The sequence below is a fragment of the Phoca vitulina genome, unplaced genomic scaffold (genome assembly GCF_004348235.1).
Source record: "Phoca vitulina isolate PV1807 unplaced genomic scaffold, GSC_HSeal_1.0 scaffold39, whole genome shotgun sequence".
Lineage (NCBI taxonomy): Eukaryota > Metazoa > Chordata > Mammalia > Carnivora > Phocidae > Phoca > Phoca vitulina.
Genome location: NW_022589742.1, coordinates 17,964,383 through 18,036,471, shown reverse-complemented (window position 1 = coordinate 18,036,471; position 72,089 = coordinate 17,964,383). Strand labels below are relative to the sequence as shown.

The 72,089-nt window shown below is 36.7% G+C and overlaps 1 pseudogene; it reads left to right on the top strand.

Annotated features, from left to right (window-relative positions):
* Positions 1-35,903: 35,903 nt before the first annotated feature.
* On the top strand, positions 35,904-50,859 carry LOC116647128 (annotated as a pseudogene).
* Positions 50,860-72,089: the final 21,230 nt, after the last annotated feature.

Sequence of the window (72,089 nt, the reverse complement as noted above, 5' to 3'; positions counted from 1 at the left end):
GCCAGTGGTTTATCGAGCTTATTAATTCTTTCAGAGAACCAACTTCTAGTTTCATTGATCTGATCTACTGTGTTTCTGGTTTCTAATTCATTGATTTCTCCTCTAAATTTAATTATTTCTCTTCTAATGTGTGGCTTAGGCATCATTTGTTGCTTTTTCTCTAGTTCTTTAAGGTGTAGAGTTAGTTGGTGTATTCGGGGTTTTTCTATTTTTTTGAGTGAGGCTTGGATGGCTATGTATTTTCCCCTTAGGACCGCCTTTGCAGTATATATGAGGAATTCTTAATCTCAGGAAACAAACTGAGGTTTGCTGGAGTGGTTGGGGGTGGGAGGGATGGGGTGGCTGGGTGAGGGACACTAGGGAGGATATGTGCTATGGTGAGTGCTGTGAATTGTGTAGGACTCTTGAATAACAGACCTGTACCTCTGAAACAAATAATACATTATATGTTAAAAAAAAAGAAGAAGATTGTAGGAAGGGAAAAATTGAAGGTGGGGAAATCGGAGGGGGAGACAACCACGAAAGACTATGGACTCTGAGAAACAAACTGAGCATTCTAGAGGGGAGGGGGATTGGGGGATGGGTTAGCCTGGTGATGGGTATTAAAGAGGGCACTTATTGAATGGAACACTGGGTGTTATACACAAACAATGAATCATGGAACACTACATCAAAAACTAATGATGTAATGTATGGTGATTAACATAACATAATAAAATTTTTAAAAATGAAAAAAAAAAGTTTAGCTTTCACTGCTTTAGGAAGAAAATTGAGTTTTAAGTCATAAATAATCATTACACTGATGCATGGTATAGGAGAATAGAGCAATGTTTAAGAGTACCATAGGTAAACTAATCTGGAATATTTAAAAAGTGGAGATATTATGACTACAGTGTAGTTTCCTTCTTTGTTGAGAAATTAGTTTTTTTTTTTTTCCATAGCTGTGCTCAAAGTGAAAATCTGTAAATGTAAATGTAGACCACATTGCATAGATTTCTTAAAAAACATTTCTTCACGAAGCAATCAATGTATCTGGCAAAGTATCTGGCCAAAAATAAAATTTATAAAATTTCTCTAGGGCAAAGAAATACTGTGTGTATGTTTAATTTGAAATAGAATAAACCAGATAAATTTATGTACTTCCGTATTCTATGGTTACAACTATTTTTCATAACCTTAGATTAATATTATACAAATTGATGAAGCAAAACTTATTACCACCTTGGATGCTTAATTTATGTGACTAAAGCAATTAATACTTATTTATTTCATTTATAGATATCATTACAAAGATAACTCTAAAATTTCACACAAAACAAATCATAGATGCTTTAAAAACACTCAGGCCATTACTGAATGAAAAATGGATAAATAGAATGGAATAATGAATAGTAGAGGCCTCTTCTCAAAAGATTAAAATATAGGCAACCTATCAATTCTATGTTAGGAGTTGCAAGAGCAAATTATTCTATATAAAATCTGGAATCTAAGAGAACTTGATAAAAGCAGATTCAAAAATCCTGCCACGTTCCAGCTTTGAAAATTTAATGTTTTCTCTATTATTTTCAAGTACAAATTAGATGTTCCTGTCACTGGATAAGAGTTGGGGGGGTGTTTATCTGATAGCAAGAATGGAAAACCCTCAGATCAGATTCTGTTCCCTCAGGTGTGGTTACATTTCTGGATTCCTAGTGGGGGCTTAGATTTCCCAGTTCATGCATCCTACTAGGGAAGAAAGATGAGTTGAGTGGGTGCTCTCCTAAGAATCAGGCAGGAGAGGCCTATGAGCTCTCTGCCAACTGGGAGAGTCATACCTGAAATAGTCTGTGCTAGGCAAACTTTGAATGACCCACAAAATCTCTGCCCCATGGTGAGTATGACCCATATAATTACCTTCCATTAAGAATCTGTGAATATAATTGGATATTACTCCCTCATTTGGAATACTAATCAGTTGACTTTGAGATACACAACAGGAAACTAATTCTAGGTGGCCCTGATGTTTCAGAGAAAGATTTAAAAGATGAAGGGAGTTTCAAAAAAGTCTGGTCTTGCTGGTTTTGAAAATGCAGCCAATTTGAGCTCAACAGCTGGAAAGAAATGAAGTATGCCAGCAACCACATGACTTGGAAAAGGAGCCTGAGCCTCAGAGGAGACCCCAGCTCTGGCCAACATTTTTTTTTTTTTTTTTTTTTTTTTTTTTTTTTTTTTTAAGATTTTATTTATTTTTTTGACAGAGAGAGACATAGCGAGAGCAGGAACACAAGCAGGGGGAGTGGGAGAGGGAGAAGCAGGCTTCCGCAGAGCAGGGAGCCCGATGCGGGACTCGATCCCAGGACCCTGGGACCATGACCTGAGCCGAAGGCAGACGCTTAACGACTGAGCCACCCAGGCGCCCCCAACATTTTGATTTCAGTATGAATGAGGGCCTGAGAAGAGGACCCAGCTATTGAACGCCTAAACTCTTACTCATGGAAACTATAAGATGATAATGAATTTGTATTGTTTTAAACCAATAAGTTTGTGGTAATTTGCTATGCAGCAATAAAAAACTAAAGCACAGTCTAATTATGCTTTACCAAAAAGGAAGCCCGAGCTAAAATAGAAAAAAAAAAAAAAAAAGTAACTAAGAATAAGTTGGCATGTGCAAATATGAAGAAGAAAGTGAAAATGAAAATGGAAAGTGAAGGATCAAAGGTGAAGTTGCCAAAACTATCAAGAGGAGGACAAATTGAGGAGAACGAAAGGAAGGCAGGGAGGATACTAGACAAGGGTAGGGATTTGTTCTGGACTACTCTGACAAAGTAATGTGAATAACTTTTGTTTTAGAATGCAGATTTTAAAAAACACTTTTCTGCCCTACTAGATAGATAAATGCTACTAAGTATCTATCACTGATTTTTAGAACAATGAGAAAGTCATAGGGTTAATGCTGGACCTAAACAGACTGGGCAAGAGAAACTGTAATGAAACATAGTAGTTATTTATGGAGAGGGAAAAATGATTCACAAAGTGGTGAGAAGGATGCTACACAAAATGGTGAGAAGGAAGGAAGTTTTAGTAAGCTTAGAATGGGTCATCAAATTAGTAGCAGGTTTCTATAATGAAAAATATGATACATGTTTGGATTTTTTTTGTTTTTTATTTCTATTTTTTATTTAGAAGTTTTTATTTAAATTAATTAGTTAATATACAGTGTGATATTAGTTTCAGGTATACAATATATTGATTCAACATTTCCATACCACCCCCGGTGTTCATCACAAGTGTACTCCTTAATCTTCATCACTTACTTCACCCAGCCAAACACTTACCTCCCCTCTGGTAACCATCAGTTTGTTCTCTATAGTTAAGAGTTTGTTTCTTGGTCTCTCTCTCTCTCTCTCTTATTTTTTTCCTTTTGCTTCTTTGTTTTATTTCTTACATTCCACATATGAGTGAAATCATAAGGTATTTGTCTTTGACTGACATTTTATTTAGTGTTAAACTCTCTATCTCTATCCGTGTCCTTGCAAATGGCAAGATTTCATTCTTTTGTGGCTGAATAAAATTCCATTGTATATATATACCACCTCTTCCTTATCCATTCATCAATTTCATCAGTCAGTGGACAGTTGGGCTGCTTCTATATCTTGGCAATTGTAAATAATGCTGCTATAAACATAGGGATGCATGTATCCCTCTGAAATAGCATTTTTGTATACTTTGGGCAATTACCTAGTAGTACAATTGCTGCGTTGTAGGGTAGTGCCTGTAATGGTTTATTTCTTTTTTTTTTTTTTTCTTTTCAATTTAGGAACTACCCATACTGTTTTCCAGAGTGCCTGCACCACTTTGCATTCCCATCAATACTGCAAGAGGGTTCCCCTTTCTGCACATCCTTGCCAACACCTGTTGTTTCATGTGTTGATTTTAATGATTCTGACAAGTATGAGGTATTATCTCATTGTAGTTTTGATTGGTATTTCCCTGATGTTCAGTGATGTTGAGCATATTTTCATGTGTCTGGTGGCCATTTGTATGTCTTCTTTGGAAAAATGTCTGTTCATGTCTTCTCCCCATTTTTTAACTGGATTATTTGTTTCTTGGGTGTTGAGTTTTATAAGTTCTTTATATATTGTGGATTCTAACCCTTTATCACACATCATTTGCAAATATCTCCCCCCATTCAGTAGGTTGCCTTTTAGTTTTGTTTATCGTTTCCTTTGCTGTGCAGAACTTTTTATTTTGATGAAGTCCCAATAGTTTATTTTTTTCCCTTGTTTCCTTTGCCTCAGGAGGCATATCTAGAAATAAGTCCTTACAGCCAACATCAAAGAGGTTATTGGCTGTGTTCTCCTCTAGGATTTTGGTTGTTTCCTGTCTCACATTTAGGTCTTTCATCCATTTGGAACTTATTTTTCTGTGTGGTGTAAGAAAGTGGTTAGCTTCATTCTTTTGCGTGTTGCTGTCCAGTTTTCCCAACACCATTTGTTGAAGAGACTATCATTTTCCCTGTTGGGTATTCTTTCCTGTTTTGTTCAAGATTAATTGACCATATAGTTGTGGGTTCATTTCTGGGTTTTCTTTCTGCTCCATTAATCTATATGTTTATTTTTGTGCCAGTACCATAGTGTCTTGATCACTACAGCTTTGTAATATAAATTGAAGTCCGGAATTGTGATGCCTCCATCTTTGCCTTTCTTTTTCAAGATTACTTTGGCTATTTAGGGTCTTTTGTGGTTCCATACAAATTTTAGAATTGTTGGTTCTAACTCTGTGAAAAATGCTGTTGGTATTTTGATAAGGATTGCATTAAATGTGTAGATTGCTTTGGGTAGTAGAGATTCCTTGACAATATTTGTTCTTCCAAACCATAAGCATGGAATATCTTTCCATTTCTTGGTGTTATCTTCAGTTTCTTTCATCAGTGTTTTATAGTTTTTGGAGTACAGGTCTTTCACCTCTTTGGTTAGGTTTATTCCTAGGCATCTTAGGTTTTTGTGGGCAATTGTAGATGGGAGTGATTCCTTCATTTCTCTTTCTGCTGCTTTATTATTGGAGTACAGAAATCCAACAGATTTTTGTATGTTGACGTTGTATCTGTGACTTTACTGAATTCGTGTATCAGTTCTAACAAGATTTTGGTGGAGTCTTTTGGGTTTCCAATACAGAGTAACCTGCCATCTGCAGATAGTGAAAGTTTTCCTTCTTCCTTGCTAATCTGGATGCCTATTATTTCTTTTTGGTTGTCAGATTGCTGTGGCTAGGACTCTCAGTACTATGTTAAATAAGAGTCCTGAGAGTGGACATCCCTGTCTTGTTCCTGACTATAGAGAGAAAGCTCTGTTTTTCCCCATTGAGGATGAAATTAGCTGTGGGTTTTTCATATATGGCCTTTATTATGTTGAGGTATGTTCCCTCAAAACATACTTTGTTGAGGGTTTTTATCATAATGTTTTTTCTGCATCTATTAAAATGATCATATGATTCTTTGTGTGTGTGTATGTGTGTGTGTGTTGCCTGTAATGGTTTATTTCTTTTTTTTTCTTTTCAGTTTTTTATTTAAATTCTAGTTAGTTAACATATAGTGTAATATTTGTTTCAGGATTAGAATTTAGTGATTCAACATTTACACATAACATTCAGTGTTCCTCATAACAAGTGACCTCCTTAACACCTATCACCCATTTAGCCCACCCACCCACCTCTTTCCATCAACCCTCAGTTTTGTTCGCTATCATTAAGATTCTCTTATGGTTTGCTTCCCTCTCTCTCTCTCTTTTTTTTTTTTTTCCTTTCCATATGTTCATCCATCTTGTTTCTTAAATTCCACATATGAATTAAATCATATGCTATTTGTCTTTCTCTGACTAACTTATTTTGCTTGGTATAATATACTAGCTCCATTGACATCATTGCAAATAGCAAGATTTCATTTTTGATTGCTGAGTAATATATATATATCACATCTTCTTAATCCATTCATCAGTTGATGGACATTTGTGCTCTTTCCATAGTTTTGCCATTGTTGATAATGCTGATATAATCATCAGGGTGTAAGTATAATCATGTGGTTCTTATACCACTTTTACTAATGTGGTGTATCACGTTGATTGATTTACAAATATTGAACCACCTTGCAGCCCAGGAATAAATCCCATTTCTGTTGTTTTTATTGTTTTAGTTTCTATATCATTTATTTCTACTCTAATCTTTTTAAAGATTATTTATTTTAGAGAGAGAGTAGGGGGGGCAGGGGCAGTGGGAGGGAGAGAGAGAATCTCAAGCAGACTCCCCACTGAGCACAGAGCCTGACATGGGGCTTTATTCCATGACCCTGAGATCATGACCTGAGCCAAAATCAAGAGTCAGACACTTAACTGACTGAGCCAACTAGGCACCCCTCTGCTCCAATCTTTATTATTTCCTTCCTTCTGCTGTCGTTAGGCTTCATTTGTTGTTCTTTTTCTAGCTCCTTTAGGTGTAAAGTTAAATTTTTTGAGATTTTCATGCTTCTTGAGGTAGGCCTCTATTACTAATACTTCCCTTAGCATCTTTTTGTTGCATCTGAAAGGTTTTGGACCATTGTGTTTCATTTTTGTTTGGTTCCATGTAATTTTTTATTTTTCCTTTTATTTCCTGATTGACACATTCCGTGTTTAGTAGCATGCTGTTTGTAGTCTTTCTAGAATTTTTTTGTGTGATCAACTCCTAGTTTCATAGTGCTGTGGTCAGAAAGTTGCATAGTATGATTTCAGTCTTTTTGTATTTGTTGAGACCTGTTTTGTGACCTAACATGTGGTGTATTCTTGAGAATGTTCCATGTGTACTTGAAAAGAGTGTGTCTTCTGCTGTTTTATGATAGAATGTTCTGAACATATCTGTTAAGTTCATCTGGTCCAGGGTGTCTTTCAAAGCCATTGTTTCCTTGCTGAGTTTCTGTTTAGATGACCTGTCCATTGATGTAAGTGGGGTGTTAAAGTCCCCTACTATTATTGTGGTATTACCAATGAGTTCATTTATGTTTGCTATTGTTTTATATATTTGAATGATCCCTTGTTGGGTGCACAAATATTTACAATTGTTATATCTTCTTGTTGGATTGTCCCCTTTATGGTTATATAATGCCCTTTGTCACTTTTTATAGTCCTCGTTTTAAAGTCTAGCATATCCAATATAGGTGTTGCTACTCCAGCTCTCTTTTCACATCCTTAGTATGATACATGTTTCTCCACCTCCTCACTTTAAATCTGCAGGTCTTTTGGGATCTAAAATTAGTCTCTTGTAGGCAGCATATAGATGGGTCTTGTTTTGTTATCAATTCTGACACCTATGTCTTTTTTTTTCTTCATTTTTTAGAATAATGTTTTTTATTATATTAATCACCATACATTACATCATTAGTTTTTGACACAGTGTTCCATGATTCATTGTTTGCATATAACACCCAGTGCTCCATTCAGTACATGCCTTCTTTAATACCCATCACCAGGCTAACACATCCCCCCAACCTCTCCACTCTAGAACCCGCAGTTTGTTTCTCAGAGTCCATAGTCTCTCACGGTTCATCTCCCCCTCTGATTTCCCCCCCTTCATTTTTCCCTTCTTACTATCTTCTTTTTTTTTTTAAACATATAATATATTATTTGTTTCAGAGGTACAGGTCTGTGACTCAACAGTCCTACACAATTCACAGAGCTTACCATAGCATATACCGTCCCCAATGTCTATCACCCAGCCACCCCAACCCTCCTACTCCCCACCACTCCAGCAACCCTTAGTTTGTTTCTGAGATTAAGAATTCCTCATATCAGTGAGATCATAGGATACATGTCTTTCTCTGATTGCCTAATTTTGCTCAGCATAATACCCTCCAGTTCCATCCACGTCGTTGCAAATGGCAAGATTTCATTCCTTTTGATGGCTGCATAATATTCCATTGTATATACACACCACATCTTCTTTATCCATTCATCTGTCGATGGACATCTTGGCTCTTTCCATAGTTCGGATATTGTGGACATTGCTGCTATAAACATCAGGGTGCATGTACCTCTTCGGATCACTACATTTGTATTTTTGGGGTAAGTACCCAATAGTGAAATTGCTAGGATATATGATAGCTCTATTTCCAAATTTTGAGGAACCTCCATACTGTTTTCCAGAGTAGCTGCACCAGCTTGCATTCCCACCAATACTGTAGGACGGTTCCCCTTTCTCCGCATCCCCGCCAACATCTGTTGTTTCCTGACTTGTTAATTTTAGTCATTCTGACTGGTGTGAGGTAGTATATCATTGAGGTTTTGATTTCTATTTCCCTGATGCTGAGCAATGTTGAGCACTTTTTCATGTGTCTGTTGGCCATTTGGATGTCTTCTTTGGAAAAATGTCTGTTCGTGTCTTCTGCCCATTTCTTGATTGGATCATTTGTTCTTTGGGGGTTGAGTTTGATAAGTTCTTTATAGATTTTGGATACTAGCCCTTTACCTGATATGAAATTTGCAAATATCTTCTCCCATTCTGTCGGTTGTCTTTTGGTTTTGTTGACTGTTTCCTTTGCTTTGCAAAAGCTTTTTATCTTGATGAAGTCCCAATAGTTCATTTTTGCCCTTGCTTCCCTTGCCTTTGGCGATGTTTCTAGGAAGAAGTTGCTGTGCCTGAGGTCGAAGAGGTTGCTGCCTGTGTTCTCCTTTAGGATATTGATGGACTCCTGTCTCACATTTTGGTCTTTCAACCATTTTGGGTCTATACAGGAATTCAGTAAAGTGGCAAGATATAAATTTAGAGTGAGAGTTTGACTTCTTCTTTGTCAATTCCTGTATGAGTTCTGGCAGTTTTGGAGTGGACTCTTTTGGGTTTCCCACATCAAATATCATATCATCTGCAAAGAGTGAGAGTTTGACTTCTTCTTTGCCAATTTGGAGTCTTTTATCTCTTTTTGTTGTCTGATTGCTGTGGCTAGGACTTCTAATACTATGTTGAATAAGAGTGGCAATAGTGGACATCCCTGCCATGTTCCTGACCTTAGGGGGAAAGCTCTCAGTTTTTCCCCTTTGAGAATGATATTCGCTGTGGGTTTTTCATAGATGGCTCTTATGATATTGAGGTATGTTACCTCTATCCTTATACTCTGAAGAGTTTTAATCAAGAAAGGATGCTGTACTTTGTCAAATGCTTTTCCTGCACCTATTGAGAGGATCATATGGTTCTTGTTCTTTCTTTTATTAGTGTATTGCTTCACCTTGATTTATGGATGTTACCAACCTTCCAGCCCAGGGATAAATCCCACTTGATCGTGGTGAATAATCTTATTAATATACTGTTGGATCCTATTGGCTAGTACTTTGGTGAGAATTTTTGCATCCATGTTCATCAAGGATATTGGTCTGTAATTCTTTTTAATGGGGTCTTTGTCTGGTTTTGGGATCAAGGTAATGGTGGCCTCATAAAACGAGTTTGGAAGTTTTCCTTCCATTTTTATTTTCTGGAACAGTTTCAGAAGAATAGGTATTAATTCTTCTTTAAATGTTTGGTAGAATTCCCCCAGGAAGCCATCTGGCCCTTGGCTTTTGTTTGTTGGGAGATGTTTGATGACTGCTTCAATTTCCTTAGTGGTTATAGGTCTGTTCAGGTTTCCTATTTCTTCCTGGTTCAGTCTTGGTAGTTTATACATCTCTAGGAATGTATCCATTTCTTCCAGATTATCTAATTTGCTGGCTTATAGTTGCTCATAATATCTTCTTATAATTGTTTGTATTTCTTTGGTGTTTGTTGTGATCTCTCCTCTTTCATTCATGATTTTATTTATTTGGGTCATTTCTCTTTTCCTTTTGGTAAGTTTGGCCGGGGTTTATCAATCTTATTAATTCTTTCAAAGAACCAGCTCCTAGTTTTGTTTATCTGTTCTACTGTTCTTTTCGTTCCCATTTCATTGATTTCTGCTCTGATCTTTATTATTTCTCTTCTCCTGCTGGGTTTAGGCTTTATTTGCTGTTCTTTCTCCAGCTCCTTTAGGTGTACGGTTAGGTTGTGTACTTGAGACCTTTCTTGTTTCTTGAGAAAGGCTTGTATTGCTATATACTTTCCTCTTAGGACCGCCTTTGCTGCATCCCAAAGATTTTGAACTGTTGTGTTCTCATTTTCATTGGTTTCCATTAATTTTTTAAATTCTTCTTTAATTTCCGGTTGACCCATTCATTCTTTTGTAGGATACTCTTTAGCCTCCATGTATTTGAGTTTGTTCCGAATTTCCTCTTGTGATTGAGTTCTAGTTTCAAAGCACTGTGGTCCAAAAAGATGCAGGGAATGAACCCAACTTTTGGTACCAGTTGAGACCTGATTTGTGACCTAGGATGTGATCTCTTCTGGAGAATGTTCCATGGGCACTAGAGAAGAATGTGTATTCTGTTGCTTTGGGATGCAATGTTCTGAATATGTCTGTGAAGTCCATTTGGTCCGGTGTGTCCTTTAAAGCCTTTATTTCCTTGTGAACTTTTGCTTAGATCATCTGTCCATTTCAGTGAGGGGGGTGTTTAAGTCCCCCACTATTATTGTATTGTTTTCAATGTGTTGCTTTGCTTTTGTTATTAATTGGCTTATGTAATTGGCTGCTCCCATGTTAGGGGCATAGATATTTACAATTGTTAGATCTTCTTGTTGGATAACCCTTTAAGTAGGATATAGTGTCCTTCCTCATCTCTTATTACAGTCTTTGGTTTACAATCTAGTCTCTCTGATATAAGGATTGCCACCCCAGCTTTCTTTTGGTGTCCATTAGCCTGGTACATGGTTTTCCACCCCCTCACATTCAATCTGGGGGTGTCTTTGGGTCTAAAATGAGTCTCTTGCAGACAGCATATCGATGGGTCTTGTTTTTTTATCCAATTTGCTATCCTGTTTCTTTTGATTGGGGCATTTAGTCCATTTACAATCAGGATAAATTTTGAAAGATATGAATTTAGTGCCATTGTTTTCCCTGTAAGGTGACTGTTACTATATATTGTGTTTTCCTTTCCTTTCCTTACTTTTAAGCTCTCTCTTTGCTTAGAGGACCCCTTTCAGTATTTCTTGTAGGGCTGGTGTCATGTTTACAAATCCCTTTATTTTTTGTTGGTCCTGGAAGGTTTTTACCTATCCTTCTATTTTCAATGACTGCCTAGCTGGATATAGTATTCTTGGCTGCATATTTTTCTCATTTAATGCTCTGAATATATCATGCCTGTCTTTTCTGGCCTGCCCGGTCTCTGTGGATAGGTCTGTTGCCAATCTAATGTTTCTACCATTGTAGCTTACATATCTCTTCTCCTGAGCTGCTTTCAGGATTTTCTTTGTCTCTGAGACTCGTAAGTTTTAGTATTAGATGTCGTGGTGTTGACCTATTTTTATTGATTTTGAGGGGGGTTCTCTGTGCCTCCTGGATTTTGATGCCTGTTTCCTTCCCCAAATTAGGGAAGTTCTCTGCTATAATTTGCTCTAATATACCTTCTGCTCCTCTCTCAATTTCTTCTTTTCCTGGGATCCTATTTGTTTTAATATTGTTTTGTCTTATGGTATCTCTTATCTCTTGAATTCTGCCCTCGTGATCCAGTAGTTGTTTATCTCTCTTTTTCTCAGCTTCTTTATTTTCCATCATTTGGTCTTTTATATCACTGATTCTCTCTTCTGCCTCATTTATCCTAACAGTTAGAGCCTCCATTTTTTATTGCACCTCATTAATAGCCTTTTTGATTTCGACTTGGTTAGATTTTAGTTCTTTTATTTCTCCAGAAAGGGTTTCTCTAATATCTTCCATGCTTTTTTCAAGCCCAGCTAATATCTTTAAAATCGTCACACTGAACTCTAATTCTGACACCTTACTAATGTTCATATTGATTAGGTCTCTGGCAGTCGGTACTGCCTCTTGTTCTTTTTTTTTTGAGGTGATTTTTTCCATATTGTCATTTTGTCCAGAGGAGAGTAGATGAATGAGAGAACAAAATGCTAACAAGGTAACAACGTCCCCAGAAAATATACACTAAATAAATAAGGAAAGACCTGAAACCACGGGAAAAGAAAAGGAAAGAAAGAAAAAAGAAAAAGATAAAAACAGACAAACAAACAAAACAAAATACAGAATATGATCAAATATGATCAGGCTGGTGCATAGATCAGTGCCACACACAAGATTTTGGGTGTATTTTGGTCTGTTAGAAGGAAGTGCCTCCCAAAATTTTAAAGAAAGAAAAACTTATATATGTACAAAAATAAGGGTAAATATGATGAAGGGATGGAATATGACTGGACAGATAAAAATTATAAAAGATTTTATAAAAGGTATTGATAAGATGGTTGAAAAAAGAAAGAAAAGGAATTACAAAAAAAAGGGAGAGAGAATGTGATCAGGCAGGAGACTCGAACAAAGCCATACACTAGAGATTTAGGGTGTATTTTGGTCTGTTAGAAGAAACTGTATCACAAAATTTTAAATTTTAAAGAGAACAACTTATATATATATACCAAAAATAAGTTTAACTACTATGAATAGGACTCTAAAAATGAAAAATAAAAAAGATTTTTAAAAAAGGGATTGATAAAATGTTGGTTGAAAAAGGGAAAAAGAAAAATTTAAAAAAAGAAAGAAAAAGAAAAAAAGAAAATTAAAAAAATTAACTTTGAAAGACTAAAGAATCAGGGGGAAAAAAGCCATGAATTCTATGTGCTGTATTCCTCTAGTGCTGGCCTTCTGCTCTTCTCATTGATTGGTAAACTTGGTCTTGGCTGGCTGTTCTTGCTAATCTTCTGGGGGAGGGGCCTGTTGCCATGGTTCTCAAATGTCTTTGCCTGAGGCGGAATTGCCCCACCCTTGCAGGGGGCCGGCTAAGTAATCTGCTCAGGTTTTCTCTTGGTAGCTTTTGTTCCCTGCAAGCTTTCCGTACAGCTTTGGAGGATTAGAGTGAAAATGGTGGCCTCCCAATCTCTGCCCCAGAGGTGCTGAGAACTCGGGGCTCCACTCCTCAGTGAGCCCCCTGAGAAAAGCAGTCAATCACTCCTCTCTCCCTGGTCTCCGGCCGTATTCTGTGCTCACCCGGCCTGTGACCGAGCGTTTCTATCTCTGGCACACGACCCCGTGTGGATTCTCCAAACCCAGCAAATTGCTGTGGTGTGCTCCTGTGCTGCTCCTCCCAGGGGAGGAAGGGGAGTCTCCCTCGATCTGCCGCTTGTTCGGTCCCTGCTGGAAGAGCAGTGGCCCAACTGTGCCGTGGATCACGGTTTATGGCAACCCCGAGCTGAGAGCCCACTCCTCAGCTCCGTCTCTGCAGCCGGCTTCCCTGCTCCAATACCTGGGAGCTCTGCCACACTCAGCCACCCCCAGTCTTTCTGTGGCCCCGAGGGTCCCGAAACCACACTGTCCCAGCGAGGGTTCCACCTCCCGCTTAGCCACTGGAGTGATGTCCCTCAGTGGAGCAGACTTCTAAAAGTTCCGATTTTGTGCTCTGCTGCTCTATCACTTGCCGGTAGCGGCTGATGGAGGCTCTCTCCCCCTGCCGTCTATCTTCCCGAATATCACCTGGGATTCACTTCTCCACATGTCCTACCTTCCAGAAAGTGGTTGCTTTTCTGTTCAGAGAGTTGTTGCTATTCTTTTCTTTCATCTCCTGTTGAGTTGGTAGGTGTTCAGTATGGTTTGATCCCTATCTAGCTGAATTCCTGAGACCAGATGAAATTTAGGTCTCCTACTCCTCCACCATCTTGCTCCTCTAGCTCCTATGTCTTTTTATTGGAGTGTTTAGTCCATTTACATTCAAAGTAAGTATTGATAGATATGTATTTATTGACATTTTATTACTTGTTTTTCTTTGCTTTTGGAGATTTTCTCTGATCATGTGTTTGTCAATTTTTGGTCTCTCTTTTGCACTTAGTACCATTTCATATTTCTGGCTGGGCTACTTTAGTGGTTATGAACTCCTTTAGTTCTTGTTTGTCTGGGAAACTCCTTATCTCTCCTTCTATTCTGAAGGATAGACTTGCTGAATAGAGTATTCTTGCCTGCAGATTTTTCCCATTCAGCACTTTTAAATATCATGCCACTCTCTTCTGACTTGGCAAGTTTCTATTAAGAAACTGCCAGCTAGCCTTATGGGTTTTCCCTTATAAGTTAAAGACTTCTTTTATCTTGCTGCTTTTAAGTTTTTTTTATCACTATATTTTGCAAATTTAATTATAGTATGTCTTGGTGTTGGCCTGCTTTTGTTGACTTTGATGGGAGTTGTCTGTTCCTCCTGCATCTGTATATCTGTTTCCTTCCCTAGATTAAGGAAGTTGTCTGCTACTATTTCTTGAAATAAATTTTCTGCCCCCTTTTCTCTCTCTTCTTCTGGGATTCCTATAATACAAATGTTATTACTTTTGATGGAGTCAGAGTTCCCTAAGTGTATTCTCATGTTTCATAATTCTTTATCTCTGTTGTTCAACTTTATTATTTTCCATTATTTTGTCTTCTACATCACTAATCCATCCCTCTGCTTCTTTCACCCTTCTGTTCATTGCATTAAGCCTGTTTTCAATCTCATTTCTATCATTCTTCATCTCTGATTGATTCTTTTTTTAAACGGTTTTTAACTGTTTTATCTCTGTGGAAAGGGTCTCACTGATGTCTTCTATTCTTTTCTCAAGCCCAGTAAGTATCCCTATGATTGTTGCTCCATCAAGCATGTTACTTATATCTATTTTGCTTAGATCCCTGTGGCCTTATCTTATTCTTACATTTTAAATAAATCCCTCCATCTTGACATTTTTTAAGTCTCTGTCTTCTTTGTGTTAGAAAGGCCAGTTATGTCTCATGCTCCTGAAAGTAATGGCCTATGAAGAGGTCATGCAATGCTCAGGGCCTGGAACTTCAGAAAGTGTTTCCAAGTTTGCTGAGTGCCCTCTGGTATTGTGTTGTGGCTGCTCTATGCTTCAGGCCAGTTGTCTGCAGAGGCACTCCTTGCCAGTTATGGGCGGTGTTTTGCCCCTGGCCTGAATGTGGCAAGTTTTAACTGGTGTGCTCTGATCTACTTGTGAATTGAGACCTGGCACCAACTCCACCAGACCTCAGGCCCTGCAGAACTCTCTGATCGAGATGTGGTGTGGGAAGGAGTTTGTGCTGCTCTTCTGACGGAAGGCCCTTCCTTGCTGGGACTAAGGCAAGCTTGACATAGAAGTGGAGTCCTGCCTGAGTGCAGGGAGGTGGGGCTTGGTGTAAGCAAGTTAGGCAGCCAGTGTCCTTGTTGAGCTGCTTCCCTCAGGTGGCTCTGTGTTTATGCTGAGGGGTGAGGGAGGAAAACGATGCCACCCAGCTCCTTTGTTCCTGTAGAGGTGTCTTCTTGAATGTTAACTCTCAGGTATGTGCTTCAAGAATGAATAATATCCACACTGTATGCCCCAGGTGTTTTTCAGATCTCTGTTTCCATATTGTCTGCCACTGGATTATTTGCCTGCTTTGTCTCCTGGAGCAGCGCTCTGAGCTCTATCCTCACCAAGCTCTGTGAACTTAAAACCCAGGCTTTAAGCCCCACTCTTTGCAACAACTCACAAAATTTAGTCCCTCTTGTTTTCCAAGCTAATTGCTTTGGGGAAATGTTCTTGTGCATTTCCCTGTGTGCTCCTCTTTTTCCACCCTTCTCCTTGGCTCCCTCCCCTCCCCAGCACCCATGATCTGTTTCTCCCCTAAATCACATCTTCATACTTCCTTACTTCTTGGATGTAGCGTCTTCTCTCCTTTTAGTTATTAAGTTTGTTCTGTTAGTCTTCAGGTCAACTTCTGGGGTATTTAGGATGATTTGATAGTTATCTAGGTGTGTTTGTGGGATTATATGAGCCAGGGTCCTCCTATTTTGCTGCCATATTCTTCTCAAAGGAGCCCCTAGTCCTTTTATAAGTCTGACACCTTTTTGTTGAAAGATATACCTAACTGATGTCTACTGTTTTCTTACCAGGATTTTGAAGCCTTTCCTGCCCAAACTTCCCATTACTGTGCTCTAGTTACCCATTGTGATGTCCAGATAGTTATCTTTACTTTTTATTCATTATAAAGTACATGCCTGGAGCACAAAATTCTATCACATACTCATGCATACTATATTTTACCCAACAGAGTAATTTATCCCTCACTGACTACTTCTGGGACTGTTTCTCCAGTACTTTCCTTGACTTAGAAAGTACATGTAAATGCATTTATACTCTGTGAGGAAAATGGGTCATGCCTATTAAAAAGTGAGACAGAACATTTTAACTATATCCCTTTAAACTGTTTTCACCATTTGCTATGATACATTTATTTAAATTTCCTGTAATTTTAGTAAATTGGGGACAAAGATCATGATCATAATAGCTTGCTGATTTTAAAATGTAGTGCAGGTGTGGGCCACAGATAAAGAGTATTAGAATCATTTGAGGATGACTTGTTATAAATTTGTTTCCAGGTCTCAACATCATCTTTGACTTTGCATGTAGGAAATTGCATTTAAAACAGGCTCCTCAGATGATTCTTGTGAATGAAAAATTTTGAAAACCTTGGAATTAGAACATTTTAGAGATGTAATATAAATCTTGCACATTTTGTTCATTATTGTTGTAATAAATTGTGGAAAATGTGAAAAAGTTACTACTTATTAATGTATTAATTAATGTCCCTTATCTATGTCACTATTTTCATGTAAATTTCAAGTTCACAGTCTAAGAAGTATTCTTTCAACAATATTATGCACTTGTATGGAAGAACATGACTGCTGATATCAGATTGGCTTTTTATAAGATTAGTTCTTTTTCATGACCAACATTTAGAGATAATCAGTATAAAAAAGATGACAGTAAGGATAAGACAATAAGAAAGCTAAGTAAATATGGTTTGTAAATACACTTTATAAGGAGTATTTGTAAGAAGATAGATTCTTTTGGCCAGGCCGGAGACATGAAATATATGTTACAAAGCGATGGATGCAAAACAAACACCACTCACTGATAAGAGAGAGTTATTAATATATTACTATATTTGTTTATTGTTAGTTTAGGAATTGGATAAACCAAACTTGCAAGTAGTTGACTTTTATTGCCAGTGTTAGGGCTGGTCAGTGTGTTTTGACATATTTATTGAGATAAACATATCTCACTGAATCTTAATTCATGATTCATGTCCAATCAATAAGCTATTACTATAGAAATAAACAACTTAAAATCTTTCAAATTTTCTCTTCTAAGATCTCCAATAAAAAGCAAATTTCACTTTTATTTACTTAAATAAAAACAGGAGTGAGTCTGGTTAAGGTTTTTTGTACGTGTGGAAGAATATTTCCCTATATAGCACTATTAAACATACAGCTGAAGGTATCTAATTTCAATATTTGAGATGGTCTGAAAGAATGCTCCTCTCAAAATAATGAAAATATTTGATAAATAAAAATGTTATTTGGGAGAAAATCACCACAATTTCTATATGTAATTTGTAATTTCTATCCACAAGTGGAATTAAAATAAAACAATATAAAAATAATACAGCTGATGAATGTTATAAGGTAAAGTATCTTTATGTGACAATCTGAGACATATATTCAAGAAAACATTGATATATTTTGTAAACACTATTGGTTTCTTTAAACTTAATATCACAAATTAGCATTTTATTTTAGGTTAACCAAGGATTTTGAATGTTAGAGAAATAACAACCAATTCCCAAAACTGATACCATAACTTATTGTACTTAAAATATATTGCATACTAGTAAACCTAGTACCTATTTGCTTAATCAACAGACATTTAATTATGCAAAGACGGTTATAATTAGAAATGGGATTTATGACCCTACTTTACCTTAATCCATGTCACAAAACTATCACATAATCCCATAATAGTGTAACTCATTAAAAAAATTACAGAATTAAAAAAAAATAAAAGTAATATATTGTAATTCGGAAAAATTGAAAAAGATGTTCCAACGAGTTTGAGTGACCAAATCATAATTACTCATAATTTAAATAAAAGATAAATTGATGCTATATTGATCTCATTTGTTGATGAAAAACTTCTAGCATCACAATACTGAATTTTACATATATATATTTGCTAAATACTACATGTATAATTAGTTTTCCTTAAATGATAAATTACTTATTGATAATGAATTATGCATCAATTGTGTGTCAATTTAATCTTTTCATAAACAAAACATACTGGTAGCAAAATAAATAACTATATTTAAAATTGAATGGATTGCCTAATGACATTTATACTATCTGCAATGACTTTATATATTGATGTGTAGATGTAATGCATTCCCTAATTGATTCAGGTTGTTATTGTAAGTGTTAAATATTACATTCCAAAAGAAAATTTAACATTGGAGGATGAGTATCAGGATCAGTAGTAAAGAATCTTGTACAAATAATTTGATCTGCAACAAGAATTGGGTGTCTTGTGTACAGCAAGAATCAGATGTGACTAAAACATTCACTAGATTTAACCCTATGAAGCACATAAAAGCAGTTTGTGGCTGGAACTTGAAATTATGAGTTCCTGTTGATGTGAAACAAACCAATTTGGCCAAAGAAAATAATAATGGTAAGATGAGTATGAAGGTGAATTTAAAGCTGATAGTGATGATGTGGCATTCATTGTCTATGTAGTATAGGACATGGGAGATTTGAACCTGATTTCCATCTTTACCAATTATTTTCAACGTGACCTTGAACAAGTTATATTTCCTTTGAACTTTCTTATGTGTAAAATGTCACTAGTAATGCTTATATCACCAGATTGTTATAACACACAAATAAGATAATGTGTGTAAAAGAACTTGCAAACTATAATTTTCTGTGTTGTGTTTAGATTTATAGTCCTGACCCTTAAGAAGAAAATTGTTTCAATTGTCCCCCAAATCAAGTGGTACCTCTCCTAAATATTAAGGTCTCTACAACAACCTGGGATAATCAATTCCTGCTATGAATTAACAGTACTTCAAATTCTAATAGATTTAAGTAACTTGATATTTCAAAAGGAGTTTCAATATCCTATGTCAACTGTATAATTTCATGAAATGGACTACTTATAAAATGTTTTAATTACAAGCTGTGAAGTCAAATTTGTTATTAGCTCTTACTGCATTTTTCAATTTATGCTCATAAATTGCTGATTTGAGCATCAACAGGAACTCATAATTTCAAGTTCCAGCCACAAACTGCTTTTATGTGCTTCAGAGGGTTAAATCTAGTGAATGTTTTAGTCACATCTGATTCTTGCTGTACACAAGACACCCAATTCTTGTTGCAGATCAAATTATGATCTCATGCTGATTCTTTGTTAAATTTTAGATTTTCCAGTTTTCTATAATAGAGACTCTTCCAATTTTCCATAATACTGTTCCTTGTTCAAAAATCAATTACATGGGAATCATAAAATTCTATTATTCTAATGTGCATGGATATTCTAATTTAATGGATCTCTTAGGTAACAGGGTTGTTTTTCTGGCAGGTATTTAAAATGCATGATTACTCATGAAGAAATTTATTAATGTTCTATTGAATTCGATTTTAATATATAGATTTCAGCATTACCTTTTCATTTATTTGATAATAGAGTATGATGAAGATAATCTAACAGGAAAACAATAGAACCTACCAGCGATAGGTAAGGATAAAGTAAAACACATTGCAAATGTAATTAATTTAAGGATGGGAAGTAGAATTGTTAAACCCTAATTTCTAATGAAATACATAAAAAAGATAATTAGTTGTACTGATATTCTCAAATATCAAGTTTAGATTTGGAAACATAAAAAAATAAAATAAAATGGAAAACAAATAGTTTTTCTTTTTTATCGAGGCAAGCATCTATTAATCTCACCCAAAATAAATATGGAACTATTTCCTTTTTTTATTTTTAATTTAATTTTATTATGTTATGTTAGTCACCATAGAGTAGATCATTACTTTTTGATGTAGTGTTCCATGATTCATTGTTCGAATATAATACCCAGTGCTCCATGCAGTACGTGCCCTCCTTAATACCCATCACCGGGCTAACCCATTCCCTCACCCCCCTTCCCTCTAAAACCCTCAGTTTGTTTCTTGGAGTCTGTAGTCTCTCATGGTTTTCTCCCCCTCTGATTTCCCCCTTCATTTTTCCCTTCCTTCTCCTAATGTCCTCCATGCTATTCCTTATGTTCCACAAATAAGTGAAACCATATGATTATTGACTTTCTCTGCTTGACTTATTTCACTTAGCATAATCTCCTCCAGTCCCATCCATGTTGATGCGAAAGTTGGGTATTCATCCTTTCTGATGGCTGAGTAATAACCCATTGTCTATATGGACCACATCTTCTTTATCCATTCATCTGTTGAAGGGCATCTCGGCTCTTTCCATAGTCTGGCTATTGCAGACATTGCTGCTATGAACATTGGGGTGCATATGGCCCTTCTTTTCACTACATCTGTGCCTTTGGGGTAAATATCCAGGAGTGCAATTGCTGGGTCATAGGATAGCTAGCTCTATTTTTAATTTTTTGAGGCACCTCCACACTGTTTTCCAAAGTGGCTGTGAGAACTTGCATTCCCACCAACGGTGTAAGAGGGTTCCCTTTTCTCCACAACCTCTCCAACATTTGTTGTTGTTTGCCTTGTCAATTTTTGCCATTCTAACTGGTGTAAGGTTGTATCTCAATGTGGTTTTGATTTGAATTTCCCTGATGGCTAATGATGTAGAACATTTTTTTTATATGTCTGTTAGCCATTTGTGTATCTTCTTTTGAGAAGTGTCTGTTCATGTCTTCTGCCTATTTTTTGACTTGGTTATTTGTTTTTTGGGTGTTGAGTTTGACAAGTTCTTTACAGATCTTGGATATCAGCCCTTTGTCTGTAGTATCATTTGCAAATATCTTCTCCCATTCTGTGGGTTGCCTCTTTCTTTTGTTGACTGTTTCCTTTGCTGTGCAGAAGCTTTTTATCTTAATGAAGTCCAAAAGTTCATTTTTGCTTTTGTTTCACTTGCCTTTGGAGATGTATCTTGAAAGAAATTGCTGTGGCCGATGTCGAAGAGGTTACTGCCTATGTTCTCCTCTAGGATTTTGATGGATTCTTGTCTCACATTGAGGTCTTTCATCCATTCTGGGCCTATTTTTCTTTCACAATCTTAACCATTTTTAAATTTTTATTTATATAATTTATTTTTATTTTTAGTTGTAGGTCTGTTTTTGAGGTAACTTAAGAAAGGAAGAAAAGATAGTACAGTAGCCCAATGGCATAATGCAGGCAAAATAATGTTAGCTTTTAATTGCTGTGACTCTTCTGTGTTGAATGTTCTAGAGTCTTTCATTTAATTCTCATTCAACATTTGTTCAATGTGTAGCTCAAGCAAAATAAAAGTTAAATGTTAATATAATAAAAATAATTTTGTCTCACCAAATTGGATATGAGCTATAAAGTCTTCAGAAACATTTGACAAAGAAAAATGCTGTTGCCACAAATTATTTTTATTTTTTTTTTCAGTTTGAGATATAATTGACATACAGACTATGTAAGTTTAAGGTCTACAGCATAATGACCTGACATACGTATACTGTGAAATGATTACAACAAAAAGCTTAGTTAACATTCATTACCTAATATAATTACAAATAATTACTTTTCCTTGTGATAAAAAATTTTAGGATTTACTCTTTTAGCAACTTCCAAATATACTATGGAATAGTGTTGACTATAGTCATCATGTTGTAGATTACATCCCCAGTATTTATTTTATAACTGTAAGTTTGTACATTTTGACTACCTTCAATCCAATCTCCCCATCCCTTACCTTCTACCTTTGGTAAACAAAAATCTGATCCCTTTCTATGAGTTGTTTTGTTTAGTTTTTAGATTCTATATGTAAGTGAGATCATACAGTATTTTTCTTTCTCTAACTTATTTCACTTAGCATAATGCTCTTAAGATCCATCCATCTTTTTTCAAGTGTCAGGATTTTCTTCATTTTATGGATGCATAGTATTTCAGTGTGTGTGTGTGTGTGTGTGTGTGTACTACCACCTTTTCTTTATTCAGTATTCAGTCAATGGGCACTTAGCTTGCTTCAGTGTCAACTAGAGAAATCAGACAAGAAAAAAGAAATAGAAAAAAAGAAGTGAATTTATCTTTGTTTGCAGATGACATGATTCTATATATAGAAAATCCTAAACATTTCCACCAAAAAATTCTTTTTTTTTTTTTTAATTTTATTATTTTTTTTTTTTAAAGATTTTATTTATTTATTTGACAGAGAGAGACACAGCAAGAGAGGTAACACAAGCAGGGGGAATGGGAGAGGGAGAAGCAGGCTTCCCGCTGAGCAGTGAGCCCGATGCGGGGCTCGATCCCAGGACTCTGGGACCATGACCCGAGCCGAAGGCAGACGCTTAACGACTGAGCCACCCAGGCGCCCCTCCACCAAAAAATTCTTAAAATTAATCACTGAATGCAGTAAAGTTGCAAGATACAATATTAACATATAAAAATCAGTGGCATTTCTATACAATAACAATGAATTATCTGGAAAAAAATAAGGAAAACGATCCCATTTACAACCACAGCAAAAACAAACAAACAAACAAAAATACTTAGGATTTAATTTAACCAAGGAGGTGAAAGATCTCTATATTGAAAACTATAAGACACTGATGAAAGATATTGAGGAGAACAAACAAATGAAAAGATAGCACATGTTCATGGATTGGAATAATTAATGTTGTTAAAATGTTGGTATTACTCAAGGCCATCTGCAGTTTCAATGCAATCCCAATCATGATTCCAATGACATCTTTACAGAAGTAGAAAAAACAATCCTAAAATTTGTATGGAACCACCAAAGAACCTCAAATACCCAAAGAAATCCTGAAAAAGAAGAACAAAACTGAAGGCACTTTTTGATCTCAAACTGTATTATAAAGCTATGGCAATAAAAAACAGTATGGTAATGGCATAAAAAACAGACATACAGACCAATGGAACAAAAACAGGAACCCAGAGATAAACACATACATATAAAATCACCTAATATTTGGCAAAGGTGCCAAGAATACACAATGGAGGAAAAAAAAGTGTCTTCAGTAAATGTTGCTGAAAAAAATGTATATTCACATGTAAAAGAATGAAACTTGACCCCTATCCTAACCACTCGCAAAAAACTAGTTACAAATTTGGAAATAATTAATAATAATAATAACAATAATAGCATTTATTGAGTGCTTATTTTGTATCAGGCACAGTGTAGTATTCTCCTTATAGTTGTTAATTTCATGAATCATTACATCTATTCATTCAATCTTCAAAACTACTCTATGAGGTTGCTATAGCTATTTACTTTATTTTACATAAGATAAAATTTTGATGCTTGGAGAGGTTAACTAACTTATACAAGGTAACAAGGCTAGAATAAGTGCTATAAATGGGATTTTAAACTTAGCTCTTTTTAATTGAAAGACTAGATCACTGAACTACTAAACCATAGTATGTTGTTAAGTGGGATAAGGCACAGAAGATGACCCAAGATGGTTGAGTAGTAGGAGGACCCTAGGATTGCCTGGTCATTTGAACACAGCTAGATAAATATCAAATCATTCTGAATACCCAAGAAATTGATCTGAGGACTGACAGAACAAAGTGCATGACTAGAGGGATAGAAGAAGACACATTATGGAAGGTAGCAGGTGCAAAGGTGTGATTTGGGAAAGAAGTGGATTGCAGGGGCTGTGGATGGGAGGGAACCCTGGTGACAGACAGAGACAGAGACAGAGACAGAGACAGAGGAGTTCACAGGGGATTGCACAAGGAAAACAATTCCCCAAAGCCATTGACTGGGAAAATGAGAGGGACTGATTTCCATGAGTTTTTAAAACCAGCAGGTTTCAAAGACTGGAGTTTTAGAGGGCCACATTGTGGCTGGTGTTGAGCCCTGAGGACACTGCAGTGCTCCTGTAAAGAAGGAGGGCAGACAGCCTAGGAGCAGACAGTGCAATATGAAGATTACCTGGGACACACTGAGAGAGACAGTTCCCCCTTCTTGGAGTACATCTGTGAGAGGTGGCATTGCCTCTCCAGAGAAAAAAGAGCCAGAAGACACAATTACCCTCCCTTGCCCCTCAGCATAGATGCAGAGACACCTGCTGAGGGCAGCTAATCTGGAAATGGGTCCTTTGCTGTGCTTTACTAGAAAGTCCATGCCCATGCACTTTGGTAGGACCACCATTCTAGCACAAAACTGCATCAGTCCCAGCATGGGGAGACCCTCCCCAGAGGACCAGCTTGGGTTTATGCCATGCCAGTTCCCTAAAGTTTGGAGTTTTAAAACTCAACCAGCCTGCCTGGAATAGAACACAGGTGCATGACACTGCTGGGTGGATAGAGGGCTTGGACACAGACAGGATTAAGGCAGGGATCTGAGAAACACCAGGGACACACAAGGAGAAATTGTTCACTTTTCTTGGAGGGCTTCCCAGAGAATGGGCAGTTGTGAACTCCCCTCTCCTGGGATGGAGAGATCTGGGACCATTTCTCTCCCCCAACCTACAGTATAACCTAATATCAGTAAGTAGCATAGCACCAACAATGGTGGCCTGAACCTCTTACACCAAGCCCAGCCCCCCTGTACTCTGCAGGTGTGCCTGAGAACCTTAGAAGTATGCCCCTCCCCCCGAAAAACCTGAACAAAGCCCCCATATGCACCAGGTCAACTGACCAGAGTTCTGCAAAGCTTCAGCTCTTTTGGAAATAGCATCAGGTCTCTTTTAATAAGCAGACCAGAGCACACCTAGTTAAAACTCACCACATTCTGGCCAAGGTCCAAACACTCCCCACAGCAAGCAAGGAGAAACTCTACAGAGGATTGACCTGAAGGAAAGAGCAGTCAAAACACAGCATCAGAGTGCACACAGCATACACCAGAGAAACTTCCTGAAGTGCCAGGCCCTGGACAGTATATGACCTCTTCTTCAAAAGTTATTACTCTCAGGAGTGGGAAACATAATAGGCTTTCCTAAAATACAGAAGAAGAAAGAGTCCTAGACAAAATGCAAGATGGAGGAATTCATCCTAAAAGAAACAACAAAAAAAGGTCATGACCAGGGATCTAATTGAAACAGATATAAGTAATATCCCTGGTACAGAATTTAAAACAACAATCATAAGGGTACTAGCTGGACTTGAGAAAAGTATAAAAGACACAAGGGAGTCCCTTACCACAGAGATAAAAGACTTAAAACTAGTCAGGCCAAAATGAAAAAATACAATAATCGAGATTCAAAACTAACAGTCTCCTACACAAATGGCCTTGGGAATACTGGACAGCAACATGCAAAAAAAGGAAACTGGATTACTTTCTTACACCATACACAAAAATAAATTCCAGATGGATGAAAGACCTAAATGCAACATTGTTAACCATCAAAATCCTAGAGAAGAACACAGGCAGCAATCTCTTTGGCCTTGGCATAGCAACTTCTTACTAGACACGTCACCGGAGGCAAGGAAACAAATAAAAAACGAATGATTGGGACTTTGTCAAGACAAAAACTTCTGCACAGCGAAGGAAACAATTAACAAAACTAAAAGGCAGTCTACGGAATGGGGAGTAGAAGATATTTGCAAGTGACATATCTGATAAAGGGTTAGTATCCAAAGTCTATAAAGAACTTATCAAACTTAACACACCCCAAAACAAATAATCCAGTTAAGAAATAGGCAGAAGACATGAATAAACTTTTTTTTTTTCAAAGAAGACATCCAATGGCTAACAGACACATGAAAATATGCTCAATATCACTCATCATCAGGGAAATACAAATCAGAACCATGATGAGATATCACCTCACACCTGTCAGAATGGCTAAAATTAACAACACAGGAAACAACAGATGTTGGCAAGGATGCAGAGAAAGAGGAACCCTCTTACATTCTTGGTGGGAATGTAAACTGGTACAGCTAATCTGGAAAACAGTATGAAGATTCCTCAAAAAGTTAAAAATAGAACTATCTTATGACCCAGCAATTGCACTACTAGGTATTTACCCAAAGGATTCAAAAATACAGATTTGAAGAGGTACATGCACCCTCATGTTTATAGCAGCATTATCAACAATAGCCAAATTATGGAAAGAGCCCAAATGTCCATCACTAATGAATGGATAAAGATATTGTGGTTTATATATACAATGGACTATTATTCCACCATAAAAAAGAATGAAATATTGCCATTTGCAACGACATGGTTGGAGCTAGAGGGTATTATGTTAAGCTAAATAAGTCAGTAAAAGAAAGACAAATACCATATGATTTCACTCATATGTGGAATTTAAGAAATGAAACAGATTAACATGGGGGGAAAGGAGGCAAACCATAAAACACTCAACTATAAATAAGATAAGGCACAGTCTTATTTATACAATGTATTCTTACTTTCTCTAAAGGATAGTGAAATTCATTGACTGGTTAATGCCTAAAAAGTGCATCAGAGATAAGTAGGTTTGTTTTAAATGTAAGTAACTATTAGAAAATTCTTCAGGGTAAATGTATTCAAATTACACATGCTCCGAGATCATGTATACCAGCCAATCACCACTACATATTTGCTATTTTATAAGAGTACATGTTCCTACCCAGACATAAACAATCTCCTCATTTTCATTCATAATAGTAAATCAGTTGACACTAGTTCAAAGTTACACTTTCACTGATATCAACAGAGATTTACCAGGGTACATTTTTTATTGTCATCTAAGTATTAGTATATTGGTCTTAAGATTAGGAATCTACTACCTCTCAAATTTGATAATTGAGTTAAGCATACAAGGTATTTCCATACCTTTCTTGGGATCTAATTTGCAAATACTATATGAAAATTCTGACATAACAAAACAATGAACTTGCATTTCAGAACATTTATATTGCAAAATATTAATCATGAATCTAATAAAAAAGCCAACTAGTCATGGCAAGATATATGTACATGTATATTTGTGTTGAATCAGCATATCTAAAAAAATGAGAAAGTACAATATTGGGGTACCATTAATGCATGAATTTTGTGCAGGCAATTGGCAGCTCAAGGAAAAATGTGCCACTTTTTTTTTTTCCAATAGGAAAGAGGAGGCTGCTGAATTATGGTCTTAGGTATCAAGGGACATAAGTTGGCAGCAGCTATTCCATCCATCAAGATTTTAAAATTAGTAATACCTTTCCTTATTTATAAAACAAGAGTTATTTTTTGTTTCTATGTTATCAAAGAAATTGTAAGTATATTTACATACATTGCAATCAGCTGAATTTATATTCTTAGAATGTGGGAAAATCTAGCTTATTACATTTCTAAAGTTTATCAGCTGGAATTTTAATTTGCAATGTAATTTCTTTTTCCTTGTGGTTTATGAGTGGAAAATAGACTCAAATTTGACATTCAGCTAATATTTGGCTTATTTCCTGTTTTGTTTTTCTTTATTTGATTTTTTTTACTTGATCTTTCTTAAGAACTCTTTCTAAAACTGGTGTAACTAGGGATCCATAAGTGGGACAACTGAACAGAGGAGAGATGGCAAATGTTGCTTACTATTTGCCCCAGATGAGATAATTATAATCCACACCTCTACGTTTTATTACTTTTTTTTTTTTTTTTTTTTGGCCCATTCTTTCACCCCTCTTCCCTCTGGCAACCACCAGTTTGTTGTTTGTATTTATAAGTCTATTTCTGTTTTTATTGGTTGGTTTGTTTTGTTTTTTTAGATTTCACATGTAAGTGAAATTATATGCTATTTGCCTTTCTCTTTCTCTGCCTGATTTATTTCATTCAGCATAATGCATTCTAGGTCCATCTGTGTGTGTGTGTGTGTGTGTGTGTGTGTGTGTACACATACATATACTACATCTTGTTTACCCATTCATCCATTTATGGACACTTAAGTTGTTTTCATATCTTGGCTATTGTAAATAATGCTGTAATAAACATAGGAGTGCATTTTTCTTTTCAAATTAGTGGTTTTGTTACTGTTTTTAATGCTAAAGAAAATAAACAGGATTAGTTGTGTTGTCTTAACAAAATTGAAGCATTTGAAATGAGCAAGGACTTAATGTTTTGGTCAGCTCTCTAGAAGAACTAGAATTGCCGGCTCCTGTTGAAAATGAAAATTCCTATGCCTTGAGCTAAAGATTTTGATTGAAGAGATGTGGGGTGTGGCCCCAAAGTATGCTTTTCAAGTAGATGATGGTGATATAGGTATTCCCCAGACCTTACTTTGCCCCAGACAGACCTTTCTGTATCCTGGGCCTCCCAAGAATTGCAAATTATTCCTTGATACCTTTTACCCCAAGCCACTGTAGATTGCAGCAGAAGAGCCCTCATGTGCACACCCATGCTCCTCAAATAAAAGGGGTGGGGGGAGAGTGACAGGGAAGGTGTCAGTTGTTACTGTCAGAGTGGGGTGGCCCAAGCAGCTTGGGAAAGGTGCCATGATGTTGAAGATAGGATACACTTCTCACAGGCAAAGATAGAGGGGAAGGACATTCTAGGGTGAAGCAATAGTTTAAACAAAGACATAATTAAGATGCCTAGAGAATAGGATTTGGAATCAGGCCGACCTGGGTTCATATCTAAATTCTACCATTTAATAATAGCTTTATCCATGGCACTTACTGTTCTACATATCTCCGTCAACCTTCTATTTTCATATCTTACATCATTATGCTTACCCTACCCTAAAGCTATAATATTCTGATAACTGCACATGATCAACTAGGATTTTATCTATCATCTTCCTAATGAAGGTGTTTACCACTACTTCCCTCTCTGTTATTGTACATGTTTTTGCCTAGAAACCCAGCCATTTTGTTTCATTTTTATCTTAAGATTCTTTCATGAAATTGTCACTAATCTCTTCTCCAAGCACAGATTCTATGTGGTTGATTACTTAGTTATTTGTAACATTTTCAGCCAGGTTTCTAAATATAAGTACAAATTTAAGTGCAAGTCTTAGATGCTTCCTACCACCTTTTCCTGGATGACCTACATGAGTTCCCTCCAAATTCGCCTGTATTGCAGTTTTGATGCATCTGCCACCCTGTGCCATAATTTTAGGGAAGAGCACATCTATTGGAAGGAAGTGGATCAAGGATGGCTTCAAAGAGTAGGCTATATTTGAGCTGAACCTTAAAAGATGTGCAGAATTTCTTAAAAGATGTGAGAAAAAGGACATTCTAGAACGAGGCAATAATATGAACAAAGGCAGAATCTTCAGAGATTCTCATTCAAAGATCTTAGGTAGAGTCCAGATTTCTCCGAAATAAGTATTTTTAAATGAGTGCTCTAGGTGATTCTAATGCAGATGCCTCAAAGACACACAATTTGAGCAATAGTACTTGAATTCATTGATTATGTAGCAAAATTTAAGGTAAAGGATTCTGCTCTCCAAATTCATGTGCACGTGCCATAATACACACAACAACTGGCTAAGTTTTGATGAGTGACTATTTCCATATGATGGAAAAGAGTGTGTGAAGGGGATTGGGAGCAATAACAGAAACCTCTACAATGTTAACAAAAAAAAGGAGGATAGAAACATATAGCATTTAGCCCAAAGAGAATTCAAAGTGAAAGATCCATGGCTACATTTTCAAAGTTCATTTGGAACATTCCATCTGTCTTTCTTTTTTCCCCCCACTGTAGTTTTAATGAGTTAACCTTAGGCTATTCCCACATGCTTTTTACACATAATTTTAAAAACACTTCTGTCTTAATGAAAGAAGATGCTACTTGAAAGAAGATTTATACACAGTATAATTTATTTTCTTTTTACTTTTAAGTTTTGTTTTAATAACAGTTAGTTAACATAGAGTGTAATATTAGTTTCAGGTGTACAATATAGTGGTTCAAGAATTCCATACATCACCTAGTGGTCATCACTAGTGCACTCCTTAATCCCCATCACCTATTTAACCCATCCACTCACCCCCCTCCCTTCTGGTAATCATCAGTTTGTTCTTTATAATTAAAGTCTACTTTTTGATTTATCTCTCTCTTTTTTCTTTTTTTTCCCTTTGCTCATTTGTTTTGTTTCTTAAATTCTACATATGAGGGAAATCACATGGTATTTGTCTTCTCTGATTTATTTCGCTTAACATTATACTCTCTAGCTCCATCCATGTCATTGAAAATGACAAGATTTTATTCTTTTTATGGCTGAATAATGTTCCATTGTATATATACCACCTCTTCTTTATCCATTCATCAATCAATGGACACTTGGGCTCCTTCGGTATCTTGGCTATTATAAATAATGCTGCTCTAAACATATGGATACATGTATCCATTTAAATTAGTGTTTTTGTATTCTTTGGGTAAATACCCAGTAATGCAATTGCTGGATCATAGGGTAGTTCCATTTTTAACTTTTTGAGAAACCTCCATACTGTTCTCCATAGTGGCTGCACCCGTTTGCATTTTCACCAACAGTGCAAGAGTGTTCTTTTCTCCACATCTTCACCAATACCTGTTGTTTCTTGTATTGTTGATTTTAGCCATTCTGATAGTTTGATGTGATATCTCATTGTAGTTTTAATTTGCATTTCCCTGATGGTAAGTGATAATGAACATATTTTCATGTTTGATGACCATCTATATTTCTTCTTTAAAAAAAAAAAGCGTCTGTTCATGTTTTCTGCCCATTTTTTAGTTGGATTATTTGTTTTTTTGGCTGTTGAGTTTTAAAGTTCTTTATATATTTGGGATACTAAAGCTTTATGGCATATGTCGTTTGCAAATATCTTCTGTCATTCTGTAGGTTGCATTTTAGTTTTCTTTTTCTTCACTGTGTGGAACATATTTATTTTGATGAAGTCCCAATAGTTTATTTTTGCTTTTGTTTCCCTTGTCTCAGGAGACATATCAAGGAAAAAGTTGCTATGACTGATGTAAAAGAAGCTACTGCCTGTGTTCTCTTCTAGGATTTTTATCGTTTCAAGTCTCATATTTAGGTCTTTCATCCATTTGGAATTTATTTTTGTCTGTGGTGTAAGAAAGTAGTCAAGTTTCACTCTTTTGAATATAGCTGTCCAGTTTTCCCAATACCATTTGTTGAATAGATTTTTTTCCCATTGCATGTTCTTGCTTCCTTTGTCAAAGACCAATTGACCATATAGATGAGGATTTATTTCTAGGTTCCTTATTCAGTTTCACTGATCTATGTGTCTACTTTTGTGCTAATACCATACTACATCTTTGTAATATAACTTATAACTGGAGTTGTGATGCCTCCAGCTTTGTTATTCTTTTTCAAGATTGCCTTAGCTATTCAGGGTCTTTTTGTGGTTCCATGCAAATTTTACAATTGTTTTTTCTAGTCTATGAAAAATACTGTTGGTATTTTGATAAGGATTGCATTAAATGTGTAGATTGTTTTGGGTAGTATAGACATTTTAACAATATTTTTTCTTCCAATCCATGAGCATGGAATGTCTTTCCATTTCTTAGTGTCATCTTCAGTTTCTTTCATTAGTGTTTTATAGTTTTCAGAGTACAGGTCTTTTACCTCTTTGGTTAGGTTTATTCCTAAGTATCTTATTATTTTTGGTGCAATTGTAAATGGGAGTGTTTTCTTATTTTTTCTATCTGCTGCTTCATTATTAGTGTATTTTCTATACATTGACTTTGTATCTTGAATTTTTCTGTATTCGTTTATCAGTTCTTGCACGTTTTTTTTGTGGAATCTTTCAGGTTTTCTATATAGAGTATCATATCATCTGCCATTAGTGAGAGTTCTACTTCTATCTTACTGATTTGGATGTCCTTTATTTCTTTTTGTTGCCTGATTGCTGATGCTAAGACTTCCAGTACTATGTTGAATAAAAGTGGTGAGAATGGACATTCTTGGGTTGTTCCTGACCTTAGGGGAAAAGGTTTCAGTTTTTCCCCATTAAGGATGATATTAGCTGTGGGTTTTTCATATATGGCCTTTATTATGTTGAGGTATGTTCCCTCTAAACCTACTTTGTTTAGGGTTTTATCATGAATGGATGCTGTACTTTGTCAAGTGCTCTTTCTGCATCTATTGGAATGATCACATAGTTCTTGTCCTTTTTCTTATTGATGTGATGTATCACATAGATTGATTTGGGAATAATGAACCAAACTTGCAACCCAGGAGTAAATCCCACTTGATTGTGGTGAATGATTTTTTTAAATATATTGTTAGATTTGGTTTCCTATTTTATTTTGCTTAGGATTTTTGCATCTATGTTCATCAGGGATATTGGCCTGTAGTTCTCTTTCTTAGTGGTGACTTTATCTAGTTTTGGTATCAGGGTAATACTGACTTCATAGAATGAATTTGGAAGTTTTTCTTCATCTTCTATTTCTTTGAATAGTTTGAGAAGAATAGGTATGAAGTCTACTTTAAATGTTTGGTAGAATTTCCCCTGAAGCCATCTGATCCTGGACTACTGTTTGTTGGGGATTTTTTGGTTACTGATTCAGTTTTTTGCTGGTCATCAGTCTGTTCAAATTTTCTATTTCTTCCTTTTTCAGGTTTGGTAGTTTAAATGTTTCTAAGAATTTATCCATTTCTTCTAGGTTTCCAATGTTGACATGTAGTTTTCATAATATTGTCTGATTGTTTGTATTTCTGTAGTGTTGGGTGTTATTTCTCCTCTTTCACTTATGATTTTATTCATTTGAGTCTTTTCTGTTTTTTTCCTAAAAAATCTGGCCAGAGGTTTATCAATTTTATTGATTCTTTCAAAGAACCAACTCCTGCCATCATTGATTTCTTCTATTTTTTTGTTTTATATAATTTATTTCTGCTCTAATCTTTATTATTGCTTTCCTTCTGCTGGTCTCATTTATTGTTCTTTTTCTAGCTCCCTTAGGTGTATGGATAGGTTGTTCATTTGAGATGTTTCATGTTTCTTAAGGTAGCCTTGTATTGCTATAAACTTCCCTCTTATAACCACTTTTGCAGATGGTGGAGGAGTAGGGGACCCTATTTCAACCAGTCACCTGAATTGAGCTGCATATCTACCAGACCACTCTGAACACACACAAAATCAGGCTGAGATGTGAGAAGATAGATCTGGATCTCTACAAACAAAATATCCCCAGTGGCTGGTTTTGAGGTGATTCTGAGGGCAGATATCAGAAGATATCAGAAGATAAATGGAAGGGGGAGGAAGCTGCCATAAGCAGGGCAGAGACATGCCCCGACCTGGAAGCTGAGGGGCGCACAACCCAGGACACTGCAGTTTTTAGCAGCACAGACAGAAACGGAGATAGTGTGGCCTGGAGAGCTCACAAAAAAACAGATTGCAATCTCTCTGTTCCGAGGCAGAGGTTTGGAAACAGTCACTTCTGCTCTGACTCTTGGAAGAGAATCTGAAAGCCAGCAGGGAAAGTGGGGAGAGAACAAAAGCCCCAATAAACCGGTTTTCACTGAGCTCATCCACCCCACACACACAGGGAGTAGGGCAACTCTGACTAAACAGGGTTGCCTGAGTAAAAGCGCAGCAAGCGCCATCCTTCCCCCAGAAGACAGGCTGGAAGAACAAGAGGCCTACAACCCTAACATCCCTATAAAACTGGTGCATCTTGCGTAGATTGTAGTCAATAATTTGGAATCTGTACATTCCCTCAACCACCCCTCAACAGAATGACTAAGAGGAGGAACCCCCAAAATAGGAAAGACTCAGAGACTGTGACTTTGGCCACAGAACAAATGAATATAGATATAAGCAAGAAGTCCAAAATAAACTTCAGGGTAGCAATTATGAAGACAATAGCTAGAAAGAAGAAAATGATTAATGGCAACATAGAGTCTCTAAGGGCATAAATGAAAGCTGATCTGGTAGAACTTAAAAATGCTATTAAAGAGATCCAATATAATCTAGATACTCTAAAAGCTAGGGTAAACGAGGCAGAAGAACAAATTAGTGATCTAGAAGGCAAACTAATAGAAAAGAAGGAAAAAGAGGAGGCCTGGAACAAACAGCTTAAAATCTGTGAAAACAGAATTAGAGAAAGAAGTGACACCATGGGATGTTCCAATGTCAGAATTATTGGGATCCCGGAGGGGGGTAGAGAGAGAGAGAGGAATAGAATATATATTTGAGCAAATTGTAACTGAGAACTTCCTTAACCTGGAAAATGAAACAAACATTCGTGTCCTAGAGGCAGAGAGGACTCTTCCCAAGATCAAGGAAAACAGACCAATGCACTGGCATGTAATAGTAAAACTCACAAATCTTAGAACCAAGGAAACAATCTTAAGGGCAGTTTGGGAGGAAGAGATTCCTTACGTACAGAGGGAGGCACATCAGAATAATGTCAGGCCTAGCCACAGAGACGTGGCAAGCCAGAAAGGCCTGGCAAGACATATTCAGGGTACTAAACCAGAAGAACATGCAGCCAAGAATACTTTATCTGGCAAGGTTGTCATTTAGAATGGATAGAGGGATGTAGAGCTTCCAAGACCATCAGAAACTGAAAGAATACATGATCACTAAACCAGCCATGCAAGAAATATTAAGGGGGGGTTCTACAAAGGGAGAAAGACTGCAAGAGTGATATAGAATAGAAATTTACAGAGACAATCTATAGAAACAAAGACTTCACAGGCAACATGGTGACAATAAATTCATATATTTCAATAATCACTCTCAATGTGAATGGTCTAAATGCTCCCATACAATGGCACAGGGGTGAAGATTGGATAAAAAGACAGGACCCAACCATATGCAGTCTACAATTGACTCATTTTGAACCTAAAGATACATCCAGACTGAAAGTGAAGGGATGAAGATCCATCTTCTTTGCCAACAAACCTCAGAAGAAAGCTGGGGTAGCAATTCTCATATCAGGCAAATTAGATTTTAAGCTAACGACTGTAGTAAGAGATATAGTAAGAGATATAGGAAGACATCATATCATTCTTAAAGGGTCTATCCAACAAGAAGATCTAACAATTGTAAAGATATACACCCCCAACATGGGAGCAGCCATCTACATAAGCCAACTGTTAACCAAAATAAAGAGTCATATTGGTAACAATACGTTAATTGGAGGAGACCTCAATACTCCACTCTCAGCAATGAACAGATCATCTCAGCAGAAAATCAACAAGGAAACAAGAGCTTTGAATGATACATTGGACCAGATGGACCTCATAGATATTTACAGAACATTCCACCCTAAAACAACAGAATACTCATTCTTCTCGAGCACACATGGAACTTTCTCCAGAATAGACCACATACTGGGTCACAAATCAGGTCTCAACCAATACCAAAAGACTGAGATTATTCCCTGCATATTCTCAGACCACAATGCTCTAAAAGTGGAACTCAATCACAAGAAAAAATTTGGCAGAAATTCAAACACTTGGAAGCTAAAGACCATTCTGCTTAAGAATGTTTGGGTCAACCAAGAAATCAAAGAAGTACTTAAACAATTCATGGAAACCACTAAGAAAGAAAACACATCAATCCAAAACCTATGGGATACTGCAAAAGCAGTCCTAAGGGGGAAATATATAGCCATCCAAGCCTCACTCAAAAAAATAGAAAAATCCCGATTTCACCAACAAAATTTACACCTTAAAGAACTGGAGAGAAAACAAATGATGCCTAAGCCACTCGTTAGAAGGGAAATAATTAAGATTAGAGCACAGATCAATGAATTAGACATCAGAAATACAGTAGAGCAGATCAACAAAACTAGAAACTTGTTCTTTGAAAGAATTAATAAGATCGATAAACCACGGCCAGACTTATACAAAAGAAAAGAGAAAAGGCCCAAATTAATAAAATTATGAATGAAAAGGAAGAGATCATGACTAACACCAAGGAAATAGAAAAAAATTATTATAATTAATATCAACAACTATATGCCAATAAATTAAACAACTGGAAGAAATGGATGCCTTCCTGGAAACCTATGGACTGCCAGGACTGAAACAGGAAGAAATTGGCAACCTGAATATGCCAATAACCAGTAATGAGACTGAAGCAGTGATCACAAACTTCCCAAAAACTCCCCTTCCCAGAGGAATTCTACCAAACATTCAGAGAAGAAATAAGACCTATTCTCCTGAAGCTGTTTCAAAAAATAGAAACAGAAGGAAAGCTTCCAGACTCATACTATGAGGCCAGCATTACCTTAATCCCCAAACCAGCCAAAGACCCCATCAAAAAGGAGAATTTTAGACCAATATCCCTGATGAATATTGATTCCAAAATTCTCAACAAAATCCTAGTTAATAGGATCCAACAATACTTTAAAAGGATCATCCACCACGACCAACTGGGATTTATCCCTGGGATGCAAGGTTATTTCAACATTCACAAATCAATCAGTGTGATAGAACACATTAATAAGAGGAGAGAGAAGAACATATGGTCCTCTCAATTGATGCAGAAAAAGCATTTGACAAAATACAGCATTCTTTCTTAATTAAAACTCTTCAGAGTAGAGGGATAGAGGGAACATTCCTCAAGTTCATAAAATCCATCTATGAAAAACCCACAGTGAATATCATCCTCAATGGGGAAAAGCTGAGAGCCTTTCCCTTAAGATCAGGAACACAACAAGGATGCCCACTCTCACCACTGTTGTTCAACATAGTACTAGAAGTCCTAGCAACAGCAACTAGACAACAAAAAGAAATAAAATGTATTCAAATTGGCAAAGAAATCAAACTCTCTTCACAGATGACATGATACTTTATGTGGAAAACCCAAAAGACTCCACCCCCAAATTACTAGAGCTCATAAAGCAATTCAGTAATGTGGCAGGATACAAAATCAATGCACAGAAATCAGCTGCTTTCTTATACACTAACAATGTAACTGTAGAAAGAGAAATTAGAGAATGGATTCCATTTACAATAGCACCAAAAACCATAAGATACCTCGGAATAAACCTAACCAAAGAGGTAAAGCATCTATCCTCTAGGAACTACAGAACACACATGAAAGAAATTGAAGAGGACACAAAAGGATGGAAAAACATTCCATGTTCATAGATCAGAAGAATAAACATTGTTAAAATGTCTATGCTACCCAGGGGCACCTGGGTGGCTCAGTCAGTTAAGCATCTGCCTTTGGCTCAGGTCATGATCCCAGGGTCCTGGGATTGAGCCCCGCATCGGGCTCCCTGCTCGGCGGGAAGCCTGCTTCTCCCTCTCCCACTCCCCCTGCTTGTGTTCCCTCTCTCACTCCCTCTCTCACTGTCTCTCTCTCTGTCGAATAAATAGATAAATAAATAAAATCTTAAAAAAAAATGTCTATGCTACCCAGAGCAATCTATACCTTCAATGCCATCCTGATCAAAATTCCAATGACATTTTTCAAAGTGCTGGAACAAACAATCCTAAAATTTGTATGGAATCAGAAAAGACCCTGAGTTACCAAGAAAATGTTGAAAAAGGAAAACAAAGCTGGGGGCATCACGTTGCCTGATTTCAAGCTATGTTGCAAATCCATGATCAGCAAGACAGAATGGTACTGGCACAAAAAACAGACTTATAGACCAATGGAACAGAATAGAGAGCCCAGATATGGACCCTCAACTCTATGGTCAAATAATCTTCGACAAAGCAGTAAAAAATATCCAATGGAAAAATATAGTCTTTTCAATAATTGGTGCTGGGAAAATAGGAAAGCTATATACAGAAGAATGAAACTCAACCATTTTCTAACACCATAAGCAAAAATAAGCTCAAAATGGATGAAAGACCTCAATGTGAGACAGGAATCCATCAAAATCCTAGAGGAGAACATAGGCAGTAACCTCTTTGACATCAGCCACAGCAACTTTTTTCAAGATACATCTCCAAAGACAAGTGAAACAAAAGCGAAAATGAACTTTTGGGACTTCATCAAGATAAAAAGCTTCTGCACAGCAAAGGAAACAGTCAACAGAACAAAGAAGCAACCCACATAATGGGAGAAGATATTTGCTAATGACACTACAGACAAAGGGCTGATATCCAAAATCTGTAAAGAACTTTTCAAACTCAACACCCAAAAAACAAATAATCAAGTCAAAAAATCGGCAGAAGACACGAACAGACACTTCTTTAAAGAAAACATACAAATGGCTAACAGACATAAGAAAAAATGTTCATCATCATTAACCATCAGGGAAACTCAAATCAAAACCACAGTGAGGTACCACCTTACACCAGTTAGAATGACAAAAATTGACATGGCAAGAAACAAATGTTGGAGAGGTTGTGGAGGAAGGGGAACCCTCTTAGAGTGTTGGGCTGAATGTATGTTGGTACAGGCAATTTGCAAAACAGTGTGGAGGTGCCTCAAAAATTTAAAAATACAGCTACCCTATGACCCAGCAATTGCACTACTGGGTATTTACCCCAAAGACAAAGATGTAGTGAAAAGAAGGGCCATATGCACCCCAATGTTCATAGCAGCAATGTCTGCAATAGCCAAACTGTGGAAAGAGCCGAGATGCCCTTCAACAGAGGAATGGATAAAGAAGATGTGATCCATATATACAATGGAATATTACTCAGTCATCAGAAAGGATGAATACCCAACTTACAACAACATGGTTGGGACTGGAGGAGATTATGTTAAGTAAAGTAAGTCAAGCAGAGAAACTCAATTATTATATGGTTTCACTTATTTGTGGAATATAAGGAATAGCATGAAGAACATTAGGAGAAGGAAGGGAAAAATGAAGGGGGGGATCGGAGGGGAGACGAACCATGAGAGACTATGGACTCCTAGAAACAAACTGAGGGGTTTAGAGGGAAAGGGGGTGAGGTTTGGGTTAGCACGATGGTGGGTATTAAGGAGGGCATGTATTGCATGGAGCACTGGGTATTATTCGTAAACAATGAATCAAGAAACACTACCTCAAAAAGTAATGATGTACTGTATGGTGACTAACATAACATAATAAAAGAAAGAACAACTCCTAAAAAAATAATTAAATGAAAGAACTACTTTTGCTGCATCTGAAAGGTTTTAGACCATTGTGTTTTCATTTTAAGTTGTTTCCATGTACTTTCTGATTTCTTCTTTCGTGTCCTTCTTGACTATTCATTATTAGCACGTTATTCAACCTCCATGTATTTGTGATCTTTCCAAATTTTTTTGTGGTTGACTTTTATTTTCCTAGCATTGCGGACTAAAAAGATATGTAGTATGACTACAATCTTCTTGAATTTATTGTGACTGGTTTTGTGGCCTAATATATGACCTATTCTGGGGAATGTTCCATGTGCCCTTGAGAAGAATGTTTATTCTGTTGTATTAAGATGGAATGTTCTGAATATATCTATCAAGTCCATGTGGTCCAATGTGACATTCAAAGCCATTGTTTCCTTATTGATATTCTCTTTAGATGATTTCTTCTTTGATATAAGTGGGGTGTTAAAGCATCCTACTATTTTTTCTATTATTTTCAATTAGTTCCTTTATGTTTGTTTTTAACTTTTATGTATTTGGATGCTCCTATGTTGTGTGCATAAATATTTACAATTATACTTCCTGTTGGATTGTCCCCTTTATGATTATATGGTGCCCTAATCTGTCTCTTGTTACAGCCTTTTTTTTAAAGCCAATTTTGTCCAATACAAGTATTGCTACTCTGGTTTTCTTTGATATCCTTAGCATGATACATGCTTCTTTGCCTCCTCACTTTCAATCTACAGGTGTCTTTAGGTCTAAAATGAGTCTCTTGTAGGCCACATATAGATGATTCTTTTTTATTTTAATCCATTCTGTCACCCTGTGTGTTTTGATTAGAGTGTTTAGCCCATTTACATTCAAAGTCATTATTGAGAGATATGTATTTATTGTAATTTCATTATTTCTTTTGTGGTTCTTTCTGAAGATTTTCTCTGATCTCTTTCATGGTTTGCTATTTTTCTTTAGCGATATATTTGGATTTTTCCTCTTTAACTTTGCATATTTATTAGTGGTTTTTGATATATAGTTACTCTTAGTTTTGTATATAACCTCTTCTGCATATAGCAGTCTATAAGAAGTTGAAGGTCTAAGTTTGAACCCATTTTTTACTCCTCTTCTCCCCATGTTTTAGGTATATGTTATTATAGTTTACATCATTTTTTTGTGTTTCTTCTCTGACTTTTTGTAGAAATATTCATTTTTACTGCTTTTTTGTTTCCTAAGTTTTTACTGTCACTTTTGTTCTCTCTTTTCCACTCAAACTGTCTTTTTTAATATTTCTGGCAGGGTTGGTTTAATGACCATAAACACCTTTATTTTTTTGTTTGTCTGACAAATTCCTTATCTCTTCTTCTATTCTGATTGATAACCCTCCTGTTTAGAAGATTCTTGGCTGCAGATTTTTTCCATTCAGGATTTGAATAGATCATGACACTCCCTTCTGGCTTGGAATGTTTCTGCTGAAAAACCTGCTGCTTTATCAGTTTTCTCTTGTAAGTTACTGACTTTATTTTTGGCTTGCTGCTTTTAATTTTTTTTCTTTATCACTGTATTTTCCCAACTTAATTACAATATCTTGGCTTGTATCTGCTTTTGTTGATTTTGATGGGAGTTCTCTATGGCTTCTGAAGCTAGATATCTTTCTCTTTCCCCAGATGAGGTATGTTTTCAGCTATTATTTCTTCAAATAAATTTTCTCTCCTCTTTTCTTTCTTTTTTGGGGACTTCTATAATATGAAATTTATCACGTTTGATGGAGTCACTGTGTTCCATAAGTTTATTCTCATTTTGCATTGTTTTTCTGCTCTTTTGTTCAACTTGATAGCTTTCCATTACTGTGTCTTCCAGGTCATTAATTCATTTCTCTGCTGCCTCTGACCTACTGTTCATTCCATCAAGCATGTTTCTCATTTTGTTTATTCAGCTCTTTATCTCTGCTTTATATCTCTGTTATCCTTTAAAATAGGGTCTCACTCATGTGTTCTATTCTTTTCTCAAGTTCAGTTAAGTATCCTTATGATCATTGCTTTAAATTCTCTATTAGTCATGTTACTTCTGTTTTGCTTAGATCTCTGGCCATGGACTTGTCCTTTTCTTTCATTTGGGATACATTTCTATGTCTTCTAATTTTGTGTAAGTCTCTGTGCCTGATTTTTTGTGTTAGGAATGTCAGCTATGTCTCCTGTTCTTGAGTGTGATAGCCTTATAATTAAGAAGTCCTATAGTGTCCTGCCATGTAGTTTCCCTGTTTCCTAGGGTCTGGCTCTTACAGGAGTGTTTCTAGTATATTTTACACATGCTCTCTTATTTTGTCCTGGCTGCTTTATCCTTCAGGCCAGTCATCTACAAAGGCTCTCTTCACTTGTGGGCAGTGTTTGGTCCCTGGCCTGAGTGTGGCACATTTTAAGTTAAGTGTGCTCTCCTCAGATTGTGAAATGAGAACTTTAGCCACTGCTGCTGGAACCAAGGCTCTGCAGACCTGCATTGAGAGACACAATGTGAACAGGGGTTTTGGCCTGTCTTCTGATTGAGGGAGCATGCCATGCTGGGACTGAGGCAAGTGTGATTGGGAGGGGCAGTTCCATTGCAGTGTGGGGGGCATCAGTTGGTATAAACAAGGTAGATAGTAAATATGCTGAACTGCTTCTCACAGGTAGTTCTGTGCTTATGCTGAGGAGCAAGGGAATGAAATGTCACTGGCTACTTCCTTTGTAGAATGTTCCAACTTTCTGTCTAAAAAAAGATTCTTTTGCCATTTTAATATTGCAAAAATAAATGAAGGAAAAAAAAAGATGCCTCTGTCTCAAGAGAGCCTTGTTTTATATAATACAGAAAAATGAGATCCTGGTTATTTCTCAACAGTTCTTGAATTAAAGCAGCATGTGCCGTTCACCCTGAAAAGCCAGGTTCAGAAAACACTTCCTATAGTTTTAAATCTAATTAAAGGAGAAGGCTTTTGGAGGAATAGAATGAATATGAAAAACAGAGGCAAAATTAATAGATCTGTTCATTATCCAGCTTTTAGAGAGAAACTAGGGGAACTACCTGCACTAGTAGAGAAGTAAGTTTGGCCTTGGGCTTGGAAAAAGGATGACTAAGATAAAAGATGCTGCAGAGCACAAGTGGTATGAATTGATGTCAAGATGACTTATTTACCCTCTTTTCTGATTTATCATGGATTTCCTGTGTGATATGCTATATAAATCAGAAAAGCTAAAGTAAAATAGACACAGAATTTTATACCTGAAAAATCACACAAATGTCTAGCCTCATTACTGCACAATCAACACATATGTTCTTATACGAAGACAGTTTGTATTTAGTTTCTATTTGTATTACACTTGGAATACTGCTAGGTAGTTTTCTTCATTTTTTTTCTTTTTGGAACTGCATCTTTCTTCCTCAATTTGACTGCAAGGGTCATACCTGCAATTTCTTTGGTAGCCCTCACATATTCTATCTAGCATAACATTTTGTGCACTTACTAGAAGCTTGAGATGTGTTTGAGGACTACCTCAATACAACAGCGAGAGGCAGCTGTAAAATCTTTTGCATTTTGTTCAGCTGCCAAAATGTAGGTCCTAAGGCTAAATGGCATGTTTTGTATTAATAAAGTTGCAGCCTTGTCAGCCAGTACTTGAAATGAAAACTGTCTTTCCCCATAACAGGATTGTCAGGGACATTAATTTATGTTTTCCAATTGCCTCCTGATAGTAACTGAAGTATTGTAATTTCTGTCTGTACTAATGTTACAGAATTTATGGGGGCTTTTCACCTTACTATGTAGGTTCATAAAGTTATCCCATTTTAATAAAATGCTTCTTTAGACATAATGATAGAAAGTTATTTAGGGACTTTCTGATAACTACTTCATCCAAAAAAGGGCCCTATTGCTACAGAGCTGAAGGGCAAATCTAGAACTATGTGCAGGTCTTGAATAAAAGACCTTGATTATCTAATTTCAGAAGATTTTCATCATTGGCTCTGGTTGTATATAATTAGTATTGTTGTTCCATATAGCATATAAGATTGAAAATATGAGACAGATACCTTAAAGGGAAGAAAACCTTCTTTAAAAAAGGAAAGTTACTTTTCTAAAGATTTTATTTATTTATTTATTTGACAGAGGGAGATAGAGAGCACAAGCAGGGGAAGAAGCAGGTAGTGGGAGAAGCAGGCTCCCCACCAAGCAAGGAGCATGATGCAGGACATGATACCAGGAGCCTGGGATCATGACCTGAGCCAAAGGCAGATGCTTAACTGCCTGAGCCACCCAGGCGCCCCAAAAAAGGAAAGTTTTGCATTGATAATATTGTATAAATAAAAGTACATTGAAAAACTCTTTGAAAAGGGGTAATAAAACCTATTTCCTCAAATCATAAATACAGTTCCTTTCTGGAGATATATATATATAGATATATATATATATATATATATATATATATATATATACACATATATACACACACACACACATATTTCAAAGGTTTTTATTTATTTATTTTAGAAAGAGAGACTGTGTGTGCAAGAGCGGGGTGAGGAGTAGAGGGAGAAAGAGCAGGAGAAAATCTCAAGCAGACTCCCCACTGAGTGAGGAGTCCGACACAGGGCTCATCTCACGACCCTGAGATCGTGACCTGAGTGGAAACCAAGAATCAGATGCTTAACCAACTGAATCACCCAGGCACCCCTAATTTAAAAATATTTTAAATATTTTAGATACAAACTCAAAATTTAACTTAGGTAGTAAGAAAGAAGATCTAACAAGCATGTTATCCTGGGCCTGTACTTAGTAAAAACTGTTTTGGTGGAATTTTGATCCTGGAAATATTGCTCAGATAATTAAATACAGTATTAGGTAGAGAAATACATAATACATAATATTCTTAAGCAGATAAAGTTTTTCAAGACCCTATCATCAGTACCATCTGAACTCAGAATTGGTTAATCAGATGTAGGAATAAATTGGGATCCAAACAGTCTCTTCATGTCAAATTGCAAATCAGGGAAAATACATCAAAGTGTGAATCTATAACTTTAAAATCTTTAGGATGGCATTGGTTGTTTTTCCAGGTCAAAGTAAATTGCAAATCTATGAGAAATCTGTAAGACTACTGAATCCTAACTATCTGATTTTGAGCCTAAAGGTAGATATAGAATGAGTTGGCATTGTATTCTACACCTAATGAGCCTTTTGCCAAGGACTTTCCAATATTCTTAGTTTTCTTCATAAATACAATCAAAATAGACCATGAGTAAGGAAATAAAGTCATTGTACCTATGTCATAAATGTTCTATACTTCTCATATGGGAACTTCCACTATGACAATAAAAATAACAATAACCACACAGCAGCAGAAGCAACAGGAAAATAATGGCTCATACTTTTTAGGCACTTACTGTGTATTCAAGTTGCCATGCCAAGCAATTTGTGTGCATTCACTTCATAATTTCATGTGATACTCTTAAATGCTCTTTTGTATCCCATTTTCATGTAGTACCTTTAGATGCCCCATGGTGCATTATTATTATTATTATCCCAAAGGTGCAGATAAGAAAGTTCCTAGGCCTAAAACATTTAGCTATTAATAACAGAGCCAGAATATAAGATAGGGCCAGTTCAAATAGGTTTTTGGCTCAGTAGCCTATAAAGTACATAATTTTCTGAATTTTGTTGGATGGAAGAGTCTTTGGTAACTCCATTCAATGGCATCATGATTATTATCCCACCTGCCTTTTTTTTTAAGATTTTATTTATTTATTTGACAGAGAGAGTATTCAAATCTCTACAGACTGTTTATTATTATTATATTATTATCCTGTATATAGTTGAATTTTGCAAAGTGTTCATAAGTTTCCTTCTTGCAGAGAGTTTAAGGAAATGAGCAGTCAAGAAGAAAGCTCTGCTGCGGGGCGCCTGGGTGGCTCAGTTGGTTAAGCGACTGCCTTCAGCTCAGGTCATGATCTCAGGGTCCTGGGATTGAGCCCCGCATCAGGCTCCCTGCTCGGCGGGAAGCCTGCTTCTCCCTCTGACCCTTTCCCTGCTTGTGTTCCCTCTCTCGCTGTCTCTCTCTCTCTGTCAAATAAATAAATAAAATCTTTAAAAAAAAAAAAAAAGAAGAAGAAAGCTCTGCTAATTAGCTTGGAGCCTGTCTGTCTGATGGGGGCCATCAGCAAAGAAAATGAGAAGCAATCAATGAAAGAACTTCTGTCTCAACAACACACAGAAAGTAAGTGGCAAGATTAAAAAAAAACTAAACCTAACAACCAAGACTCAAAAACCTCTATGCAGTTCAATGAAATATAGATTCAGAATTCTACATAAATCATGAATGTTTGCAGAACCATTAACTATAAGTCTCTATATATATGACAGTATTATTATATAAATATGCATATATATTTATAGATGCATGAAAATGATAGATAAGTAGATGATAGAGAGATAGATAGATAGATAGATGATAGATAGATTTACATTTAAACTAATCACATTGATCAAAAGAAAAAGAGAGTTTGAAAGATCCAGTTAGCAAAGAGCCAAAGAAAATGAACACGAATTTCTCTTGCTCTATCAGTGCTGTTAGAAAGCAATACATAAGGATAAAACTCCATTTGAAAGCAGGATAGCTCATAGAACATCAGGCAAACATGCACCTATATACTTTAATGATGGTAATCCAATGTTAATAAATTTATACTTAAATTCACATCAATTGCTTTATGGTTTAAAAAGTGTACTCAAGAAAACTATAAGACAAATTCAGTACACCACGACAGGGGAAAATTAAACCTCACTATTTTAAAACAAATATAAAACATAAGATCTAAGACTGAAAAAAAATGGAAAATAAGATTCTGAACGCAAAAAAGGAAAATGAATAAATTATACAAGAAAAACAAAGCTGAATTATTTTGGTAATATTAAATATCTTTGAGATTTTTAATTAATAGTTTGGTTAATACAAATGAATGGCATAAGACTATATTGAATCCATCGCATTCTGGGAAATAACAAGTAAGAGAGAGTAAGAGTGATGTTTAACCAAAAGAACCAAGGGATGCTTTTTCTAGTTCTGAGGAACTCTCTGCTTCACTGAACGTAAGATTGTGAATGAGTTAGGAGCTACAACTCATTGAAAAATGATGCAAGTCGCATTTTAAGAATATGTATACTTCAAAGGCTGGCTGTTTTTATTCATACAGAATATTGCATCTTGATTTAGGTAATAAATGATAAAGAGTGAAGGAAACTACAAGCTCTTCAACTCAGAGACAAAAGCTTATATGCTGTGATTTATTTTTCTGATCCTTTACTCATCCAAGTTCACAATTACTTTTCCTCTCCATCCCTTTCTAAACTTCCACACCCCACTTTATAAACCTCCTCTTAATACTTTACCTGTCAGGATTGCTGCTGAATTGTGGTGATTTCATTGATTTTTGCTCACCATTCATTTATTCAACAAATATTTATTTAGCACAATCCATGTATAAAATATAGTATTGAATGGAGCACTGGGTGTTATACACAAACAATGAATCATGGAACACTACATCAAAAACTAATGGTGTAATGTATGGTGATTAACATAACATAATAAAATAAAATTAAAAAAAATATATAGTGCTTGAACTGGAGATATAATGATGAACAAAAGTAGGCAACATTCTTTACCCTCATGGAGCTGACCCTCTGTTTGGAAATAAAAGTATTAATTTTTAAAAATTTAAAAATACATATCAAATGTGGGTGTTCATAAATGTTCCTTCTCCAGGTATAAGTAAAGAAAAAAAAACATTAAATATATTGTATCAAGAGAAAAGCAATCAGAATGAATTAAGAACCAAACTCTCCACACTCACAAGGGATTGTATACCATCCAGTAAATTATATGTTGGCAGCATGCTGACTGCAGAACTGCCCATATTATGGGGAAAAGAGATAATGGGACCAACATGTTTAAGTAGAATTGCATGATTATAAAATAAATTCTGTTGGTTTAAAAACCAATAAAATTCTAAGAATTTATAGGTAGTAGATGTGAGAGGATCATAGAGTTTAATTAGAGTTGGTTGGACAGAATATATGGATTCATCTCCTCCCCTAAATTGTGGGGGAAATAAAGAATAAAGCTCTTTATTAGATATTATTTATATTAATCACCACTGCTCTATAAACTCAGATTATAAAATATTCCATAGAGTAAAAGTGCCACATACTATTAAAGTATATAACAGTGGGAACAAAGCTAATCTGAGAATCCAGGAAGGCTTCTCTGAGGAAGGGATTTTAAACTGAAAGATGAAGGATGACTAGAAATCACACAAGTAGATGTAAAGATCTGTGAAGGGATGCATTCTAAGCATAAAGGATGGCATGCATAAAGGGCTGGTGTTAAGACAAATGAAGGATTGTAATCAAAAATTCAAAAGAATAACAAAAACAGGGCATGTAATATCTCATGGGCACCATATTAAAAATTAAGTTTGTTACACTAAGAACTATTGCAAAATACAATCTACTCATGAATAATAAGTAGACATTTGAAATAATTTGAATATGTCTGCAGAATAGGTCAGCTTCCAAATATTTGTAAAGACTCCTGTGCTGACAGAATTCTAGTGGTCCATAAAATTTGTCATGGACTTTTTGGCTTTATCATCATGTACCCATCACTGTGCAAAGCAATATAATGATGTGTATCAAACAAATTGCATAATACTTAAGAGATTGTTTCAGGTTAACATAGTAATGAAAGCCTCATAGAATAGGTAGAGTTTGAAATTTGGTTTCAAAGGAGCATATAATTCTGACAAGCATCGTAGGGACAGTGGTTGACAGGTTGAGGGAGAATTTTTTCTTTGGGGATAACAAAATGATAAAAATTATAGAAATGAAAAAATGAGGGGCATGTTTTGAGCCCTGTAAGATTGACAATTTGACATCTTTGAGATGAATTATAGGCCTACAGGGAGGTCATAAGATCCTGGGCTAGAATAGTGACAGTGAGGATAGTATAACATGAGGATTCAGAAAAAACACTCAGTGAAAAATCTGTAGGACTTTTCAGCTAATTTCATATCGAGAATCAGGGAGAAAGAGAAAAGGAAAAGTTTACTTTGTAGTTGAGTAATTAGGAAGATAAATACCCAATAAGAAATATTCTTGGCTTTGTTACTTTTTTTTTGTTATTTATTATTTATTTGAGTTAGAGAGAGAGGGAGAAAGCACAAGCGGGGGAACAGCAGAGGCAAAGGGAGAAGCAGACTCCCTGCTGAGTGGGGAGCCTGATGCGGGACTCGATCCCAGGACTCTGGAATCATGACTTGAGCTGAAGGCAGATGCTTAACTGACTAAGCCACCAAGGCACCTGTTGTTGGTTTTGTTATAGTTAGTCTTCATGTAGTCCTCATTTTCATGCACTTTATAATAGCACCCTAAAATGCCTCTTTTTTTAGCGGTGCCTGGGTGGTTCAGTCGTTAAGCATCTGCCTTCGGCTCAGGTCATGATCCCAGGGTCCTGGGATCGAGCCCCGCATCGGGCTCCCTGCTCCGCGGGAAGCCTGCTTCTCCCTCTCCCACTCCCCCTGCTTGTGTTCCCTCTCTCGCTGTGTCTCTCTCTGTCAAATAAATAAAATCTTTAAAAAATAAAATAAAATAAAATGCCTCTTTTTTTGTTTAATTTGGACTTTTGTATAACAGTTGAAAAATAATAATTATGAATTATTGCATGTTGGTACTATTTGCCAGCCAGTAATTTAGTTTCAGTAGCATCTTCATCTATGTCTGTAGAGGAGCACCTTGTTGGTACAAGTGTTGAATATTTGGGTACATTTTAATTTCATTTTATGACAAATGAAAGAGAAGTTGAAAAAAAGAGAAAGTTCTGATACTTGTAATTGAAACATAGGTCTCAAATGAATCCAAACAAGATGAAGATAAAAATCAGGTGGAATGAAATCTTTCTAGGCTTGCTGGATTTAAATTTGCATCAAATTGTGAAAGGAAAACTGTTTAAAACTACAACATGGCAAAATATATAATTAAATATGTATCTAAATAAGAATTGTATTTCAAGATTTAAATTTATTCTCTTTAAGAACAGAAGCCCTTACATAGTACAAAATTCTATTTTTGGCTTGTGACATATTTGGCTTGGTATGTTTTCTGAAGTGTGCATTAAGTAATGGACCAACTGTAGGAAATTCAGAAGGTAAATCAATTTTTTGTAATATGAGAAATTTATTTTAGAAACTTAGAGTTTGAGGTGATGGTGGACATTAATGTGAAAAATAGTAAACAGGTACAAATGTAGGACTAAAGCTCAGATTGGAATTAAATGCTTGGGAATTATATAGTCAGAGTTATACTGATAGTATACAGATAGTAATATCATGAGAATGGAAATCAAATGACTAATTGGATAAGAAATCCAGGAATATTGTATAGACTTTGCACTTTCAATACTTACATAAATAAAAGAGGCAGGGTTTTGGATCTCTGAATGGCTGACAACTGGAACTAAGCTCTCTGCAAAAAAACTAGGAGTCACATTTCTGTAAAATAGGCATTAAAATATCTCCATTGGCCTAGAGACTTAGTAAGAAAGTTGGCCATCTTGAAAGTATTATGAAAAAAAGAGTCATCTGCAAGGAATCAGAACCCTAAGCAAGTGCTAGATGCAGAAAAAATGTACAATTCATACTTTACAAGGATAATGAAAATTTCCATCTAGTAAGTTATTATAAAAGTAGCCTTGAAAACATTGAGACCTATAGATGCTCAATAGAAGTAAATATGAAACTGCTTAAAGTAAGTCTGCACAATCCATGTCATAGAAGAATCCCTTAAGAATCAATTACTCTCTGGGGCACCTGGTGGTGGCTCAGTCTGTTAAGTGTCTGCCTCCGGCTCAGGTCATGAGGAGTCCTGGAATTGAGCCCTACGTAGGGCTCCCCGCTCAGCAGGGAGTCTGCTTCTCCCACTCTTCTGCTGCTCCCCCTGCTTATACTCTCTCTCTCTGTCAAATAAATAAATAAAATATTTTTAAAAATAAACAATTATTCTGAAGATGAGATTATGGTCAAAATTGCATACCACAAAAGGAAGCAAACCACCATGATAGAGTAAGCAAATAAAATAAGAAGTAACACATTGTGAACTATATAGATAATAGAAAAATTGAAAGAGTATTTAAAGTATTTTTAAGATAATCAAGAGTTTAAGGAAAGAATAGATACCATAAAGGCAAGATCAGGACACCATAGCAAAAATGACAAATAATCAATTAGAAATTATTGAAATAAAAATGCAGGCATTTGAATAAAGAACTTGAGGGAAAGAAAAACATAAATTAAAAAGGACTTAGTGAAATAGAATATAATCTGAGGAATTTAGTTGGATTGCAGCATATAGTATTAAAGAAATAGAAGATATGAAAGAGAAATCCAAGCAATGTGGAGGAAAATATAGAAGATACAATCAAGTAATATCTAATCAGAGTTCCAGAAGGAGAAAATTAAAGAGATAAGAAAGACATACTGTCAGCCCTTCAGGTCTCAACGAGGCCCGGTGATGCTCCAGAGTGAGAGACAAGCCAACTTGGGAGCAGATTGAATCCAACTTTATTCAACATTACTACAAGTTATTTGATAAGGACAGAACCCAACTAATTTATATTGACACATTAGCTTTAAGTGGGAAGGACAGCAGTCCAGGCTTCCATTCCAGAAAATCCAGCACAGCATTACAGTTCAGGACCATCATCCCACACCAGATAGCTGTGTCATCAGCATGGCTGTGGGTCAGCTCAAAGCTGCTGAAAACCCCATCATGGGGTTCCACTAGATGTTCCTATTAAAGAACATCAACAATGCTTGGGTTTGCACCAATGACATGCTCAGGCTTGCCCTGCACAACTTTGGCTGACCTCCCCCCAGCTAGGAGCTCAAGCTGTTTCTTCCTCCCTCCTCTTCTCAATACTATTCACACTCCTGCAGATGCTCCAAATATACACAACTGAGCAGGGCTTCGGTGGGAGCAGGCACAGTGCACTGCTGCTACCAAGGTATTGTGCATGCTGTTTGAATGCTAAGCTAGTTCCATCTGAGAGGAGAAGATTGTGTTGTACCAGGGGGTGGGAGGATGGGTTAGCCTGGTGATGGGTATTAAAGAGGGCATGTTCTGCATGGAGCACTGGGTGTTATACGCAAACAATGAATCATGGAACACTACATCAAAAACAAATGATGTAATGTATGGTGATTAACATAACATAAAAAAAAAAAGATTGTGTTGTACCAGCACATGCCTTGGAAAGACTTAAGTAATGCAAAAGAATTTAAATAAAAAATTGAAAAAAATAACTATGACAAGAAACCCATTCACTGGCCTTTTGGACAGGCAGCCTGTCAACAACTATATAGACATTAAATGAACACATACGTTCTAACCTTCCAAGTGCCTACTCTCTATTCACTCAGTTCCCTGATGTCACCCTTAGAATACAAGTAGACAACATACAGAAAGAACATGCTTTACTGCAGGTAGGGACACAAGATAACATTTTATTGCCCTTGCCAAAAGATCTATCTACAGGGGAACATATAATTAGATGGCCCTGGAAATGGCAAACAATTCCACAGTGTATTAGGTTTTCACCCTGTGGGAAATAGGTACAGAACAGGACCTAACCATCACCCCATTTCTTCACCCCACTCCACCAAAAACAATGAAGGGATACAACCCCAGCACCTCTAATAAAAATTGACAATATCCTAACTGCCTTATGGAGCATTGTAATACACCCACTATCCTTTTTGGGTTTGCCCCAACATGTAACATAGTGGAGGCAAACAATTTGGTACTGTAAACCTGGACCTTAATCTCAGCTGGGGATGGTGGTATCCCAGAAAAACATCACCACCTGCATTCTATTCAACAATCATGGCCTACCTTTTTTTGGTGCCTACTCAACATCTTATTTTTTGTCCTTAGATTCTGCATGGGAAACTTGTTTGCCTCTTGGGTCCTGATTGTGGCTTCTATACAGAATAAGATCAACTCTTGGGTGTGTAGTGAACTCCCTGTATCAGCAAATTCAGGCCTCCCATGGTAAGTTCAAGCTACTGATCTTACCACTTGGAAATTCTTCTGCACTTGGTATAACACCACCATGCCCCTACCCTGACTGATGTGTGTTCCCTAGGTGTCTGGACACTGTACTCACCTACTGGGAAGACATGAAGAGGAAAATTTTCTAATTAATAAAGCAGCAAATAAATAAAACTCTGCAAAACAAACAAACAAACAAAAGAAGATGAGAAAGAGAAAATTTTCCAAAAATAATTGGCTGAGGATTTTCCAGAATTGAGGAAAGAAAAAAACTGCTTAGTCTTAAGGAATATACTAGGTACAGAACAAAATGCAAAATAACAAGCCTACATTTAGACTCATCAAGTGGTAAAAACAAGAAGTATCAAAGACAAAGAGAAAATCTTAATTTCTACCAGAGAGAAAAGATTAATTATCTACAATGGAATTATAAGACTTACATAAGACTTCTCATTAGCAACAATAAATATCAGAAGCAAATGAAAGAAAGTCTTCAAAGTTCTGACAGAACATAACTCTGGAATTAAAAGTATAAACTAATTTAAAGTGCCATTTAAGAATAAGATTGAAATAAAGAAATTTTCAGACCTACAAGATTTCAGAGCTTACTACTACAGAGTATACATCGGTATGAAAGAAATGAAGGGTTGAGATGCAGGAACAATGGTAAAGAAATTGGTAAACTGTGTTGGTAAATTTGAACAAGTAAAGGGTCACTCTAAATGAAAAGTAATAATCAATCAATAGTAATAATGACTACTGGAGAATTTAAAAACAATGGGCACCTAAAATGCTAGACAGCAATAATATAGAAATAGTAAATATCTGAATGAAAGTATTCTAATATCTTTGTGGGAAAGACAATATAGACACTAATTATAATAATTTTAGGTTAAGTACAAATGTTAAAATGTAAAGGAAACTACTAAAATACTATAAATATAAAATATAAATTCCAAACAACTAGAGGAGGAGGAAATATATAAAATATATCATTAAAATTTGAGCAATTCAACAGATGACAGGAAAGGATTTAGAAGAAATGAGTTCAATTATGTAGTAATCATGACTAATAAAATTATTAAATAATCTATTAAAAACTCATAGAAATACAATCCAGATATACGTTAATGAAGATAGACTGACAAAATATGAAGATACACCACAATAATACTAATAGTGTTAACCAATAACAAACCAATGCATAAGATGGAAAACTATACAGTTCATAAAATGATAAAACTATCTTTATATCTGTCCATCTTATCTTGTGTAGATAGCAAAACCATGATGACAATTTTTTAAAATATTTATTTATTAGAGAGAGAGAGAGAGTGCCTGTGCACACACAAGTGGGAGAAGGGGCAGAGGGAGAGAATATCCAAGCAGACTCTCACTGAGCACAGAGCCTGAAGATGTGGGGTTCAATCTCCCTAATGTGAGATCAGGCTCTGAGCTGAATCCAGGAGTCAGATGCTTAACCTCCTGAGCCACCCAGGTGTCCCTATGATGATAATTTCTAAAAAATACAGAATTATATTGCAGTGTTGTGCCTTTTATGTTTAAAAATTCAAAGTATTTTGTATTATTCATGAAAATGCAAGTGCATATGTGGTAATTTATAAAAACATGGATTAAGGATGCTTACAGTGGGAACAACTGTAATGTAATTTAATTTTTTTAATTTTTATATTTTTTATCATGATAAGTGTACTTTTTAATCCCTATACCCTATTTCACCTATCTCCCCCCACCTCCCTTTTGGTAACCATGTTTATTCTCTGTAGTTAAGAATCTCCTTCTTGGTTTGCCTCTCTCTCTCTCTCTCTTTTTTCTTTCTTAAGTCATTTGTTTTGTTTCTTAAATTCCACATATGAGTGAGATCATATGGTATTTGTCTTTTTCTGATTAACTTACTTTGCTTAGCATTATACTCACTAGATCCATCCATGTTTTTGCAAATGGCAAGATTTCTTTCTTTTTTATAGCTAAGGAATATTCTATTCTCTATATATATACATTCATCTATTGATGGGCTGCTTCCAAAGTTTGGCTATTATAAATAATGTTGCAATAAACACGGGAGTGCATTTATCCCTTTTAATTAGTGTTTTTGTATTTTTTGGGTAAAACCCAGTAGTGAAATTACTGAATCATAGGGTAGTTCTATTATTAACTCCATATTCTTTTCCACAATGGGTGCACTTGTTTGCATTCCCACAAACAGTGCAAGAGGACTCCTTTTTCTGATTTATTTCTTCTTAAAAATATCAAAAGAAAATACACCAAAGAAAGATGATTTGATCATATTAATATTTATTCAGTATTTAGTATTACTCAGGCATTGATCTAAGCACTTTATATGTATTAAGTTATCTAATCTGACTCTATGAGGTTGATATTTTCAATTCAGTATTAATATTGGATACCCAGGTGTTTGTCATACTACAGTCCATAATTTTCAAGTTTTAAATATTTAATAATAACAACAATATAAAATAAAATGTTCTGAGTGTTTAGGAGGTCACTGGCAATTTTTCGGACATAATTTCAATGGATAGAAGGTAAGCAAAAGAAAAATAATGATAGGATCTGGGGAAAAGATGGCAGAGGAGTAGGGGACCCTATTCCAGCTGGTCCCTGGAATTGAGCTGGATATCTACCAGACCACTCTGAGCACCCACGAAATCAGCCTGAGATGTAAGAAGATCTGGATCTCTACAAATGAAGATCACAGGTGGTTGGTTTTGAGGTTTGAAGCAGGTAGCCGTGATTCTGCGGGCAGATATTGGAGGATAAACAGCAGAGGGAGGGAGCCTGACCATGGGGATCCTACACTGCTGGTGAGCAATAGCCTCCTGCACTGGGGATGGGGCACAGACTCGCACACAGACTGGTAGCAGTGAGGAAAGGACTTTAGATGGAAACCAGACTGGCAGGGTCACACGTGTGAACTGGGGGTGACTGGCGGTTTTAGAAGCACAAAGGGCAGAGACGTACCCCAACCTGGAGGCAGGACTGGGAGCACTGTGGAGGGGCGCACAACCCAGGACACTGCAGTTTATACCAGCACAGACAGAAACAGAGAGACTGTGGCCTGGAGAGCTCACTGAAGAACAGACTAAGAACACTCTGCTCTGAGGCAGAGGGTTGGAAACGGTCTCTTCTGCTCTGATTCTTGGAAGAGACACAGAAAGCTGCCAGGGAAAGCCACCAGAGCACAAAAGTCCCAAAGAAACGGTTTTCACTGAGCCCATCCCCGCCACAGGGGGCAGGGCAAGTCTGCCCAAAGAGCGTTACCTGAGTAACAGTGTGGCAGGCCCCACCCCCAGAAGACAGGCTGGGAAAACAAGAGGCCAGCAACCCTAAGGTCCCTAGAAAACAGGTGCATCTTGTTTGGGTTCTGGTCAATAATTTGGACTCTATACATTCCCTCAACCACCCCTCAACAGAATGACTAGGAGGAGCAACCCCCAAAACACAAAAGACTCAGAGATTATGACTTATGCCATGGATTTACAAATGGATGCAGTTATAACCAAGATGTCAGAGATGGAATTCAGGGTAGCAATTGTGAAGACAATGGCTAGAATGGAGAAATCAATTAATGGCAACATAGAGTCTCTATGGGCAGAAATGAAAGCTGAATTGGCAGAACTTAAAAATGCTATCAATGAGATCCAATCCAATCTAGATAATCTAACAGCTAGGGTAAGTGAGGCAGAAGAACAAATCAGTGACCTGGAAGACCATTTAATAGATAAAAAAGGGAAAGAGGAGGCCAGGGAAAAACAACTCAGAATCCATGAAAATAGAATCAGAGAAAAAAGTGACACCATGAAGCGTTCCAATGTCAGAATTATCGGAATCCCTGAGAGGTTGCAGAGAGAGAGGACTAGAAGATATATTTGAGCAAATTGTAGCTAAGAACTTCCCTAATCTGGGGAATGAAACAAACATTCATGTCCTAGAAGCAGAGAGGGCCACTCCCAAGATCAAGGAATACAGGACAACAGCCGGAATGTAATAGTAAAACTCGCAAATCCTAGAACCAAGGAAACCATCATAAGGGCAGTTAGGGGTAAGAGATTCCTTACGTACAGAGGGAGGAACATCAGAATATGGTCAGACCTATCCACAGAGACCTGGCGAGCCAGAAAGGCCTGGCAAGACATATTCAGGGTACTAAACGAGAAGAACATGCAGCCAAGAATACTTTATCTGGCAAAGCTGTCATTTAGAATGGATGGAGAGATGCAGAGTTTCCAAGACCATCAGAAACTGAAAGAATATGTGACCACTTAGCCGGCCCTGCAAGAAATATTAAGGGGGGGTTCTAAAAAAGGAGAAAGACCCCAAGAGTGATATACAACAGAAATTTACAGGGACAATCTATAAAAAAAAGGAATTCACAGGCAACATGATGACAATTAATTCATATCTTTCAATAATCACTCTCAACATGAATGGCCTAAATGCTCCCATAAAAGGACACAGGGTTGTGGATTGGATAAAAAGACAGGACCCATCCATATGCTGTCTACAAGAGACTCATTTTGAACCTGAAGATACATCCAGACTGAAAGTGAAGGGATGGAGATCCATCTTCCATGCCAGTGGACCTCAAAAGAAAGCTGGGGTAGCAATTCTTATACCAGACAAATTAGATTTTAAACTAGACTGTAGTTAGAGACACAGAAGGACACTATATCATTCTTTTTTTTTTTTAAAGATTTTTTTTTATTTATTTATTTGAGAGAGAGCATGAGAAGGGGGAGGGTCAGAGGGAGAAGCAGACTCCCCGCGGAGCAGGGAGTCCGATGCGGGACTCGATCCCGGGACTCCAGGATCATGACCCGAGCCGAAGGCAGTGGCTTAACGAACTGAGCCACCCAGGCACCCAGGACACTATATCATTCTTAAAGGGTCTATCCAACAAGAAGATCTAACAATTGTAAATATCTATGCCCCCAACGTGGGAGCAGCCATCTACATAAGCCAACTGTTAACCAAAATAAAGAGTCCTATTGATAACAATACGTTAATTGGAGGAGTCCTCAATATTCCACTCTCAGCAATGGACAGATCATCTAAGCAAAAAATCAACAAAGAAACAACAGCTTTGAATGACACACTGGACCAGATGGATGTCATAGATATATACAGAACCTTCCACCCTAAAACAACAGAATACTCATTCTTCTTGAGCGCACATGGAACTTTCTCCAGAATAGACCACATACTGGGTCACAAATCAGGTCTCAACCGATACCAAAAGATTGAGATTATTCCCTGCATATTCTCAGACCACAATGCTTTAAAACTGGAACTCAATCACAAGAAAAAATTTGGCAGAAATTCAAACACTTGGATGCTAAAGACCACTCTGCTCAAGAATGTTTTGGTCAACCAGGAAATCAAAGAAGAACTTAAACAATTCATGGAAACCAATGAGAACAAAAACACATCCGTCTAAAACCTATGGGATACTGCAAAGGTGGTCCTAAAGGGGAAATACATAGCCATCCAAGCCTCACTCAAAAAAATAGAAAAAGACTGAAACTCGACCATTCTCTAACACCATTCACAAAGATAAACTCAAAATGGATGAAAGACCTCAATGTGAGTCAGGATTCCATCAAAATCCTAGAGGAGAACATAGGCAGTAACTTCTTTGACATCGGCCACAGCAACTTCTTTCAAGATACATCTCCAAAAGCTAGTGAAACAAAAGCAAAAATGAACTTTTGGACTTCATCAAGATAAAAAGCTTCTGCACAGCCAAGGAAACAGTTAACTAAAGGAAGAGGCAACCCACGGAATGGGAGAAGATATTTGCAAATGACACTGCAGATAAAGGGCTGGTATCCAAGATTTATGAAGAACTTCTCAAACTCAACACCCAAAACCAAATAATCAAGTCAAAAAATGGGCAGAAGACATGAACAGGCACTCCTCTGAAGAAGACATACAAATGGCTAACAGACAAATGAAAAAATGTTCAACATCATTAGCCATCAGGGAAATTCAAATCAAAACCACATTGAGATACCACCTTAACCAGTTAGAATGGCAAAAATGGACAGGGAAAGAAACAACAATGTTGGAGAGGTTGTGGAGAAAGGGGAACCCTCTTACACTGTTGGTGGGAATGCAAGTTGGAACAGCCACTTTGGAAAACAGTGTGGAGGTTCCTCAAAAATTTAAAAATAGAGCTACCCTATGACCCAGCAATTGCACACCTGGGTATTTACCCCAAAGACACAGATGTAGTGAAAAGAAGGGCAGGCCATATGCACCCCAATGTTCATAGCAGCACTATCTGCAATAGCCAAACTGTGGAAAGAACCGAGATGCCCTTCAACAGAGGAATGGATAAAGAAGATGTGGTCCATATAGACAATGGAATATTACTCAACCATCAGAAAGGATGAATTCCCAACTTTTACATCAACATGGATGGGACTGGAGGAGATTATACTAAGTGAAATAAGTCAAGCAGAGAAAGTCAATTGTCATATGGTTCCACTTATTTATGGAACATAAGGAATACCATCAAGGACATTAGGAGAAGGAAGGGAAAAATTTAGGGTGCGAAATTGGAGGGAGAGATGAACCATGAGAGACTATGGACTCTGAGAAACAATCTGAGGGTTTTTGAGAGGAAGGGGGAGGGGGAATGTGTTAGCCCGGTGATGGGTATTAAGGAGGGCACGTACTGCATGGAGCACTGGGTGTTGTACGAAAACAATGGATCATGGATCACCACATCAAAAACTAATGATATATTGTATGGTGACTAACATAACATAATAAAATAAAATAAATAAAATAAGAAAAATAGTGAGGGGCGCCTGGGTGGCTCAGATGGTTAAGCGTCTGCCTTCGGCTCAGGTCATGGTCTCAGGGTCCTGGGATCGAGCCCCACATCGGGCTCCCTGCTTGGCGGGGAGCCTGCTTCTCCCTCTCCCTCTACTGTTCTCCCTGCTTGTGCTCTCTCGCTCTGTCAAATAAATAAATAAAATCTTAAAAAAAAAAGAAAAAAAAAGAAAAATAGTGATAAATTATAACAGATTTAACTAACTCAAAAAGTTCTACTGTGCATTTCTCCCCTCCCCCATACATGGAATTTAGGTTTACAAGAACATAATTTCTAAGCATAAAGGGTGTGTTTCTTATTTTATTTTCATCTCCCCATGACACTCAATACTGGGCTCAAAATCAATCTGGTTTCAATAGATGCTGATTAATACAAAGGAGAGGGTGATGATATATTTTAAGCTCTTTGTAAGCAAATTAGTGGCTATTTTTTGGAATTTGCTATTTGAAAAGTCAATTCATTTATTTTTTTCTCGTTTTCAAGTATGATGTAATAATCTAGTGCATGTTCTCTTTCATTGCTGAGGAAAATATTATAGATCCACTTGCAGTAAAATATTAACTCTAACGTGTTTCTAAAAAAGCAGTGTGACACTTATATTTATGCCCAATAAGAATATAAAAATATGATGATTATCCACATGCAGTTACAATATGCCTGGATGGTTTGGGGTTCATGTGGTAGAGATTCAACTACAGCATAAGAGGATAAATGTTGCCGTTAAAAAAAAATTTATCAAACACCTTATACAAGGCACCTTACCATGTGCTTCTTAATACACACCTTACCAAATTGAGCTTATGAATTACAATTTGGCCTGACAGAATTTGAAATAGTTTGTTTTGGCTAGGTCAGCATATTGGTATTTCTGCTAATTCTGCATCACAAATGCCATTTTTGAAAGTCTCAATCAATAATGCTTATTAAATTGGGAAGAAATGGGAAGAACACAGGCATTAGCATACCAGATTCTTCTGCACACTGTAATCTTGAGCTAATTACTTCTTTCAAAGTCTCTAGTTTTCTTGTTTGGAAAATTAGAGGGCTTTAAACTACATCATCTTGAAGATTTTGTCCCTGTATCTCTCCAAGAGATGATTTTCAAAAGTCTGAATCTGCATATTTAAATCTAATCTCATTTTTAAAAACTGAACAAAATTTTATGTAAAAAATTGCTGAAGATTACATAAAAATAAGGCAGCAGAACCAGTATTATTTAAGAAGTAACAGTGGTGGGTTGCCTCGGTGGCACAGTTGGTTTAACTTCCAACTCTTGGTTTCAGCTCAGGTCTTGATCTCAGGTTCTTGAGATCAAGCCCCTAGTTGGCTGTGCTCAGTGTGGAGTCTCCTTGAGTTTCTCTCTCCCTCTTCCTCTACTCTTCCATCCATGTTCTCTCTCTCTCTCTTTCTCTCAAATAAATAAATAAATCTTAAAAAAAAGAAGTAACAGTGGAAAAGCTAGGCTATTGGGACTCTTAATTTGGAGAACTTGCATTTCATATAACCTTAAAGTTTTTGAATAATACTATGATAAATTTCAGATTCTGGATAACATGAGGGGATGCTGGAGATTTGTGTTGTGTTTGTAGAATCTACTGGGCTGAATAAATAATTTGATTAATAATGAATGTGTAAGAGCAGCACCTGCACTATTTCAAACATCAATCAATGGCTTGATTAATGACTTTTGGAGGGATAGGAAGGAAAGTTTGTAAAAAAAAAAAAAAAAAAAAAAAAGGAAGTCTAATAATGACACCTGAAGGTGGCATAATGATTGCACTCAAAAATATGTTTTTGGCCTAACACAAATAAGGTGTGGCTCGGTTGTTCAAATATATTAACAGTTGTTATTTAGAAAGTATGAGCATGCCTCTTTCCTCCTTGGAGATTTATTCTGCCATGGAGTTCCCCATCTGTGCTTTCTGTCGAAGTAATAATCTCCTTTCATGTGCAGGTACTTTAGAGATAACAAATCAAATAGTTAATTTTATTTACACAACCACTAGATAAAGTAGGTACACATTTCCTCATTTCACAGATGTAGAAATAAAAGTATAGAGAGATTAAGTACTCTGGTAAGTGGTAGAACCAGGATAAGAACCTAGGTCAGCATGCCTCCTTACCTTAAATTGCTTCCTATGGGACCATCATGCCTGAACCCCTTTTAATGAAAGTGTTTTACTCAAGTCAACAAACATTGTCTTTAAGAACGATGGCAATATCTATTTTTTATCAGGTGACACTAATTCCACATTCCTTTTGTAGGAGAATTGAGTGTTTTATTCAGCTCTTTCTTCTATCTTTTTTCTGGTTTAGAATGCTTTCAGAAAAGGTGTATTCTGTTCTCCTCTTTCGGTCATACGATAAACCTAGAGAGAATGGCTCAGAAGTGTATGGATGGAAATTATTCAGAGCTGTCTGTGACTGGGTGGACAAGTCTAAATGATCTGGGGGAATGCTAGCAAACAGTTATAACTCTTATATCTTCCAACATAGCTTTTAATTGGCAAAAGCTACTGACATTTTGATCTTGATTTTCCTCACTCCTGAATGTATCTCTCAACTGATTCCAAGTGCAGAGGAAGAATGGGGTGCTTTTGTTGGGCCCACTAGAACACAAACACTGGTCTTAATTTAATAATTAACTTTCTTTTTTAAAGATTTTATTTATTTATTAGAGAGAGAGAGAGCATGAGTGGGAGGGGAAGGGGCAGAGGGAGAGGGAGAAGCAAACTCCCCACTGAGCAAGGAGCCTGATGCAGGGCTCTATCCCAGGATCTGAGATCATGATCAGAGCTGAAGGCAGATGCTTAACAGACTGAGCCATCCAGGAGGCCCCTTAATAATTAATTTTCACCCCTATCTCTACTGCGAATATAATATTGGGTACTTGGAAGACAGATATGATTAAGACACATTATCATAGTCTATTAGTAAGAAATATACACAATTTTAATATCAAGTCTCTGATCCAAATAACAGCATTCCTCTTCCTGTTTACTATTTCTCACAACCCCACAGAAAGTGATAAATAGGTCCAAGGAAATTTTCTTTTAAATATATGGCTTGTGGGTGGCTAGAGGCTGGTTAGTGGCTGGACCTTCCTAAAACCTAAACTTCCAACAGATTAACTGGAATTACATGACAGGTCAAGGCATATCTAGCAGCAGAAAATGCAAGGAATCCTAGAATAATGGACAATTACCATCAAGGAGGACTGGTGGGAAGCTGCAAAGAGATGTGGGTAATACCTGATACAAAAACAACATTATGTAAAGATAACTTAATAAATAAACATGAGTTCAGGCAGTCTAGTTGTGGAACTCAAAAGGGGCTTGGATTAGTTGAGATCGAACATGGGGACTGAATGATAAAGTAGAGTAAGGCATACCCTAGTCTTGACTCTAAGTTAGTGACTCAGGCATGGAGAAAGGACAAAGATTGCACTTGTAGAAGGCAGAGTGTTGGCTAAAAGGAATAGAGAAAAAAAGGTCAGTACTAGAACTAGGGTATAAGATTGGGGGGCAAGTCTGACTGGTTGGTCACTTAACTATGCATTCAATGATCTATACTTGTTATACTATGCATAAATGAACTATACTTGTTAGTAGAATCTGATTCATGGCTGATCCTGGAAATCAGAGTCACATTATCCTATTTTTGAGGACTAGGGCAAGAAGCCAGGAAAATTATTACCACAATGTCTAGGGCAATGTCATGTTTCCAGTGAGTACTGGTGAATACTAGTAGAGAGATAGTGTCATGATATGAGGTGGGAAACCGCTTGGATTAGCAAACAGGAAACCTGGATTCTAAACCTGGATCTGCTAATATCTAGTTGGATAATCTTGGGCAAATTATTTTTCCTCCCTGAGATTTATTTTCCTCATATATATACTGATGGACTTGGACTATACAGATCTCTTTTCATTCTTACAATTTTATCATTCTATGGTAAATGACTTTTATTTACCCCATTTTTTTTTAATTTAGGGCAGACATTCTGAGATGCATAACTGACTATCCGAGAACAGACCATGCTTATAAAACTAAACAAAAATCTAGATTTGAATTTTTATTCAATTGATTGTATCTTACAAATACCATTAAAAGTAGCATTCTTGTTTTTATTTCTATGTCTTTCCCCTCTTTTTTGCCAAGATTAAAATGAGGTCACTAAATAGCCATAGGGCAGTATAAAATTCATTTTTGTTTGTTTTGTTTTGTTTATTTTTCAATTGAAATGAGCATTTCATATTTCTTAGAAAATAGTGGTAATATTTGGCATAGACTATATCTGCATTTATATGAGGGGGTAATTGTTAAACCATTTTTTTTTTTGTATACTTCACTAATAAATACTTTTCCTTTCCCTTTGAATTTCATCCAAACTACTGTGGTTTTGTCTCTTGTTAGGTCTGAAAATTTGATTTAGTAATACTTAAAGGATGAAATATGTCTGATGTTTTCATCTTCCAAGTACAAGAAGTATGGTTCCATTCTTATTTTGTTTTCATTTTAATGCTATATGTTAGTTTGGGAAGATTTGCTGGTCAACAATGTTCTTATTTGGCAGAATTGCATCTGTTGGATAACACTATCCATGCCTCATTTGATAGTGTTTCACAGTTTATAGCATCATATTGACTATATGATAATTTTTCCCTTAGTAAGACTTGAGACTTCTTGACTCTGGGTGAGAAGAAAATAACAAGAAAGTTTCATACCCCTAAACACTACTGGGCTTCTGTTAAATTACTTTATTTCTTGTTTTCAAAGTATTTAGTCATCCTACACTTATCTAACCCCTTCTAACTTTTAGACACCTTGGTCTAAAAGTCAACACTTGAATTTTATTTTGGAATATATATCTCCATTCAAATGCATCAACACAGTAGTTCCTTGATTTTTCATTTCTAAAATTGTGAGAAACTAAGTGAATCAAATAGAACTATAGAATTGAGTCCTTATTTCATTTTGGGTGTTAAGAGATAATTTTCCAAAGTCAATAGTATAGAATTCAAGGACTATGAGAAAAGAAATAAAAGAAAATGCATTCTAACAGAGTTTATACATGTTAATATTTTCATTTTCCATTCTTTTAAGGGCCCCTTATAATGTATTTAACTATTATTAGACTAATGCCTTATCTTACCTGTTGAGCTGTAGTTTTGTAAATTTGATATGAAACATAGATTTAATATATAGCTGGATGGTTTCTGTCATCTTTTATTTCATTGTCAGTTTCTCAACTACCTTATGCAATCAAAAAATGTTTATCCAACCATTTGTTCACAAGAATAGCAATCCCAAAACTTTAATTATTCACCACTATTAGAGTTTACCAAAATGTTTCTACAAATACGTGCATATTTTTATAAGGTATATGCAGAAATGGCAGTGAGTCATTAAATTATTATTAGTGTGGAAGTGATGGGAAAATAAATTATGTTATTAGGAGAGGAATTTTATAACATATTACTTATACTTATGTATATTTAATTCATAGCAGTAAGATTTATGAAGCTGCTATGAATTGGTCTCAGTAATGGATGGTAATTAGATTTTCTTTTTATCTTGAAGTTATTACTATTATAGTGACAATTTTTGATCAAGGGACTTTTAACACTCTGTTTTTATTTCCATGAAACAAAAGTATTGGTTTTGGCTGTCATTTATTCACTGTACATCTAATATCATGAGGTGATGTGGTATGGGTTGGTGTACATGAATGAAACACTTGATACATATTTGTCACATAAATGTATGTAAGATAGAGTGCCTTCCCTTAAGGATCTTAGAGTATCATGAGTAAGATAGGAACACAGGCAATTGTAATACAGGATAGTATGCAAACACATTAAAGAGGCCCCTGATACAGACTTAAGTTATCATTAAAAGTTTCATGTAGAAAGTGTTTTTAAGTGGATAACTGAAGAATGAGTAGAGATTTGCAGGCTAATGGCAATAAGATGGCATAGGGGAGAGATGAAAAAGTTCCAGTCAAAAAGAACAGCATGCATTCCTAAAACATAGTGAGATCATGGTGCATTTTAGGACCTCCTAAACTAAGTTTGATCAACTTGATAATCAATAATGTGCAGTGCATGTGAACATATTCAGACATTTGTTTTTGTCATTCCTAATCTATTTCTGGTTTAATCTGACTTCCAGCAGCCAGTATCACAAACAATAACAAAGCTAGTTAAGAGAGAATATACCATGGCTAAATCCTTCATGGTTGGTAATAAGTTAGCTATATCTTCACATCACCTTGTCACCTTAATTGTTCTAGAGGAAGACTGAATAATAGTGAAGAAACTGGGGAAGGTGAACATTTTAATAAATACATACAGAAAGTAAGGCAATGATAACCAATGACCTTTATAGACTATTACAGTCAACTCAGTAACTTCACCTATTTTATTTCATTTTGACTTTACAATAACTCTGAAGGATAGAAGAGGATAAATATGCAACACAGAGTGAGTCTAGGGTACTTTTTCAAAAGCACACATGAGGACTCAAGCCAGGTCTTCTGATAAATGTTCTTTCCATTACAAAACATTATCTCTCTAAATCTCCCTAAAGCAGATGAACAAATCATCATAATGTTTGGTTACTGGTCCTTTCCCGTTATCTTTCTCATAGGGAAAGAAATTGATAATGTTCCATGTAACCTATGACTATGTGAGTATGTGTGAATTGGAAACAGACTATTACAAGTAACAAAAATATCTACTGTAGGTCAAGAATTGGGTCAGAGTTTCTGGTCAAGTTCTGAGAAGATTACATGAAAGAGAAGAAAAATGGAGTTATTAAACACACATGGAACAACTAGAGAATAATCAATTATGTGATACTAAATGAATCTGCAGTAGACATCAAACCCCATATTAAAAAAAAATTAAGCTGTGAAAAGTCAGTCAGTTAATTCGCATATGGTTTAAATACCAATAAACAGTTCTGGAGCAAGCACACTGATTTGTTGTACATAGAAACTAAAAATGGTCATATTTCCAAGTAAAGGAGAAAGAAAAATGTCAAATTTTAATCTCAACAAGACACAATTAGAAAATAATTATGCTTAAACGAAAATCACTTTATCTAATTTATTTGTAAAATTTGGATTATTTTAGTCTTTCCCAGGCAACATATGGTGCTGTCTCAAGGCACTTTTTTAGCCTACTAGAAGAAGTCATCATTGATTCCATTCAAACTCTTATGTTAAAATCTATGGCAACTTTTTGTTCTATGAGAAATCCAAAATAGCTGTAGTTATGTAGAAAAATAAAATGGCTCACCAATTATTAGTGGTAGATTTGTTGTTTCAGTTTGAAATGGGTGATTTGTTTTCATTTATAAGTGAAACAAAATTTTAAAAAAAGGTCGTGAGATGTACAAATAGGAAATGATGGAGACATTCCCATGCACACATGGGAAATGATGTTACTGATAGTAACAGTTCTGAAAATTGATTCAATCCACTAGAAGCAGTGCAATCCCAAACATGCCAGCTTTTTAGATAATATAGTTTATTTTTCTTTAATTAACAGTGATATAAGTTAAGGTGACTCAGGGCATCTTCTTAATATCAAGGGATCCCATATGTATTTGTGTTGTAAATGGCAGAGTTGCTCCCATTGCCACCCAACTGTCCCTGAAGGAATGAGTGGTTTCAGTGAGTGAAGGCAGCTCTGAAAGAACATGCAAAGTGTAACATTTATCTGTTGACTATTCGGAGATGACTTGATACTTCTGGGACACATCCACTTCAGGTTCAGTCTTATTGTTCTGTCACTGTTCTCAAAATGGACAAGAATGAGCCTAAAAGATCTTTATAAAAACTATCCCCCCCCCGCCATGCTGAGGTCACATTTCCCTAGCCATGGGTCTATGGATAATGGAACCTGCTTTACATAGCCTAGGCCAGTGGCTTTCAAACTTGTTTTTATTTTGGCCTCTAGTAAGAAATACATTTTACATAAAGACTCTGTAAACACACGTATACACACTAAAAAATATTTTAGTGAAACTACATTTTACTATATGCAATGCTTGCTAATATTTTTATACTATTTTTTTTTTTTAATTTCAAGTTGCAGCCCATTTATGTTGTTGCAAGACTCGCTAATGTATTTCCACTTGCAGTTTGCAAAACATTGGTCTGGGAAACTCTCATTCTGGCAGGTCCACTGTTCCCAATCTGTTTATTCACTAGGAAATAAAACAAAAACTTAAGCAGTTATGAATTAATGGTGTAAAGGTTGAGATAAAAATATCATCTTAAAGTGCATTTTGTAAATTCTAAAATAATGTATTTGTTATTTGTCTTTGACCTTGTTAAAAAATTGTGTGTCCTAAATGTCCAATTAGGGATGATGATTAACAAACATTATGAATTATCACCCTACTTATATTTTAGCTTCAAATTCTTCATTTTTTTAAATTTAAATTCAATTAGTCAACATATAGTATATCATTAGTTTTTGATGTAGTGTTTAATGATTCATTAGTTGCATATAACACCCAGTGCTCATCACTTCACGTGTCCTCCTTAATACTTATTACCCAGTTACCCCATCTCCCCATCTACCTCTCTTTCCGCAATCCTCAGTTTGTTTCCTGGAGTCAAAAGTTGCTGGGAAAGGTCAACAATCCCTGTACCAACAGATGAGAGATTACTCCAGACTTTTCTGTGAAAGAGAGGAGAAGGCAAGGGGGTCAATTCTCAGAGACGAAGGCCCTTTGTTCTTCTTTTTTTCTCACCTTTATTGGTGCTTCAGGTTAATCATAAATCTTTATTACTCTGTTACTCAAGCAAGTGACGTGTGGCAAGGGATCTCAAAGAAAATAGAAGAGTCTGATTACGGGAAAGACACAATGTGCTGATCAGCTTGTTCTACGACTTTTGATAAACATAGCTTTAGGGGACAATGCATCCATCTCTTAGATTACTGGGCAGCTGTTTGGGCTAAGAAAGCTTTGCGGAAGGTAACTCCCTGCACTATTCCTTTGCGCAGGCTTCAGCATTCCAAAGGCCTATGCCCTTCTCTGAAATCTTCCATCTCCCCCTCTGTGTTACATTTCAGCAATCCAGGTATTATGGATGATTTCATACTCTACATTAACCCCAGCAAAGAGTCTCTCATGGCTTATCTCCCTCTCTGATTTCTTCCCATTCAGTTTTCCCTCCCTTCCCCCATGATCTTCTGTGCTATTCCTTATATTCCACACATGAGTGAAACCCAATCATAATTGTCTTTCTCTGATTGACTTATTTCTTGTAGCATAATCCCCTCCAGTTCCATCTGATAGCTTCAAATTCTATGTGTCATTTGGCCATGCAGTAAAGTTGATCTATATAATCCATTGAAAAGCATGACCTCAGGGCATTGGATGGCTCAGTTGGTTAAGCATCTGCTTTCGGCTCAGGTCATGATTCCAGGGTCCTGGGATTGAGCCCTGCATAAGGTTCCCTGCTTGGTGGGAAGCCTGCTTCTCCCTCTCCTCCCTGCTCATGCTCTCTCTTGCTATCTCTTTAGCTATATCTGTCTCTCTCTCTCTCTCTCACTCTCTCAAATAAATAAAATCTTTTAAAAAAGAAAGATAAGACTTCTATTCTGCAATAGAAAGATACTTGGAAGATTCAAATTAAGTGAAATATATTAATGGTCATAAGAATCCACAAATTAAGGTGCTGCCTATTAGATAGAAAAATAAGTAGCTTATTTAAGAAACATGGAAATGGGAGGACAGAGAAGAAAAGATGGCAGAGGAATAGGGGACCCTATTTCAACCGGTCCCCTGAATTGAGCTTGATACCTACCAGACCATTCTGAACACCCACGAAATCAGTCTAAGATGTGAGAAGATATATCTGGATCTCTACAAACAGAATATCACAGGTGGTTGGTTTCAAATTATGAAGCGGGGAGCCATGATTCCATGGGCAGATATAAGAAGATAAATGGAAGGGGGAGGGAGCCTTTGGGATCCTGCAATGCTGGTGCACCAAAGCCTCCCGTGCTGGGGATGGAGCACAGACTTGCAGACCAGTAGCAGTGGGGAAAGGACTTTACAGCAGCCCACTGGAATAAAACCTGGAGCAGCAGGGCCATGAGTGTGAACTGGGGGTGGATGGTGGTTTTAGAAGCACAAAGGGCAGGGGGGAAGGAAAGTTGGTGGAGGAGTAGGGGATCCTATTTCAACTGGTCCCTGGAATTGAGCTGGATATCTACCGACCACTCTCAGCACACACGAAATCAGCATGAGATGTAAGAAGATCTGGATCTTTACAAACAGAATATTGCAGATGGTTGGTTTTGAGGTACGAAGCAGGGAGCCCTGATTCCGCAGGCAGATATTGGAGGAAAAATGGCAGCAGGAGGGAGCCTGGCCGTGGAGATCCTACACCGCCAGTGAGCAACAGCCTCACACGCTGAGGACGGGGCACAGACTCGCAGACCTGTAGCGGCGGGGAGGGGACTTTAGGGCAGCCCCTGGGGCGGAAACCCGGAGCGGCGGGGTCGAACGGGCGAACTTGGAGCGGCTGGCGGTTTTAGAAGCACAAAGGGCAGAGACGGGCTCCGACCTGGAGGCAGGACAGGGGGTGCTGCGGAGGGGCGCACAACCCAGGGCACTGTAGTTTATAGCAGCACGGACAGAAACAGAGACAGCGTGGCCTGGAGAGCTCACTGAACAGGCTGCGTCTCTCTGCTCTAAGGCAGAGGGTTGGAAATGGTCTCTTCTGCTCTGACTCGCGGAAGAGACGCAGAAAGCCTCCAGGGAAAGGCATCAGAGAAAAAAAGCCCCCAAAACTGATTCTCGCTGAGCCCATCTCCCGCCACAGGGGGCAGGGCAACTCTGCCCAAACAGGGTTGCCTGAGTAACACTGCAGCAGGCCCCTCCCCTAGAAGACAGGCTGGGAAAACAAGAGGCCAGCAACCCTAAGATCCCTAGAAACAGGTGCATCTTGCTTGGGTTCTGGTCAATAATTTGGACTCTATACATTCCCTCAAACACCCATCAACAGAATGACTAGGAGGAGGAGCCCCCCAAATAGAAAAGACTCAGAGATTATGACTTATGCTGCAGATTTAAAAATGGATGCAGATATAACCAGGATGTCGGAGATGGAATTCAGGCTAGCAATTGTGAAGACAATGGCTAGAATGGAGAAATCAATTAATGGCAGCATAGAGTCTCTATGGGCAGAAATGAAAGCTGAATTGGCAGAACTTAAAAATGCTATCAATGAGATCCAATCCAATCTAGATAATCTAACAGCTAGGGTAAGTGAGGCAGAAGAACGAATAACTTACCTGGAAGACAATATAATAGATAAAAAGGGAAAAGAGGAGGTCAGAGAAAAACAACTCAGAATCCATGAAAATAGAATCAGAGAAATAAGTGACACCATGAAACGTTCCAATGTCAGAATAATTGGAATCCCGGAGGGAGTGGAGAGACAGAGAGGACAAGAAGATATATTTGCACAAATCGTAGCTGAGAACTTCCCTAATCTGGGGAATGAAACAAACATTCATGTCCTAGAGGCAGAGAGGACCCCTCCCAAGATCAAGGAAAACAGGCCAACAACCCGGCATGTAATAGTAAAACTTGCAAATCTTAGAACCAAGGAAACCATCTTAAGGGCAGTTAGGGGAAAGAGATTCCTTATGTACAGAGGGAGGAACATCAGAATAACGTCAGACCTATCCACAGAGACCTGGCAGGCCAGAAAGGACTGTCAAGACATATTCAGGGTACTAAATAAAAAGAACATGCAGCCAAGAATACTTTATCTGGCAAGGCTGTCATTTAGAACGGATGGAGAGATGCAGAGCTCCAAAGACCGGCAGAAACTGAAAGAATATGTGACCACTAAACTGGCCCTGCAAGAAATACTAAGGGGGGTTCTATAAAAAGAGAAAGACCCCAAGAGTCACATACAGCAGAAATTTACATAGACAATCTATAAAAACAACATATTCACAGGCAACATGATGACAATTCATATGTTTCAATAATCACTCTCAACATGAATGGCCTAAATGCTCCCATAAAACGGCACAGGGTTGCAGATTGGATAAAAAGACAGGACCCATCCATATGCTGTCTACAAGAGACTCATTTTGAACCTAAAGATACATCCAGACTGAAAGTGAAGGGATGGAGATCTATCTTCCATGCCAGTGGACCTCAAAAGAAAGCTGGGGTAGCAATTCTTATATTAGACAAATTAGATTTTAAACTAAAGCCTGTAATAAGAGACACAGAAGGACACTATGTCATTCTTAAAGGGTCTATCCAACAAGAAGATCTAACAATTGTAAATATCTATGCCCCCAACATGGGAGCAGCCATCTACATAAGCCAACTGTTAACCAAAATAAAGAGTCCTATGGATAACAATACGTTAATTGTAGGAGACCTCAATACTCCACTCTCAGCAATGGACAGATCATCTAAGCAGAAAATCAACAAGGAAACAAGAGCTTTGAATGATACATTGGACCAGATGGACCTCATAGATATTTACAGAACATTCCACCCTAAAACAACAGAACACTCATTCTTCTCGAGCGCACATGGAACTTTCTCCAGAAGAGACCATATACTGGGTCACAAATCAGGTCTCAACCAATACCAAAAGACTGAGATTATTCCCTGCATATTCTCAGACCACAATGCTCTAAAACTGGAACTCAATCACAAGAAAAAATTTGGCAGAAATTCAAACACTTGGAAGCTAAAGACCACTCTGAGCAAGAACGTTTGGGTCAACCAGGAAATTGAAGAAGAACTTAAACAATTCATGGAAATCAACAAGAATGAAAACACATCGGTCCAAAACCTACGGGATACTGCAAAGGTGGTCCTAAGGGGGAAATACATAGCCATCCAAGCCTCACTCAAAAAAATAGAAAAATCCCGAATTCACCAACTAACTCTACACCTTAAAGAACTAGAGAAAAAGCAACAAACGATGCCTAAGCCACGCATTAGAAGAGAAATAATTAAGATTAGAGCAGAAATCAATGAATTAGAAACCAGAAACACAGTAGATCAGATCAATGAAACTAGAAGTTGGTTCTTTGAAAGAATTTATAAGCTTGATAAACTACTGGCCAGACTTATCCAAAAGAAGAGAGAAAGGACC